At 69.1% G+C, this 62,169-nt stretch overlaps 9 protein-coding genes across 23 annotated transcripts in view; all 9 read left to right on the forward strand.

The window, feature by feature from the left end:
• The window catches only part of CADM3 (cell adhesion molecule 3), a 25,821-nt gene extending 16,647 nt beyond the window's left edge, over positions 1–9,174 (forward strand). The window contains exons 4-12 of one of the 10 annotated variants that reach the window (XR_012584576.1): positions 95–232; positions 454–624; positions 1,137–1,227; positions 2,201–2,370; positions 5,464–5,589; positions 6,092–6,157; positions 6,642–6,774; positions 6,866–7,066; positions 8,901–9,157. Coding sequence is in view for 6 of the 10 variants with exons in the window: in XM_074566837.1 (XP_074422938.1) it covers positions 95–232; positions 454–624; positions 1,137–1,227; positions 2,201–2,370; positions 5,464–5,589; positions 6,092–6,157; positions 6,642–6,760 (881 nt within the window). In the remaining 4 variants the exon portion in view is untranslated. Of the gene's footprint in view, positions 1–94; positions 233–453; positions 625–1,136; positions 1,228–2,200; positions 2,371–5,463; positions 5,590–6,091; positions 6,158–6,641 lie in introns of all 10 variants that reach the window. The other 9 variants (XR_012584578.1, XR_012584579.1, XM_074566837.1 and 6 more) reach the window with 9 other exon arrangements.
• Positions 9,175–11,861: 2,687 nt separating this feature from the next.
• ACKR1 (atypical chemokine receptor 1 (Duffy blood group)) lies at positions 11,862–14,337 on the forward strand. The gene is made up of 2 exons (XM_074566844.1): positions 11,862–12,027; positions 13,022–14,337. The coding sequence occupies exons 1-2, from the start codon at positions 12,007–12,009 to the stop codon at positions 13,940–13,942; spliced, it is 942 nt and encodes a 313-aa protein (XP_074422945.1). The 5' UTR covers positions 11,862–12,006; the 3' UTR covers positions 13,943–14,337.
• A 1,189-nt stretch (positions 14,338–15,526) lies between these two features.
• On the forward strand, positions 15,527–16,627 carry LOC141734734 (serum amyloid P-component-like). The gene is made up of 2 exons (XM_074566845.1): positions 15,527–15,602; positions 15,866–16,627. The coding sequence occupies exons 1-2, from the start codon at positions 15,539–15,541 to the stop codon at positions 16,483–16,485; spliced, it is 684 nt and encodes a 227-aa protein (XP_074422946.1). The 5' UTR covers positions 15,527–15,538; the 3' UTR covers positions 16,486–16,627.
• Positions 16,540–19,334, forward strand: LOC141734732 (serum amyloid P-component-like). Its single transcript, XM_074566842.1, has 4 exons — positions 16,540–17,221; positions 17,862–17,952; positions 18,154–18,323; positions 18,587–19,334. The coding sequence occupies exons 1-4, from the start codon at positions 17,158–17,160 to the stop codon at positions 19,180–19,182; spliced, it is 921 nt and encodes a 306-aa protein (XP_074422943.1). The 5' UTR covers positions 16,540–17,157; the 3' UTR covers positions 19,183–19,334.
• A 1,928-nt stretch (positions 19,335–21,262) lies between these two features.
• Positions 21,263–21,900, forward strand: DUSP23 (dual specificity phosphatase 23). Its single transcript, XM_074566756.1, has 2 exons — positions 21,263–21,532; positions 21,715–21,900. The coding sequence occupies exons 1-2, from the start codon at positions 21,263–21,265 to the stop codon at positions 21,898–21,900; spliced, it is 456 nt and encodes a 151-aa protein (XP_074422857.1).
• IGSF9 (immunoglobulin superfamily member 9) lies at positions 21,755–36,899 on the forward strand. 3 transcript variants are annotated; one of them, XM_074566543.1, is made up of 22 exons: positions 21,755–21,896; positions 22,066–22,155; positions 22,876–23,024; positions 25,392–25,583; positions 29,494–29,646; positions 29,777–29,928; positions 30,177–30,294; positions 30,476–30,617; positions 30,822–30,967; positions 31,104–31,246; positions 31,335–31,475; positions 31,628–31,744; positions 32,052–32,202; positions 32,354–32,477; positions 32,575–32,750; positions 32,882–33,132; positions 33,339–33,423; positions 33,826–33,996; positions 34,213–34,258; positions 34,624–35,964; positions 36,267–36,412; positions 36,609–36,899. In XM_074566543.1, the coding sequence occupies exons 2-22, from the start codon at positions 22,136–22,138 to the stop codon at positions 36,815–36,817; spliced, it is 4,173 nt and encodes a 1,390-aa protein (XP_074422644.1). In that variant the 5' UTR covers positions 21,755–21,896; positions 22,066–22,135; the 3' UTR covers positions 36,818–36,899. The 3 variants fall into 3 exon arrangements, with proteins under 3 accessions (XP_074422644.1, XP_074422645.1, XP_074422646.1); XM_074566544.1 differs by lacking the exon at positions 22,876–23,024 and having other exon boundaries at positions 21,761–21,896; positions 22,066–22,210; XM_074566545.1 differs by lacking the exons at positions 21,755–21,896; positions 22,066–22,155; positions 22,876–23,024 and adding an exon at positions 23,936–25,144.
• A 2,575-nt stretch (positions 36,900–39,474) lies between these two features.
• Positions 39,475–43,100, forward strand: TAGLN2 (transgelin 2). Its single transcript, XM_074566700.1, has 5 exons — positions 39,475–39,614; positions 41,826–42,030; positions 42,117–42,291; positions 42,367–42,469; positions 42,559–43,100. Exons 2-5 carry the CDS (start codon positions 41,851–41,853, stop codon positions 42,698–42,700), a joined length of 600 nt encoding a protein of 199 aa, XP_074422801.1. The 5' UTR covers positions 39,475–39,614; positions 41,826–41,850; the 3' UTR covers positions 42,701–43,100.
• A 673-nt stretch (positions 43,101–43,773) lies between these two features.
• Positions 43,774–52,159, forward strand: CFAP45 (cilia and flagella associated protein 45). Of its 3 annotated transcripts, none has more exons than XM_074566635.1 (11): positions 43,774–43,968; positions 46,674–46,810; positions 48,729–48,870; positions 49,343–49,513; positions 49,750–49,928; positions 50,148–50,277; positions 50,523–50,669; positions 50,759–50,872; positions 51,128–51,321; positions 51,556–51,780; positions 51,979–52,159. In XM_074566635.1, exons 1-11 carry the CDS (start codon positions 43,831–43,833, stop codon positions 52,100–52,102), a joined length of 1,701 nt encoding a protein of 566 aa, XP_074422736.1. In that variant the 5' UTR covers positions 43,774–43,830; the 3' UTR covers positions 52,103–52,159. The 3 variants fall into 3 exon arrangements, with proteins under 3 accessions (XP_074422736.1, XP_074422738.1, XP_074422737.1); XM_074566637.1 differs by lacking the exon at positions 43,774–43,968 and adding an exon at positions 44,395–45,346; XM_074566636.1 differs by lacking the exon at positions 43,774–43,968 and adding an exon at positions 47,726–47,775 and having other exon boundaries at positions 46,751–46,810; positions 50,023–50,277.
• Positions 52,160–60,150: 7,991 nt separating this feature from the next.
• CFAP126 (cilia and flagella associated protein 126) overlaps positions 60,151–62,169 on the forward strand; it is a 3,130-nt gene continuing 1,111 nt past the window's right edge. For both annotated transcript variants that reach the window (XM_074566734.1, XM_074566735.1), the window contains exons 1-4: positions 60,151–60,189; positions 60,290–60,352; positions 61,831–61,911; positions 62,035–62,169. The exon at positions 62,035–62,169 is cut by the window's right edge and continues 42 nt beyond it. In XM_074566734.1, coding sequence (XP_074422835.1) covers positions 60,163–60,189; positions 60,290–60,352; positions 61,831–61,911; positions 62,035–62,169 — 306 coding nt within the window. In that variant the 5' untranslated portion in view covers positions 60,151–60,162. The remainder of the gene's footprint in view (positions 60,190–60,289; positions 60,353–61,830; positions 61,912–62,034) is intronic.

Below are 62,169 nucleotides of genomic sequence, written 5' to 3' on the forward strand. Positions count from 1 at the left end.
GTTATTGACGCGTCTCTGCACGCGCGGCCGTCTCTGGGTGGCAGCACGCACCCAGCTGACAGGCGGTTGTATTTCTTGCCTCCTCTTCCACCAGGAATCCCCCAGAAACCACAAATCTTCGGCCACGAGCAGCCCATCGATGAGGAGAAGATAGCCCGGCTGACCTGCCGGTCCTCTGGCAGCAAACCTGCGGCCCAGCTCCGGTGGAAGAAGGGCAACAAGGAGCTGAAGGGTGGGTGCCCACGCAATGGGGCTCTGCCCCAAGGGACGGGTGGCTGGGGAACGCCGTGGAGGCAGGTGAGGGGTTGCAGATGTGCTGGACCACACTGGCATCCTATGCTACTGCCAACGAAGGGACGGGGACAGGGCGTCCCCTGCTCAACGCACACGTCAGCCTCGTGCCTCTGCCGGGGTGCCGTGTCCGTCAGCTCTGACGGTCCCCTGTCCCCACAGACGAGGGCACCGAGGTGGTGGAGGACCCCAATGGAAAGACCTTCACGGTGAGCAGTCGGGTGGAGTTCCGCGTCACCAAGGAGGACAACGAAGCTGAGGTGACCTGCACCGTGGACCACGAGTCCCTGCAGAACTCCGAGAGGTCAACTACGCAGAAGCTGCAGGTCCACTGTACGTGGCGTGGGGGGATGACGGGACAGGGCCACGTGGGGAAGGGGACAGGGGTGTGGGAGATGGAGGAGGCCTCGGCATCGCCGCAGCTGAGCAGGCATCACACGCGTGGCCCTGCGTTTACGCGTACGTGCCGCCATGGCGCAAACACCCGTACAAGCTCCTCAACCTGCGTGCACAGCCTGTCGCGCGTAGGGGCGCCGCACGGTGACGTATCCCCTGCCTGTCCTTGTCCCCTGTGTCCTGCCTGTCCCCGTCTCCCTGACACGTGCCATCCCCTGCTCCCTGCCTGCGCCAGCGTCCACGTCCTGCCTGTCCCCGTTCCTCTTGTCTTGCCTGTCCCCGTGTGAGGACACGGCGAGGGACGGGGGAGCTGCGCTCACGCCGCACCCCTGCGCGCACGGAGCGGGGGCTGAGGCAGGGTTTGGGGGGTTTCGGGGTGCCGGCAGACCCCCGCGCGCCGTGGGGCAGGGACCAGGCTGTCACCCGGCTGTCCCTCTCCTCTTTTTCAGACAAACCGACGGCGAAGATCGAGCCGCATCCCCAGTACCCGCGGGAAGGCGAGAAGCTCCAGCTGCAGTGCGATGGGCAGGGCAACCCCATGTAAGGGTCCCCCCCGCCTCCTCTTTCTCCTGCTCGGCCCCCCCCCAGGCCCTGGCCATCTTTGTGCTCCCTCTGCCGGGCTCCCAAAGCCGCCGCTTAGCCCTCCTGTTACGCTTTGAGAAAACCCGTAACAATTCATTGTCGTTCAGACGATTATTCTGTCACCCGATGAGCCCTCCCCACCCGGAAAGGGGAATCGGGCAAAGCAAGAAAACACAAGGGTGGAAATATAAATAGATTTAATAGGATAAGGCTAAATAATTAACAATAATACTAAAGATCCAGTACTAATCCCGATGCTAATATAAGATATCCAAGAATTCTGTCGGTAGAAGCCGTGCGCTGCCAGCAGTGGACGGTAAATGTGGGACCCTGCGAGCGCTGCGGCTTCGGGAGGAAGGGAAGGGCTGGGGGCTCCGGCACCGGGGCGAGGAGTTTCTCTGGACCGCCGCCATCGAGGGAGAGAGAAACTACGCAGCAAACTTTCTAATTTATATCGAATGTGCCGTTCCCGGTATGAAATAATCCTGTTGGCCAGCCTGGGTCAAATGCCCGGGCCTCGCTCCTCCTCGTCCCCGCACCTGGCCAGGCTTGAAAACACCGAGACGGTGAATCCCACGTAGCCTAGTCAATATTTTCGCGAATTCAGACGTTAAGAGTCTTCCAAAAGTGGAGTTTTCCCCAGCGTTAGAAATTAGTCCTGTGTTGCTCAAGCCGGGACGCCTGGCCAGAGCTCGGGCAGAGCGTGGGCGCAGGGCCAGGCGCCCCATGGAGAACAGGGCAAGCCCCCGTCTTCCCCCTGGAGCAGCAGAGCCATCCCGGCTCATCTCTAAACGGGGTGTTTCCCTCCTGCCGAAATACTCCCGCACCGTCGTAGCCCCTTCCACTGCCCAGCCACGGACCCTGCTCCCCCCTGAGCACCCCCAGGGTGCCGGGGAGGGTGACGGTGCCTCACCGCCATCCCGCTCCGCAGCCCCCAGGAATTCCTATGGGAAAAGGAAGGCAGCGACGCGCCCCTGCAGCTGAGCTCCGACAGCGTCCTCATCTTCCCCTTCCTCAACAAGAGCGACAGCGGCACCTACGTCTGCACGGCCACCAGCTCCATGGGCAGCGTCGTGGCCAAGTACAACCTCGACGTCAGCGGTAAGCGGGGGCCGCAGGGCGCCCAGCGTCACCGGCTTCTCCCGGCAGCCGCCGGTTGGCACGGCCACCTCCATCCCGGCCGGGTGTCCCCGTGAAGGGGTCCAGGGAAGGCTGTGGGTGGGAGAGGGGCTTTGGCGCGGGGTGCGTGCAGATGGGTGCTGGCGGAGTGCTGCGTCCCCAGCTCCTCCAGCCGCATCCAGCCCCCCTGTCCTTCCCCGCCTGGGGCCGAGAAGGGCAGAGACCGGTTTGGGGGGGTCGGGGCAGGGACACGGCACGGCCCAGGCTGAGCTCGGTCCCTGTTGGGGGGTGGGAGAGGGTGCGATGGGGGAACCGCAGGCGGGATTCTGCTGGAGTCTCTGGGAGAGGAGGAAAGGCCAATGCTCCTGAGCCTGGCGCAGGCAGGGAGCCTCCGCGTGTCGCCGCCATGAGCCAAAGAGGATTTCCAGACGGTGCCAACCCTCCCGAATGATGAGGTGCCCTGGCCGCCCTGTCCCAGGCCTCTGGAGATGGGCCCCGTGGCTTGTCCTGAGCCGCCGGAGCTGCAGGCTGGCGTTGTGTCCTGTGCCCCCAGAGCGTACCGCTGCTCGGCACCCGTCCTCCTGCGGGAAGGGGCAGCACCGGCCGTCGCCCCGCGGGGTGCCGTCCCCTCGCTGCCTCCCCCTGCCCCGGCTGTGCTCTGCCCCTGTGTTCGCTGTCGTTGTGCCCCGTTACGTCCAAGCGCTGTGTGTCGCTCGTGGAGCAGAGCTGCCTGCTGCGCGGGGCTGACAGTGTTCTCCTGCCCGTCCGGTGACGGTGCTGCCCCGCTCCCTCTGCTCGGCACCCAGCCCCTTGCCCGGCAGCTTTCCCGTGTCAGTAGGAGCCTGTTTCCCTGCGGTTTTGGCCATGGATTTGGGATTATCCTCCTCTTCTACCAAATCTCTTGCCATCTCTCTCCTCTCTACCAGCCTTGGGCTTTCCATCGTCCAGCACCCGTACCTGCGCCGGCTCTTCCCTTTCCCATCCCCTTTCCCTCCCCTCCCGTTTCGGGCACTCTCAGCATCCTCCCCCTCCGACGTGGCTGTGGGCATGGCAGCAATGGCACTTTGGCCACCCTGTCCCCCTGAGTCCCTCTCCTGTGCCTGCCCTGGAGGAGCCCAGCCCCATGCAGTCATTCCTTCGTCACCCCTGTGCCCCCCCCCAGTCCCTTTGGGCACGGGGTCTGCCCTGGGAGCTGGTTCCTGAGCCCGGCTGCGAGCACCCGGCAGCACCCAGAGCCCCCTGCACCCATCCAGGAGCCCTCGGGTGCTCCGCACCCGCCCGCGGGCTTGCAGCACCATGCAGGGTGCTCGACGCCATCCGTGAGCACGCGGCACCCGCCGCAGCGGCGTCCGGCACCCGCTTGTGTCACAGCCCCCCCACGTCTAAGTTTAGTTCCCCTTGTCAAATCCCTGCCCCCTCCAACCTCTTTTTCCCCGGAGCCACTCGGGTTTCGGGCACCGTCACTGGAGCAGCCGCCTTGCCCGGCCCAGCAGCGAGGGAGAGCGGGGACAGAGCGGTCCCTCGGGGCGTGCAGAGGACAGCGTAGGTGGCACCTCGCGGTGGGTGATGGTTTCCAGCCACCCCAGTCCCGGGGCTCCCAGGCCAGGAGGGTCCCAGTGGGTTCCCTCACGGAGGAAGGGGTGACCGGCAGTGCTGGCAGGGTAGGAGATGGGAGAAGACGCTCGCAGTAGAGGACGGTGGCAGGAGAAGAGGAGTAGGACCCGTGGCCAAGAAAGGGGTCGTGGAAGGAGCCGCTGAGAAGAACGGGTCCCATCAGGCTGGGGGGAGCCGGGGTCCCCTCCGATGGGCTCTGTCACATCTCACTGGCACCTCCCAGGGTTGATTCATGTCCCTGTGTTTTTGTTGTCCTCCCCAGATCTTTCCCAGCTCCCCACCCCACACGTTCACTCCACTCCAGCCCCTCCGCCAGGCCCTTCCCAGCCCATCTCTCATGCTTCCATGGCCACCGCTTCATCCTTCACTCCAGCTCCCATCCAAGGTACCGTAAGCTCCTTTTCTCTCTCTTTATGGACCCGCTGCTCCCCAGCCCGGCGGGAGAAGTTCCACAGGAGGATGGTGGCCCAGCCCTGGCCCAGGGACAGCCTTGCCACGTCCCAGGTGCCACGCTCCGATCCCTGTGCAGCTGCTTGTTGGTGCGTGTGGACTCCGCAACCGCCGTCCCGGCCCTTCGGGGTGGTGGCACGCCACAGAAAGAGCCGAGGCCACGGAGCCTGGGCTTCATCGTGGTCCTTCCAGCTCTTCCTGGCAGGTTGTGGCAGCAGCTGCCTGTGCCTTGTGTCCACGTGAGGTCTCGTCCCTCTGTCCTGTCGCCTCACTCGTCTTTCCCACCCCATCCTGTCCCAACGCCGCCTCTGGATGTTTCTGTGACTCTGTTCCCCCCGAGCTCATGGGGCACAATGCGAGTGGAGCGGAAGGAGGATTTGTCCCTGCGTCCCGGGGCTAACGCAGCGTCCCGGCGCGGTCTGCACTACGAGACGCAGCTGAGTTGGGACTGGCTTTGTGGTCCCAGCTCCTTCGGGGTGCCGTGCGTGGCCGTGCCAGCCTGCGCGTCGCCTTCCTGCTAGCGCGGGGCAGGGGAAGCGCGAGCCAAGCCTGGCTCCGCCACGCGCTCAGCCGCCCCTTTTCGGGGCAAAAATCCCCCCGGTGAAGGATGGGGCGGTGGGATCGCGGCCGCGCCTGAAGGCAGAGGTACAACGGGCTGCACGCAGCCTGTTGCCGGTGCTGCTCCCGGGGGCACAGGGGTGGGTTTGCCCATCGCAGCTCTTCTCGGCCACCTTCGTGCCCAGGCAGGGACCCCCAGCGCAGCCATGGGGGCTCCTCTCCACTCACCCCGATGGCCGTTGCTTTCCCCTCCTTGCTTCCCCCACTGCCTTCCCTTTCCCTCCTCCCGCCCCGACAGCTCTCATCTGCAACGGGATCGAGCCGATGGCGCCGAGCCGAGCGGGATCGGGCCCTCCGTGGCGGCCGGTGGGACGAGCAGCAGCCTCTGCAGCGCAGCAGGGTCTGGTCTGCAGCGTCTCCTCTCTCTTTTCTCTCCCTTTGCCGTCTGGGCAGATGCCAGCCCCGTGCCCTCGACCTCCAGCACGTACCACGCGGTGATCGGCGGGGTGGTTGCCGTCATCGTCTTCCTCCTCCTCAGTCTCCTCATCGTCTTGGGACACTACCTGATCAGACACAAAGGTACGGGATGGGGGAGCTGCGTGGGGCGGGGGGTGCGGAGCCGAGACCCCCGGTGCTGTGGCAGAGCCGGCAGCGCAGGGCGTGCTCCCCCCTCGGTGGGTCCCTGGGAGCGGGGCTGCGTCCCCGAAGCCAGCGGGCAGCGTGGGGCAGGGGTGAAGGGAGGCAGCTCCCCACCCTGCGGATCGGCCCCATGTCCGGAGAAACCCCAGCGCGGCCACCGGAGCCCTCCTGGGTTCGGGGGCTGCTCCCCGCGTCCGTGCCGGCACCGACCCCAGCGCGGAGATGTCCCAGGGAATCCTTGGAGCTGGGCAGCACCGGGCAGAGGCAGCCTCCCCCATTTCTCCATCTCTCCTTCATGGTTTGGTACCCGCCGCCCCAAGACTGCCCGTGCCACTGTCCCCGTCTGTGCCGGATCCCTCCTCTCCTTCCTCTTCCTCCTCCTCCTCCTTCCCCTCCATCATTTCCATCTTCCCCATCCCTGGACTTTTCATCCGCCCGGCAGGTATGTGCATAAGACACGGGGAGACGGTCACAGCCAGACATCGGCAAAACCCAGCAGAGGTGATGTGTGAGTAAGAGTCCCCCATCCCTGCCCTCCCAGCCCCACAGAGCTGCCGCCTCTGCCCCACGCCGTGCCGGCTCCGGGGGGCATCCAGGAGCTGCCGCTTCCTTGTGGATGGCAATTTTTGCAGAGAAACCTCCAGTTTTTTGAGGGGGAACAGGGACAGGGATGCGGGGAGGGGCGGAGGGTGGGGAGGGCAGGAGACTTGCCCGGAAAAGCCGTTGGAAATGCCTCTGGAAGTGCAGTTCCAGCCTCTGGCTAGAGACGAGCGCGAGAGCCGGGAGCAGCCCGGGGGACGCTCGGTGCCCGGGCAGGGCTTGTCCCAGGGAAACCGGTGACTTTTCCATTTCAGGCCAAACCCAAAGGACTTTTCCTCTCGCCTCCGCTTTCCGGCCGGCCCTCGGGCTCTGCCACCCCTGCTTGCGTGGGAGCGGGGAGCCGGCAGGGCCCCCCCCGTGACGCTGACCCCTTTCTACCCCCCCCTCCCCAGGCACTTACCTGACCCACGAGGCCAAGGGGTCAGACGATGCCCCGGACGCCGACACGGCCATCATCAACGCAGAGGGCGGCCAAGCCAGCGGCGACGACAAGAAGGAGTATTTCATCTAAGGGCGGCGGAGAGAGTGAGAAATGGAGCCAAGAGACCCCGATGGAAACGGAAACCAGACCACAAAACCCCACTCAACCCAACAGATTTTCTCTCGTGCCCGGCAGGGGCAGACGGACGGATGGACGGACAGACGGACAGAGGGATGGCGGGACAGAGAGCAGAGAGCGACCGGCCCTGAGACATGATGCTTCTTCTTGAACTTGTACAAAACGTTATTACTACGAACAGCGAAAGCCCCCGGCCCCGTTTGCTTGCTTGCACCTCCATCCCTGCGCCCGGCGCTCGCGCGAAACACAGACCAACCAGTGAGTGAGCGACTTTTCCTTCTTCCTTTGGACCTTTGCTTTGGTTTCGTGGCTGCTCTTTGCTTTGGGCCCTTGGTTGGGATGTTGGGCTGGGGTCGATGTAGCTCTTTCCTTTTGTTTTCTCTCCATTTTGGTTTCTTTGACATCCAAGGATAAAATCAGCTCCGGGCTCTGGCGCAAGCTCGGGGGCAGCTGGGAGGCTCCTCTGTCGCCAACGCTCGCCCCATCCCTCCCGCCGAGAGCCGGAACCCACGTTCCCATCGTTCCCCCCAGCCTCGGCTGCCGGATGACGGCCCCAGCCTCAGCTGGGACGGGGACCGTGGCCGGTGGGACGGGAGCGGGATGCCGGCGGGCAGCGTCTCCGCCTCCGAGGTCGTGGCGTGGGGCTGGGATCGAGCCGGGGGGGGGGACGACCCCGGCCCCTGCCCTGATTTTATCCTTGGTGGTTCTTGTCGAACAGTGTCCATTCGGGAGGAGAGCCGTCCTCCTGCGGTTGATGTGTGATGGGGGGGTGTTGAGCTTCCAGGGTGGGAACCGCTGAGGCCCCCGGAGAGACGGAAGCGCTGCAGCTCCCCGGTCCCACCCCGGCAGGAAGCGGGGGGAGGGCAGAGGTTTTGTGGGGGCGAATCCAGAGGAAAAAAAAAAAAAAGCCCCGACTTTACAAATTCTCCGGTTGGAAACATCAATTTAAACCATCTATTGAGAGGTTCAGTGCAGGAGGCCACCTGCGCCGGGAGCACCGGGCAGAGCCGGGAGAGCCGGGGGGGCCTGCGGCCATCGCCGTTCCCCTCTTCGGCTCCCGGAGCCTCTGGAAAAGGTAGTTTGGACCCTGATGGTGGCTTCAACCAAAGCTCACGCAGCCGGTGGCACCGCGGGAGCTGAGCTGGAGATGACCCGCTCCCCAGGAGCTGTACGGAGAGGGGCTCCATGGGGGTCTGCTTCTCGGAGCTCACTGTCCCCCTTCCCTCCCCGGCCCCTTCCCAGGGCACGTGTGAGCTTGGAAAAGGCCGTTTCCCTCTCGGCTCCAAGGGCCGCAGCCAACAGCGGCCAAAATGCCCGGGTTTAGCGTCTCGGTGGTTTGGGGGTCTCCGAGGAGGCTTGGGGGGGCCTTGCCCCACCTCCTGCCTGTTCCACTCTCTTTCCCACGACAAAGCCAAGAAGCTTTCCCAACCTCTCCAGCATGTCCCCGGGGTCCGCTTGGCCCATCCCAACCCCACAGCCACGGGAATGGGGCTGCAGGGACGACGCGCTCCGGCATCCACAGGACACCCCCCCCTCGGGGAGCCAGGCCCCATCCCTCACCCTTGGGATGTGGTTTTCCCAGTTTCCCAGCATCTCTCGGTCTGGACACAAGGGGTTTTTGCAGGAGCCACCACCCTTCGATGGGGCACCCCTTCCGTTTCGGGCTGTCTGGAGGAGGAGAGCCCTTCGGGAAGGAGCAAAAGCCCCGGGTTGGCGCGGGTGACCTCACCTCGGAGGTGGAGGAAGAGCTTGCCGTGGGGCACCGGGTGCCCGTGGGGCAGGGAGCGTCACCGCGCGGGAGGAGGACGCCCAGGGGGAAGCCGTTGCGGAGCAAGCGGGGCTGGAAGGGGGCTGGGGCCGAGCAGACGAGGAAGAAGAGGCACGGCTCGGCGGCAGGCGCCGGGTGGGAGCGAGCGGGGACGCGTTTGCGGCACGGGCGCGGATGTGGCTGGTTTCACCGCGGCCAGGCGGGGTGTCGGGAGCACGCGGGCAGCGGGGTGGCAGCGCCTCCAGAGAGAAGCGCGGGAAGCCTTCATCGTACGCGGCGAAGGAAACCGGCCGTTGTTGTTCCTCCCTTCCCATCTCCTGGAAGAAGGAAGTTGGCCTGGGGTCCCAACGGTAGCTCCGAGCTCGGTTTGAGGGATGCAGCCGCCCGTTCCGAGGGATGCAGCCCCTCGTTTTGAGGGATGCAGCCGCTGCCGCCGGAGATAACACTGCAGATGCCGCCGCTCTTAGCGACTCCGCTGCACACCGAGCATGCGTGACCGTGCAGCCTTGACGCTTCGCTGAAGATCTTTCACATCCACTGCCGAATAGACCCAATTCCTTCAAATAAAACCGCCAGGACGCGTTTTTCAAGTGCAGTTTAATCTCGTCGTAAGTCTACGTGCCATCGGTGGCTACAAAGCAAGCCCCGAGCCGGGGGTCTGGGAGGGAAATGGGATAACTGGTCCCTAGGGAAAGGGAGGTGGGAGCCGGGGTCGGGCAGGGACGTTGGTGGCCCGTGGAGGCAGCGCGGGCACGGCCGTGGCTGGTTTCTCTCCGGAGCTGGTGCTGGTGGTGGCCACGTAGCCCTGGTGAGAGCGGGCAGGATTTGACCTTTTTGAGGTGCCTCGTGCTGTGGGAGGTGGCAGGATGCGGTGTGGGGAGGAGCGGGCGCGGGCAGGACACTGGGGCAAGACCTGCTGCCCCTGGTCAGCCGTGGGTGGGCTGGGTCTCACCCCGGGTGGGCGCGTTGTCCCGCGACGGCCGCGGCGAGAGGCCAAGCTACGGCCCCAGGCGCCGCAGGTCCTGGGAGCGGTGGGAGCGTGACCGCGAGGAAGAGACCGTCTGCAAGAGCCCAAGGGCTTTGGTAGGTGCAAGAGAGCAGTAGGCACGCTGCCGCCAGGGCGATGGAGACCCCGTGTCGCTGGTGAGGGGGTGGCAGGTGGACCAGGTCACACGCCGTGGGGTGAGCGCGAGGGCTCACGGGGTCACCGTCGCGGGGCTGCGGTGGGGCACGTCGCGGCGGGGGAGAGCGCGGTGATGGTGCACCCACCGTGCTGCCGGTGTGACGGGACGCGCCACGTCGTGAGCGTGATGGAGAAACCACTCGGAGCTTGAGGCCCTGACGAGTAGATCAGGTCACGGGGGTGAGGTGTGGTGGGAAACGCCGTTTTGGGAGCCCCGGGGCCATGGTGGGGTACCCGGTGTGTTGAGTCCTCTGGGGTGGTGGGCGCGCGGTGTCACCGGCGTGTAGAGGAGCAGGTCCATGGCCGTGAGTGGGGGCACGAGGGGTGTCAGCCGTGAGCTGCACCGCACCGCGAGCGTGTTTGGTGACGGGGTGGGGGGGGTGATGGGGTACACCCTGCGTTGGGTCTGGGGCGCGTCCTCTTGTACGCGTGCGCAGCGCTGGGGGACACCGGGTCAAGGAGGGTTGGGAGGTCAAGGAGGGTTGGGTCCAGCATGTCGTAAGAAGCGGAGGTGACGTGGGGCGTGGGGAGGGGTTGACAATCTGCACCTTGGCGTTCGCACGGGGGTGACACTGCCAGCGGTGCGGGGAGGCGGTGGGGGACACGCTGGCGCTGGTGTGGCTGATGGTGGATGCGCTGCGCGGCAGGGGGGAAGAAACGATGGGGCGGGTGGTGACATGGGGGACACCCCGTCACGGCGCAGAGGGGACACCAGGCTCCCGTTCCTGGGAATATTGTCACCTGGGAGAGCCCAGGGCACCAGCCACCTCCCCGGCCCTCGGTGGTCCCTTTGCTGGGGGGGGGGGAGGTCCTTATTGACCACGCGGGCAGGGGACCTCCAGCCCCGTGTCCACCCTGTGCCACCGCGGTCACTCGTGCTGGGTCCGGGGACATCCCAACCGGGACACGGCCAGCGCTGGGGGATGGAGGAGGATCCGGGACCCTGTGGCCCCCCGTTTGCACCCAGGTCCGTTCACCTCCCGCTTCCCGGCCGGCACTGAACTCTCAATAGACACGAAAGCCATATTTGTAGGGAGCTCTGGAGACGCCGTGGGGCGGCAGCGGGGCAGGGCAGAGGACGGTCTGTGTTGTTGTGCTGTGTTCTTCTTGTATGTACATAAAAAGGGAGACGACGAACGTTGATGTGACTTTATAACCTTTCTAATATCCTGTGCTAATCTCGGAAAATAATCCTATAAATATATCTGGATTACACACCTTCCCTGTCTCTGCGCGTCTCTGCTCCTGCCCGCGCGCGTCGGACGCTGCTGGGGCCTGGGATGGGGGGGACACGGGGGGGAACCGAGACCAGGGGAGGGGACAGAACTCAGCCTGGGCTGGGGACAGCATGGGGGGGGACACGTCTGAGCCCATCGCACGGCCCGCGGAGGCACAGCTCACCCCCCAGCACCCCCCAACTGCAGTCCCCATCACCTGCCAGTCCCCAGGCCCCCAATTCCCCCCACCACTGCAGACACCCCCCCAAATTTCCAGCACCCCCCCAAACCACAGGAATCCTCACTCCCAAGCCCCTGTGCCCCCCCCCCCCAAGTCCCACCGCCCTCCACCGGGCGCGAGGGCCACCAAGTGCCCCCGGTCCCTGCCGGTTGCCTGTCGGGCTGGGCAGGGAGCCCGTGACTCAGCCCCAGTGCCAGGGGGTGACCCCGCAGGATCCGGCCGTCCCCGGGAAGAGCTGGGGGTTTTCCACGCTGAACGGGAGCTGGAAATGCCCACGGGGTGTCCTTGGCACCCGCATCCTGCACCCCCCCAAAAAACACCCACCCGGGTGCCGGAGCCGCCATCCCCGGGATGAAACGCCGCGCGTGCCTGAGCCCGGGCCGGCAGCGTCCCCGCGAGCCGGGGCGCCTGTAGATAACAATTCCTAATTAATTTAAAGGTGTTCTGCCAAGAAGTGATTGTTTTCCTGCTCGAGAAATTGCCGGCTCACGCCGGCGGCTCGCCGCCTTTACCGGCAGCGGTGGCCGCCCTGTTTCCTCCGGGGCCTGGCAAAGGGGGTTGCCAGCGCGGGAAGGCTGCCATTAACGAGGCGGCTCTTATCTCCTTACGGCAGCCCTCTGCCTCCCCACCGGGCGAGCGGGAGGAGCGGAGCCCGAGGGAGAGCGAGCGGGACGCGGGGGCTCTCGGGGAGCGTGTCCCGCCGCGCGTGGTGCCCGTCGGGGACCGCGCACCCCTGAGGGCGCACCGCGGGGGGGAGACGGAGGAGCGGGCGCCGTGCCAGGACACACCATGGGCAACTGCATCCCGGTGGTGAGTTGTTTCTCCCTCCCCTGACGCTTCTCCCCATCCCGCTGGGACGCAGGAGGGCGCGCGGCGGCCAGCGGGGTCCCGTCTCGCTGCCGGCCAACGTGCGCTCGCAGCATGGCTGCGTGGGTTTGCCCTCGCCCGCTGCAGGGTCCGCACCCCGCCTTTTGAGGCCATAAGGAAATTTGGGCTTTCACGCCGGCCCCCCGGGACAATCCCATGGCCCCAGGGTATCAGCTGCAGGCGGGCTCCCCTCGCCCCGCAGCGTGGCCCTCCCTGATAAATGGCTCCGCTCGACCCGCGCCGGGGCCGTACGCGAATCCCCCGGCATCGGTGGGGCAGCAGCTCCGCGGCCGGCAGCGGCGGCACGTCAAGGGGTGTCTTGAGCGATGCCGTGGGATCTCTCTGCCCTGCTGAGGCCGCGGCTGGAGCCTGGGGTCCAGTGCTGGGCTCCCCGGTTCAAGAAGGACGGGGGCCTGCTGGAGAGGGCACAGCAAAGGGCTACCGAGATGGTGAGGGGACTGGGACACCCCTCTGATGAGGAAAGGCTGAGGGATTTGGGGCTTTTTAGGCTGGAAAAAAGGTGACCGAGGGGGGACCTTACCAACGCTTATAAATACTTCAAGGGGGGTGTCAGGAGGATGGGGCCGGGCTCTTCTCAGTGGTGCCCGGGGACAGGACAAGGGGTAACGGGCACAAACTTGCCCATGGGAAGTTCCATCTCAACACCAGGAGGAACTTCTTTGCTGTGAGGGTGGCAGAGCCCTGGCCCAGGCTGCCCAGAGAGGTGGGGGAGTCTCGCGTCTCCGGAGACATCCCAACCCCGCCTGGACGCGTTCCTGTGCCCCCTGCTCTGGGTGACCCCGCTCCGGCAGGGGCTGGGACTGGGCGATCTCCAGAGGTCCCTTCCGACCACCACCATCCTGTGGTTCTGTGATCGCGGGCACCCGCGGCCGGTTGGGCATGTCGCCATCGTGACGCCCGCGGGTCTCCTTGGCAGAGCCCCAGCATCCTGGAGAGCAAGAACTCCCTGGACCTGATGGACATCCTGGGCAACCTCTCCTACGACGTGACCGCTTACGAGGACAGCAACGGGACCTTCCCAGACTACGACGCCGCGCCCTGCCACAACGAATACTGTCCCCTCTTCCAGCGTGTGGCCCCCACTTTCCTGGCCGTCACCTGCGCTGTGGCCACCCTGGGCACCGGGGCGCTGCTGGTGGCACTGGCCAAGCGGCCACATGCCTGGGGCTGGCCCCAGAGCCGAGCGCTGGTGGCCCAGCTGGCGGTGGGGATGGGGCTCTTCACCACCCTGCTGCCGGTGGTGGCGGTGGGCATCGGGCAGGGCTGGCGGCTGGGCACGGGGCTCTGCAGCCTCACCCACCTGCTGTGGCACTGGAGCCTCTTCGCCCAGGGGCTACTGGTGGCCAGCGGCTCCTGCAGCACCGCCTGGTGCCGCTGGGACCCCCGGAGCCGACGCCTGACCGTGGCCGTGTGGGCCGGGGCGCTGCTGCTGGCGATGCCGGTGGCTCTCGCCAGCGGCACGGTGGCGTCCCCGGTGACGAGCTGCGTCCGCCGGAGCGTGGCCATCCTCTCCCCCGCGTACCTGCTGCACCTCGCCTTCTGCCTCTGCCTCTTCCTGCTGCTGCCGGCGGGGCTGCTGGTGGCCACGCTGGCCGTGCCGCGGCTGAGGGCGGGCTGGCAGCCGGGCGTGGGGGCGAGCTGGCTCTTCTTTGGGCTCTGGCTGCCTTACGGCGTGGGGCTGGGGGTGGATTTCCTCCTGCGAGCCCGGCTGCTGCAGCCCAGCTGCGGCACCTTCGAGCACTTTGACTACGTGCTGGGGCTGGGCGAGGGGCTGGGGGTGCTGCACTGCTGCCTGGGGCCCGCCGCCCTGCTCGCCGCCCGCCTCCGCCGCTGCTGAGCTCCTGGCGCTGCAGCCCCCGGCCCCGCGCCAGCCCCCGGCACCGTCCCCTCTCCCCACCGCGTCCCCACCAGCCCCCCAGCTCCTGCCCCGCAGGCAACGCTCCCCCCGGGGAGGGCAACGTGGCGCTTCTCCTCCCTCCGTCCCCTTTCCCCGGGGTCTCAGCCCCACCGTTTGGGGCCAGACACCCCGATTTGCTCAATCCCCGGGGTGCCTCAAGCATCTCCTCAAGACCCCAGGGGGTGTCAGCCCCCCAGGCTTGGCCCCAGCTCCGTGGGGAGATTCCAGCAGCGGTGATGTGAAGCGGCAGAGGATTTTTTCCTCCCTCCCGACAAGCCGAGATAAATGTCCCACCCGTGAGCACACGGGATTATCTACAATACATACGTCTGCCAGAGCTGCTCGCCACGCTCGGTTCATGGCAGGGGCTGGGAGGTGTTGGGGGGGACCAGGGGGGTGACATCCATCACCTCCGGCCAGGCTCCCGAGGGCTGGAAATGGGAGGCGTGTGCTCCTCGTGCCTCCCAATTAGCAGGAGAAGTTCGTTCCGGAGCTCTGCAGGCCGTCAGCGGGACGCGAGGTCGTTTATATCCAGCGCTGGGAGTCATCTGAGCCGCGCTCCGCCATCCCCACGAGGGACGGCCGCGTGCGGTCACAAGGCAGACGGGAGGCGAAATGGGTGCGGATGGAGAGCTCGGCGGGGGGGGTGGGGGGGACGATGGAGGGGCGCGAGCCTGCGGCCAGGACCTGCCCCTCCCGGCTCCATGGGGTCGGGGGTCCGGCACACGAGGAGCCGCCTGGGCTGCGACAAGCCCTGTGGGACCTGGGGGCTCATCCCCGGTAAATTGAGGGACTGACTGGGTGGGGAATGAGCCCACGTTGTCCCCAAAAAGGGGGTGGCCACCCACAGCATCCCACTGCTGGCCTGCCAGCCGTACCCCCCAACCCCAGCCCGGACCCCCCCCCAACCAGCACCATCACTGGGGAGCCTGGAGCAGACGGGATCCTCCTCCTTCCCAGCCAGGCTGTCCCTGGGCAGGGGGCACAGAGCTCTGCCCGGGTCCCGGTCGCCCGCGGGAGGATGCACAGACCACGGATGCCCTCGGAGGACACCGGACCCTCGGCCGTTCCGCTTCGCTGCAGCTTCTTCTGCCACCTGGTGCCCACGGCTCCATCTTCGGGCTCCGTCCCTTTGGCCAGGATGTGGCGAGCGGAGCCCCCGGGGACGTGCCCGAGGGCCGTGGGTTGGGGGGCAGCTTCCCCTGTCCCCCTCGGAGGAGCCGGGATCAAACCGGGTCGCTCCCACCGGGGGGGGTGAGGCGAGGGGACTGTGGCGAAGCCGCGTGTCCGGGGTGCCGCGGCCGCCCAGGTGGGCACGTGGCCGGGCGCAGCTCCAAGGGGAACCCCGTGCAGGCGGGTGACCTGGGGACTCGTGGCACGTCCACGTCACGGCGTGAAATCGCTCCTCCCGGGCATGCCGGGCGGCTGGGGATGGGATTGGGGGGAACGTGGCTCCCCTCCCACCCTCCGGCCCCATAAACTCGGCGGGCAGCAGCCCTGCGCCAAGGCAGCTTCTTCCTGGCACCGATCGGGACCATGGGCCAGCTGTGGCTCTGGCTTGCCATCCTGGCCGGGCTCTCAGGGATCGTGGCCCAGGAAGGTAGGGGTGACACCGGGGGACAGGGCAGGTCCGGGGGGGGACATGGCAGCAGCTCTTGGACCCCTCTGGTCAGTGCCAGAGCCCGGTTGGCGTGGTGGGGTGGGGGTGCTGGAGCAAGGCGGGGGTCAGCAGAGGGGACATCAGGGACGTGGAGTCGCCCAGAGGGGACCGAGGAAGGCTGAGAGGCAGTTGGCGGGGGTGCAGGACACCCCAACCTCCTGCCGCATCCCCATCTCTCCCCCCCCCCCCCCGCCCCCCCCCAGACCTGTACCGAAAGGTGTTCGTCTTCCGGAATGACCCCAGCAACGCCTACGTGGTGCTGAGGGCCAAACCGGAGCAGCCGCTGCAGAACTTCACCCTGTGCCTGCGCTCCTACACCGACCTGACGCGGCCCCACGGCCTCTTCTCCTACGCCACCAAGGCGCAGGACAACGACATCCTCCTCTTCAAGCCCAAGCCCGGCGAGTACCGCCTCTACGTGGGGGGAAAATTCGTCGCCTTCCGCGTCCCCGAGGGCCGCGGGGACTGGGAGCACGTCTGCGCCAGTTGGGAATCGGCCACCGGCGTCGCCGAGTTTTGGCTCAACGGGAAGCCCTGGCCCCGCAAGGGGCTGCAGAGGGGCTACGCCGTGGGGGCGGAGGCGGCCATCCTGCTGGGGCAGGAGCAGGACGCCTTCGGGGGCGGCTTCGACGTCTACAACTCCTTCTCGGGCGAGCTGGCCGACGTCTACCTGTGGGACGTGGGGCTGTCCCCGGACAAGATGAGAGCCGCCTACCAGTCCCTGCGCCTGCCGCCCGCCCTCCTGGCCTGGAGGAGCCTGAGCTACGAGGTGAAAGGCGACGTGGTGGTGAAACCCCGGCTCCGGGAGGTGCTGGGGCCATGACAGCCGGCCGGCTCCGGGGCTGGGGTGGCCTCAGCCCCCGCTTTTCTTCCCCTCCCCGTCCCCGTCCCCCCTTCGCCTCCGCAACCCGCCAAGGAGAAGTTGCCGAAGGCGCGTCCCAGCCGAGGCGCTGCGGTGGGGACGGGGCTCAGACGGAGCTGGGGAGGGCTGGGGGCACCACTCAGCCTGGCAGGGTGTCCCCCCCCCGCGCGCCAGCACCCGCCACCCACCCGTCCCCGACGCCTGGGGCACCCTCTCCCATCCCCATGCCCCCCCCGAGCCGATCGGCAGCCAGCTGCTGCCGGCAGGACGCGGATCCACGGGCTCCAGCGCTGCCCGACCCCACACGAAACGGCAGAAGTGAGCGGGGACAGGCAGGCGGGGGGCTCGGCGCCAGCCCTTGGCGACGCAGGACCCATCCCCGTGCGCGCCCGCCGTCCCCGGGCTCCCTGCCAGCCTGCTGGGTTGGCAAACTCCCGGGCCGGCAAACCAGCCCCAGCTTGCCAAAGAGCCCCGCTGGTCACTGTCCCCGCAGGCGTGGGGCGAAGGTCCCGGGTGAACGTCGCCGTGGCGGAGCCGCACGCTCACCCCGGCACGGAGCCTGAGCAGCCCCAGGGCCGCGGCACCGCTGGCCCTGCGCTTGCCCCTCAGCGCCGAGCCGGGCTCGGCGCTGCCATGGGGCGGCTGTGGCTCTGCCTCCTCGCCCTCGCCGCGCTCTTCGGCCTCGCTGCCCCACGAGGTAGGGACCTGGGGGGGGGGGGGGGGCCGGAGCTGCACCGGGACCCCCTGCGGGTCCCACGGGGAGAGCAGGAGGTGCAGTGGGGGGCAGCGGGTGCAGTGGGCGCAGGGGGGCACGCAGCGGTGGTGGCAGGGGGGAGCAGTGGGGCGCCCTGAGCACTGCAATGGGGGGTGCAGTGGGTGCAGTGAGGGGGGCAGTGGGTGCAATGAGGGTGCGGTGGGTGCAGTGAGGGGGGCAGTGAGGGGGGCAGTGGGTGCAATGAGGGGTGCAGTGGGCACAGCGAGGGGTGCAGTGGGTGCAGTGAAGGTGTAGTGGGCGCAAGGAGGGGCGCAGTGGGCACAGCACAGTGCGCCAGGGGTGCCGGGGGGGCAGCAGGGGCGGGAGGAGGAGATGCGCCGGCAGCATAGCCGGAGCCAAGAAGGGCACCCCGAGCGACACAGGGTGGGGACAGCAGCCGGGGGCGGCAGGGACACAAGGCCGGGCACCACCAAGAGCGACACAGGGCTGCGGTGGGGACACGAGGTGGGACAGGCAGCCCCAGGGGTGGGGACAGGGGGACAGGGAGACGCACGCACACACACACACACACACACACACACGCCCCCCCGGCCATCCTGCCCCTTCCCTCTGGGTGCTGCAGAAAAAGTGACGGCCCAGATCCAGGCTCACCCGCCGGCACCCACCATGTACCACCAGCTGACGCTCTCCTGCGAGGTCTCGGGGGACCCCGGGTAAGGCGCTCCCCACCCTCCCGCGGCCTCTGGCACAGCCCTGGCGTGGGGGCAGGCAGCTCCGGCATCCCCGGCCCCGCGGGCAGCAGGAGAAGAAGGGGCTGGAGAGGGAGCGCCACGGTCCCTCTACGTCCCCCCACCCCGTGGCATGGCCACCCTGGGGTGTCCCCCCCAGCCTGAGTGAGACCTGGCCCGGCTCAGCCCCCAGGAGTTCCTGTGGGAGAAGGAAGGACATCGTGACCCGCTGCAGAAAGGCCCCGACAACGTCCTCCTCTTCCGCTCCTTCAACAAGACCCACTTGGGCACCTACATCTGCAGGGCCACCGGCTCCCTGGGCACCGCCGTGGCCACCTACAACCTGTGGATAGACGGTAGGGAGGGGACCGAGGGCATGGCCGGGGACAAGGGCTCTTCCCCTCCTTCCCGCCACGCCGTGCCCATGCCACCCCCATATCGCAGCCTACACGTGGTGGTGAAAGCCACCTCTGGGTCTGATGCCGGAGGCCACCAACCTCCAGGTTGGTGGTGGCCTCCTCGTTGGCACGCTGCGACCCTGTTTCCCCTTGGGGGGACCTTCCCGGGTGCCTTCTCCACGGCATGGAGCAGCCACCTCTTTCTTTCTTGCCTCTCCCAGATCTGGTGAACAAAGTGTTCGTGTTCCCCCAAGCGACCAACGACTCCCACGTGCTGGTGAGGGCCAAACCGGAGCAGCCGTTGCAGAACTTCACCCTGTGCCTGCGCTCCTACACCGACCTGACGCGGCCCCACGGCCTCTTCTCCTACGCCACCAAGGCGCAGGACAACGACATCCTCCTCTTCAAGCCCAAGCCCGGCGAGTACCGCCTCTACGTGGGGGGAAAATTCGTCGCCTTCCGCGTCCCCGAGGGCGTCATGGCGAGCGAGCACGTCTGCGTCAGCTGGGAATCCGCCACCGGCATCGTGGGCTTTTGGCTCAACGGGAAGCCCTGGCCCCGCAAGGGGCTGCAGAGGGGCTACGCGGTGGGGGCGGAGGCGGCCATCCTGCTGGGGCAGGACCAGGACGCCTTCGGGGGCGGCTTTGACCCCCAGAAGTCCTTCGTGGGGGAAATGTGCTCCGTGTACATGTGGGACACGGGGATCTCCACCTCGGGGGTGATGGCGGCCATGAACAACCGCCCCGCCAATGCCCCCATCTTCGGCTGGAGGAACTTCCCCTACACGACCGTGGGCGAGGTGTACCTGAAGCCCTGAGGCCCCCCCCCAGCTCCCGCCGTCTCGCTCGGGGTGGCTGGCGAGCGCTGGGCGAGCCGTGGTTGCCACCGGGCCTGTGTCCCCCTTCCCTGCTGTGTAACCGCCCCCACCCCCAAAGCCTCACATAAATGAAGAAATGGGTTTGAAAAGCAGCAACCGAAGCCCCCCCACAGCTCAAGTAATTAATCCAGGCTTAGGAAACTCGTTGGGCGAGGGGTGGCGGGACAGGAGGAAGGGGGACGAGCCGGGGGAAGGGGCTGCTGCCAGCCCAGGGACCCCATTCCCCCCCCCGCCGGGGGACACCGGGGAGGAGCAGGGGGACAGAGAGGGGGCACCCAGCGCTGGGGGACGTACACCCTGGGCACGGCAGGGGGACGGGGACGGGAGGGACAGACCCGTGTACCGGTGCCCCTGCGGGGTACAGTCTCGGTGCCCCTGGGGGGTACAATCCCCGTGCCCCAGAGCCTCAGGGGGCGCAGCCCCGGTGCCCCGGAGCCCTTGGGGGTGCAGTCCCGGTGCTCCGGAGTCCAGGGGGGTGAAGTCCCGCTGCCCCCGGGGGTACAGTCCCATGTACCGGGGGTGCAGTCCCGGTGCCCCAGAGCCCCGCGGGGTGCAGTCCCGGAGCCCCGGGGGTATAATCTCGGTGCCCCGGAGCCCCGGGGGGTGCAGCCCCATATCCCGGGAGGGTGCAGTCCCGGAGCCCCGTGGCGGGGGGTGCAGTCCCGGTGCCCGGAACCCCGGCGGGTGCAGCCCCGTGTCTCTGCGGGTGCAGCTCCGGTGCCCCGGAGCCCCGGGTGGCGGCAGTGCCGGTGCCCCCGGGGGTACGGTCCCCTGTGCCGGCGGTGCAGCCCCGTGTCCGGGCGCCGGCGCGGCCCCTCCGCTCTCGGTCGCTCCCCGCCTGCGCCGCCGCCGCTCTGGGCTGACGCTGCCGGGCCCGCCCCACTCCGCCGCCGCGCGGCCTCCCCGGTACGGCGGGGCGGAGGGTTCCGCGGGCCCCGGGCCTGCGGGGGCGGCCGGGCCGGGCCGGGGCGGGGCCCGCTGGGGACAGGCCGCGGGGGCCCAGGCCCGGCCGTGCGGCCTACGGGGGGCTCGGGGCGGCGCGGGGCGGCCGCGGGGGGACGGGCCCGTGCCGGGGGACGGGCCCGGGATCCGGAGGGCGGAACCGGGCGGGTGGGGGTGTCCCAGGGAACTGGCTGGGGGTCCCGGGGGGTCTGGTCACGGTCTCCCAGCGGGGTGGTAGCAGGGGTCCCACCGGGCCTGAACTGGGGGTGTCAAGGCACTGGGTAGAGGTCCTGACCTGGGGGTCCCGGGGGTCTGGCCATAGTGTCCTGGGGGTCCCAGAGGTCTGACCATGGTGTCCTGGGGGTCCCGGGGGGGGGGGTCTGGCCGTGGTGTCCTGGGGGGACCTGACCTCGGGGTCCCAGGGGTCTGACCGTGGTGTCCTGGGGGTCCCGGGGGTCTGACCATGGTGTCCTGGGGGTCCCGGGGGGGGGATCTGGCCGTGGTGTCCTGGCGGGACCTGACCTGGGGGTCCCAGGGGTCTGACCATGGTGTCCTGGGGGTCCCGGGGGAGAGTCTGGCCATGGTGTCCTGGGGGGCCTGACCTGGGGGTCCCGGGGGTCTGGCCGTGGTGTCCTGGGGGGACCTGACCTGGGGGTCCCGGGGGTCTGACCATGGTGTCCTGGGGGTCCCGGGTGGGGGTCTGGCTGTGGTGTCCTGGGGGGCCTGACCTGGGGGTCCCGGGGGTCTGGCCGTGGTGTCCTGGGGGGACCTGACCTGGGGGTTCCGGGGGTCTGGCCGTGGTGTCTTGGGGGGGCCTGACCTGGGGGTTCTGGGGAGTCTGGCCATGGTGTCCTGGGGGTCCCAGGGGGGTCTGGCTGCGGTGTCCTGGGGGGGGCCTAACTGGGGGTTCTGGGGAGTCTGGTCATGGTGTCCTGGCGTGGGAGGGGGGCCAACCTGGAGGTCCTGGGGGGGCTCTAGCAACAGTCTCCCAGGGGTTTCCCCCCCCGGGTGTCCCCAGAGCAGCCCTGTCCCCAGGGCACATGTTGGCGCAGGCCCACGGTGCCGGTCCCCGCAGGCGATGGGGGCATGTGAGCCCCCCAACTTCTCGTGGGTAGCAGAGGGGCGGCTGGCGGGGCTGGCCATGCCGCGGGAGCCGGGCCACTACCGGTTCCTGCTGGGCCAGGGCGTGCGGCACCTGGTGTCGCTGTCGGAACGGGCGCCGCCGCACCATGGCTGCTGCCCCGCCATCCGGCTCCACCGGCTCCGCATCCCCGACTTCACCCCCCCGACGCCCGAGCAGATCCAGAGCTTCCTGCAGCTGGTGGAGGACGCCAACGCCCGCGGCGAGGTACGGCGGCGGGGACTCGTCACACCGGCGTGGCATCGCGGGGAGGAGGAGGAGGTGGCGGCACCCAGGTTACACCGAGGGGGTGACGCCATGGCGGGATGGCGGGCAGCACGGGGGGCTGCCGCGGGGACACCGCGTCCCTCCGCGCCGGCGCCAGCTGAGGGTGTGACGCCGCCGGCCAGGCCGTGGCGGTGCACTGTATGCTGGGGCGCGGGCGGACGGGCACCATGCTGGCCTGCTACCTGGCGAAGGCGGGGAAGATGAGCGGCGACAACGCCATCCGGGAGATCCGGCGGCTGCGGCCTGGCTCCATCGAGACGCAGGAGCAGAAGGAAGCCGTGATCCGGTTCTGCCAGCGCCTTCGGTAGGTGCAGCCCCGCGACGGGGAGTCCTGGCTTTGTGGCACTGCGCTCCCCACAGGGGCTCCCAACGCCGTGCCGGGGCCACAGCCGGTGGCATTCCGGGCATGGCAAGCGGGAAGGGAGCTGCAGGTGCCAAAGCCCAGTTTGCCAGTGGGATCTGCCCCTCCGCAGCACCGGAGAGGACAACGAGGAGCCGTGAGCGCGACCAACTCCCCGAGGCAGCCTGTGATGGACGGGTTCGATGGAGACGGTCACCCCAAGGTGCTGCTGTCTGTCCCCTCCCGCATTAAAGGACTCCCTTGTGGCTTCTCTCCAGGTCTGTGTGTGGGGAACTGGGTGGGCAGCACACGGAGCTCTGCCGGGCTCCGTGACACCCCGCTGAGCCCCACGGCTCAGTCGGTGGCCACGGGGGTCCTGGCTCTTGGGTCTCTGCCTGGCCTCGGCCCTCGGGGACAGCCAGCAGCTCCACGGCAGGCTGGCCCCGGAGCTGGTCGCCCGCCAAAGCGGTGACACCACGTGGAGGGCGGCAGCCGGGGGCCAGCCCGGGACGTCGACGCTTAAAGTGAAGCTTAGACGGAGTTTAGGCATCCCTGTCCAAATGTCCAATCCTGAAAATCTCTTCTCAGCTGCTCCTAACCTTGGTGGCATTTAAATCCTGAGTGCAAGAAGTGTCACCGTCACCATTCCCGGCCACGCGGCACATGGCCGGGAGCGCCTGGTGCTCACTGGGCACAAGTGCCGCATCCGCGGTCTGGGCTGGTGGGGCCATCGCCTCTGCCAGGCAACTCCACAGCCCCCAAATGTTGCCCTGGAACCCCAAAATATTGTCATCTGTCTTCCCTCGGGAACGAAGCACCGGGGTGGTGGCACTGGGCACCATTGACAAAATGGCTGTGCCCCGCTCAGAGCCGTGGCCGGGGGCAACTGACTGTCTCGGGGTGGCTGTAGCACCCTGATGTCCCCCTCTCCTGGACCCCACAGGGCCGGCGGTGGGACCGTCGGGGACGGAGGAGGTTACTGGGGGGATGTCTTCGCTGCAGGGTGCGGGGCACCCCAAAAAGCAGGGGGTAGAACGCAGCCCCCACCCCTGCCCGGTGCCCCACAGCCCTTCCCCGGCGGGGATTCCGCAGGTACCCGTGTCCCACGGGCGATGCCGTGGCTCCGGTGGGCTGTGACACCGCACCGGGATGTGGGGCCGCCCGGGGGTGCTCAGCTCTGCCTGCAGCCCTTGGCTGGGGTGGCGGGTGGGGGGGGGACAGCCCTGGGTGAGGGGACAGGGACAGGGACGATGGGGACAATGGGAATGATGGGGACGGGGCAGCGCCGTCCGGTCGCCGTGCCTAAGCCTGTGGGAGCCGCAGGACTCACATGGGCCCGGGAGATGCAGGAAAGCAGCTTAACCGCAGAATTATTTACTTTAACTCCTCTTTCTTTAGCTCTGGCCTTAATAGTCTCCCGGGCTCAGGGGGCCGGGCCAGGCCGGGCCGACGGGGGGGACCGTGAGACCCCCCCCTGCCCCATGGAAGGGGGGCCGGGACGGGGGGCTCTGCCGCAGCATCCCCAGCCCAGCGCTCGGTGCCGCTGCCAGGACTCGGCGGTGCCGAGGAACAGGGCCCGGCATGGCGCGCGGTCTGCCGCCATGGCCACGCTCGGCCCTTGATGCCGGGCTCCATCATGGCAACGGGGAGGCGGGGGATGTCCCCTGCCCGGCGTGTCCCCATCCCAGGAGGCTTCCCAGAGCCCCCAGCCTGGCGGGCAGCCCAGCTCCGGCTCAGTCTGGCAGGATGGGGACGCCGGGACACGGCACCAGTGGCCATCCCCGCGCCAGGGACGCATTTAGGATGGGATTAGAGAGGAGGCGGCTGGGGCAGGGAAGGGCAGGTGGGGAGGGAGCCCTGGCGCGACGGCGGTCACGGGGGTGACCCCTGCCCACATGTGCGCTGCCGCCTGGCCACGGGGCTGGGCACAGTGCCGGGGCACGGTTTGGCAGGGTGTGATATGGCATGGTGTCGCTTAGTATGGCTTGGCGGGGTGTGATACGGTGGGGTATGGCTTGGCACGGCATGGTGGATGGTGTGGTACGGCAGGGAAAGGCCCGGCATGGCATGGCACGGCTTGGCAGGGTGTGATACGGTGTGGTGTGGCTCGGCACGGCTCGGCAGGGTGTGATATGGCGTGGTGTGGCTTAGTATGGCTTGGCAGGGTGTGATACGGTGTGGTATGGCTTGGCATGGCATGGTGTATGGTGTGGTGTGGCCGGGAAAGGCTTGGCACGGCTCAGCACAGCTCGGCAGGGTGTGGTATGACACAGCATGGCATGGCACGGCATGGTTTATGGTGTGGTATGGCAGGGAAGGGCTTGGCATGGCATAACACGGCTCGGCAGGGTGTGATGTCATGTGGTATGGCTTGGCACAGCTTGGCATGGCATGGCTTAATAGGGTATATGGCGTGGTGTGGCATGGCACGGCTTGGCATGGCTCGGCAGGGTGTGATATGGTGTGGTATGGCTCAGCATGGCACGGCACGGCATGGTGTATGGTGTGGTATGGCAGGGAAGGGCTCGGCATGGCATGGCACGGCTCGGCAGGGTGTGATATGGTGTGGTATGGCTCGGTATGGCACGGTGTATAGTGTGGTATGGCAGGGAAGGGCTCGGCATGGCATGGCACGGCTCGGCAGGGTGTGATATGGTGTGGTATGGCTCGGTATGGCTCGGCACGGCATGGTGTACGGTGTTCCCCCTCGCGTCCCCGTCCGGCTCCCACCGGAACTACAACTCCCAGCAGCCCCCGCGTCCGCCGCCGCTCCGCCATTGGCCGCCGCGGGGGCGTGCTGTGCCGGGCTCTCCATTGGCTGTCGCCGTGGCAACGGGGGGCGGGGGCGGGGCAGGGGCGGGGACCGGGGCGGCCCCTCCCGGCGCCGCGGGTTTGTTTGCGGCCGCCCGGCGGCGGCCGGAGGAAGCGGAGCGGGGAGCGGAGTCGGGCCCAGCCCAGCCTCGGCGGGACGGGCATGAGGAGCCGGGGATCGCGGAGCCGCCAGCGCCCCCCACCCGGGGTCGGTGCGCCGTGGGCGGCGCCGCGGAGCCCGCCCTGAGGCGCCGGTCTCCCGGAGACGTCGCGCCGGACCCCGGTGACCCGCCGCCCGCCCCGTCCCGTCCCGCCGGGGCCGCCTGAAGGGGGGATCTGGGCTATGCGGTGGTGGCTGCGCGCCGCCGTCCTTAGCCTGCTCGCCGGCGCCGGCGCTGAGGGTAAGGGGCCGCCGTCCCGCCGGGCCGGGAGCCCGGGGCTGGGGCGGGAGCGGGCGCGATGCCGGCGGGGCCGGTCCGGCCGGTGCCGGGCCCCCGGGAGGCGGCGGGGACGGCACACACGTGGTGCCGCGGCGGGGCCGGTGCGGTCGGTGCCGTCGGGCGGGGGGTGTCGGGGTCGGGGGGGGGGGGCGGCAGGGTCCCGTCCCGCCGGTGGGGTTGACCCCCTCTCCCGCCTCGGTCCCCGCAGGCAGCGGCCAGAGCGAGTCCCGGGCCGTGGTGGGGCGAGTCGGGGAGAGCACGGTGCTGGGCTGCGACCTGCTGGATGCCCACGAAGACCGGCCCCCCCTCTACGTGATCGAGTGGGTCCGCTTCGGCTTCGTCCTCCCCATCTTCATCAAGTTCGGGCTCTACTCGCCGCGGGTGGACCCGGAGTACATCGGTGAGTCCCATGGCCGGGGCGGTTATGGGGTCCTGGGGAGTCACACGAGGTCCCCCCAGGCTGGCTCCGGTGTCCCGTGTCTCCGCTCTCCTCGGCAGGGCCCCAGCCGAGGGCCGCCGCTGTCAGACCGCATTAATCACGCTCCTGGGGCGGTGGGGAAGCGCAGGGCTCCCTCCGGCCCTGGGCAGCAGGAGGGGACGTTGTGGGGCTGGTGGGAGTCCCCACGCCAGGGCAGAGTCCCCTCCTTGCGCGGCAGCTCCAGGGATGGCTGGAGCAGGAGGCACCGGGGACGTGGGTACCCAGCTCGGCTGCGGTGGGGATCCCTGCCGGGACAGAGGGTGGGAGAAGCTCCCGTCATGCTGGCTATCGCTCCCATCACTGTGGCCTCTGGCTCCCGAGGCCTCCCCCAGCACCATCCACTTGGGAATGGGGACGGGTGAGCACCCACTTGCTGGCACCGGGGCTGTACCGTCTGCCGGTGACCGTACCGGCTCAGTACTGGGGCCGGTAACAGCAAGGTGCCCTGTGCCGGAGGCTGCGGACCCCCGGGTGCTGCCACTCCACCGCCTCGGTCCACGCGGGTCGCTTGAAGGTTGAGCCTGGGGAAGGGATTTTGGCGAAGCCACTAATTGGCGGTGCTGGGCTGGCCGGGATTTGGAGCAAAGCTGTGCTGGGGAAGGTCTGCGGCGTGGGAGGGGGATATTCTCCTCTTTACGGGATATTTAAAGTGAAGCGGTGGCAGACCTTGAGGGATCCCTGCGAGAGGGATCCCAGCGAGCGCGGAGGTGAAGACAACGGGAGCATCCCTCGGGGATGGCTAGGGAGGAGGGAAGGGCTGGCAGCTGTGGCAGCGACGCACCAAAATCCTCCCACGGGACGGGGAGGGCTAGAGAGACGGATCCTGCCCGGGTCAGGAGCCTGCGCCCGCTGCCCAAACCGGCCCTTGCCAAAAAAATGTGCGTCAGGGCGAGGTTTGAGCCAACCGCTCTCCTGCCTGGCCGCGGGCAGAGCGCTGCTGCCTTTCCCTGGGCTGTGCAGACCGATTTTGGGGGAACGCCTCGGCTCTCCCCGCTGCCAGCCGGCACCTGGGAACACCTTGGCTCCGTAGCCAGCTCCGTGGGGCCGGCGGTGACAACAAACCCGACGGTGACGATGAGGCACCTGCTTTGCTGGGGCTGGGCTCCTGTTACCTGAGCCCGGTGCTGCCTGCGGGGGCCCCTCGGCCGCAGCAGCTCCGGTTACCCAGAAAGGGGCTGGCAGCGTCCTGCCCTCGCTGCCCTCATCCCTGCCCGCTCCTGCCCGCGCTGCCCTTGGCCCGGGGAGCAGGTTGGGCCGCTGGGGATCAGCGCCGGGGGTGGGGGGATGTGCTGGGGGAAGGGGTCTGGTGGCTGTAATGAGGGCGAGGTGGGTGGGCAGGGGGGGCTGGCGGCTGTCACCATGGCAGCGGGGCGGCTTGTTTTCAATCCTCTGGGGGCTGGGAAGGGATGGAGGGAAGGAAGGGGCCGCAGGGTAAGGGCGAGGGCAGCCTCTCCTTCCAGCCTTGCCCAGACAGAGCAGATCAAGTGTCACCCCACGGCCGGGGAGCCCCCGCTGTCACCCACGTCCCTCGTGGGGCAATTTGGGGCATCTTGGGGACACTTGAGGAAGCGGAGTCAGCTCTCCCCCCGTGCCACCGTCCCCCACGGTGTCACGGACCGCTGTCCCCTGCCGTCAGCTGGCCTGAAGCGGGCTGGTGGTCCCTGGATGGGCCGCCTGCTCTGGCACCCCATTGCCGGCGGCGAGCGCGGCGGCTGGGGCTGCAGCCCCCTTTGTGTCCCTCTGAATGACGGTTGCCAGGCACTGGGGGATGCTGGTCTGGAGGGCAGCGGCGGTTTTGTTATCGGCAGGGTGGTGGAAGAGGAGGAGGGGGCTGGGGCCGGCACGGGGCTGGGGGGGGGGGGATTAGGGGGAGGCTGGGGGCTGTCCCCAGGGCGCTCTGATCCCTTCCAAAGGGACCTTTGTTCCCTTCCTGCTGCTCCCGCCCGGCTCCTGGGGCTTCGAGCTGGCAGCTGCAGGCAGGGATGGGGTTTCCCAGAGCTCCCCGGAGCTGCCCTGCTTCCCAGGGCTCGGCGCGGGAGCCGGCTCTGGGGTGAGCGGTGGGAGGACCCCTTGTCCCAGGGGATCTTCTACCGTGGCTCCCACCCCTCCAGCTTGTCCTGCCGCCCCCCTGCCTCACGTTTGAGGTTTGCCCAGGGTGTTGTGAGGGATGCTCGAGCGCGGGATGCTGCCGGAGGCGCCCCGCTCCCCCCGTCTGTCCCCGGCATCTGCCGTGGGAGTACCGGAGTGGTCCATGGGGAGAGGGGTGGGAGATGTGGCGAGGCGGGGGGGTCTGCAGCGGCTGGAAGAACCTACGGGCGCTTTTGGGAAGGGTTTGCGCGTGTTTATGTGCTGGGTCCGCACAGCACCGCGTGGCCTCGGCGCTCGGCGTGCCATCCCGTCCCTCAACCGCCTACTCCCTGTGCCCAAACCAGCCTGCCCGGCTCCCACCGCTCCTCCTCCTCTTCCTCGCCAGGCTCGTCTGGCGGGAGGCAGCTTCCCGCTGCCGGTGGCACCCGCGTGGTGCCCAACCTGGGCTCCGGTGGCTCCGGCAATGGATGGGGACCACCCGTGACACCGAGCTCCTTGGTAGACCTGATGGGGTGGGGAGGGTGGGGGTTGGGGGGGTGTTTGGCAAAAGTTGCTTTGTTGGAAACGCTTCAGGATGATGCTGTTCCCGGGGAGCTTTGGGATGTCGACGGGAGCTCTGGGATGTCGACGGGAGCATCGTGGGCGGCTCCGGTGCCTGCGGTGCTGCCACGGGGCCATGGCCCTGCCGTGGCCCGCTGTGAGCGAGTCTGTGTCCCCCGGGGCGATGGCACTCCTGGGGCTAAACCCTCATCCCCAGCCTGGAGCAGCTCCGGGGTGGGGGGCACGTAGCCCCGGGGGTGCCGGGCGGTGGGCGCGCTGCCTGTGCACCCCGGCTGGGGCTGAGCCAATTGCCTGCTGCTGGCCTGAGCCGATTATGGCTCTGATAATAGCCCAGGGGATTAAAGAGCTGCGCTCGCTGTCGCCTTGCGCCCTTATCCTCCTCCTCATCAAAGAGGCCGTGGGGCGCGGGGACGCTGCCGGCTCAGGGCGAGAGCACCCCTGGCCCGAGCGAGCCCCCCCTGCCGCTGTGCCCCTGGGAGGGGGGTCTGTCGTGCTCGTGGCTGTGAGACGGGCGAGGGGTTCGGCCTGAGCCCTCCCCGTGCCGCGGGGAGAGGGGACGGTGCGGGGGTGCCCGGGGCTTAGCAGGGCTCCTAAGGGTGAGACGGCCGGGGGGGGCTCCCCCGGGAAAGGGCGGCTGAGGCTGCGGGGGAACGGTCCCTGGAAGGCAAAGGGGGAGGGATTTTGCTGGCAGCTCAAGGGGGTGGAGGGGCCAGCTCTTCCCCAGCCGCTGGGAGCGATGCTCCGGGTGCAGGGACCCCATTACCGGGGGCTGGGGTTGGGGGGGGGGGGGTCCCTGCCACGGCCACCCTATGCAGGGACACGTGGCAGAGCCCACCGCCGCGTCTTCCCCCGGTTTCCCGGACAGCAGCAGGACACGCGGCGCTAAACGTCGGTGTGACCAACGGCCACCACGGCGTGGCTGCCCCGGCTTTTGTCCCGCGGCCGTTCCCAGCCCCCTGTGGCGCCGGCTGAGGCAGAAGCAGCCCGAGCATGGCCCGGCCGCGCAGGCGGGCCCTGCCGCTGCCAAGTGGGGCAGTCGGCCCCGCTTCCCCGGGGAAGCCGCTGAGCCCGCGGCGGGGGCGAGCGCGGCGTGGGCAGGCACCCCGGGGCGGCGGGTGACCTGGGGACACGGCTGCCCCCGAGCCGGCAGCGCCGGCCGTGACGGCAGCGTCTGGCTGCGCAGGTCGTGTGCGGATCGAGGAAGGCGCCTCACTGCGCATCGACCTCCTGCGCGCCGAGGACCAAGGCTGGTACGAGTGCCGCGTGCTCTTCCTCGACCGCCACAGCACCGACGCCGACTTCCAGAACGGCACCTGGATCCACCTCACCGTCAACGGTACCGGCTGATCCCACCCTCCGTCGCTGCCCGCCCCAGCGCCGGCGAAGATCTGGGACTGGGTGCGCTGGTCTTCCAAGACCAGTTGAGCCAGACCTGGGGGTGTGAGGGTCTGGATTTGTCTTGACAGCGCCCCCCACCTTCCTGGAGACCCCCCCTGCCTTCGTGGAGGTGCGGGACCAGGACGCGCTGAGCCTTACCTGCACGGCTGTCGGCAACCCCCAGCCCGTTGTCATCTGGAAGAGGAGTGACCTGGCTGTCCAGAGTGGGGACACAGTGCAGGTGAGGACGGCAAACCACCGGTTACCCCCCGCTGTGATGCATCCCCCCCCCCCCCGCCCCCAACCTCGGCCAGGGTCTCGCGGGGCAGCCGGGCGTGCAGAGCAACGCGACTCCGCTCGGCTGGAGAGCGGGCGCCCGTCCCCGCCGCCGTGGCACCCGCCTCCTGCCACCGGCCCTGCCCGCAGCGCCGTGTTCCTGAGGGTGTCCTGTCCCTTGGTGGCCGTGCCATGCACCCGATGCCGTTGCAGGTGAGGAACGGGACGCTGAGCATCGCCGTCGTGGAGCGCGCCAGCGCCGGCACCTACACCTGCCATGCTTCCAGCAAGGAGGGCACCATCACCCACACCACCCGCGTGCTCGTGCAGGGTAAGAGCGGGTGCTCTCCCAGCCCTGGCCGCCCCACTGGGTGCTGCCGCAGGGCACGGAGGGAGCCACGGCACGGGGGGGGGGGTTGGTTTTGGGGCAGGCGCAGGTATGGCAGGTTTCGGGAGCAGCTGAGGCCGTCCCCTGCCCCCATCCCTCACCGTCCCCTCGCCCCACACTGCAGGGCCACCCGTCATCGTGGTGCCACCCCAGAACGTCACCGTTAACATCTCGCAAGATGCCTTTCTGGCGTGCCAGGCCGAGGCGTACCCGGGAAACCTCACCTACACCTGGTTCCAGGGCAGCACCAATGTCTTCCACCTCAGGTACAGCGGGGACGGGGATGGCACCACGGTGGCCGCGGGCTCCTGCCGGCAGTGCCGGGGCCAGGAGCCTGCTGTGGCCCTGCGGAGCCTGGATCTAAGCGCGACGGGTTGGCTGGGTGCGTGGCGAGGGGGGTTCGCTCATCCCAGGGCAGCGGGGACGGTCCTGGCCGTGCCGCTCACCGCTGTCACCCCTTCCCCTCGCAGCCGCCTCCAGCCTCGGGTCCGCGTCCTGGTGGACGGGAGCCTCTTGCTCCAGCGAACGACCCCGGATGATGCCGGCAAATACACCTGCGTCCCCAGCAACGGGCTGTGGAAGCCACCGTCTGCCTCGGCCTTCATCACAGTGCTGTGTAAGAGCCCCGCGGTCCCCTGCGAGCCCGGGCCACGCTGTCCCCGGCTCCGCTCAGGAAGGGGGTGCCCCTTCGGTTGCCCCGGGGACCCCCTGCCGCCCTCACGCGGGCCCTGACGCCCTGTTTGTCCTCGCAGATCCGGCGCAGGTGACCGCCATGCGCCCGGAGACCCACCTGCCCAAGGGGATGCAGGGTGTGATCCGCTGCCCCACCAGGGCCAACCCCCCGCTGCTCTCCGTCAGCTGGACGAGGGACGGGCGCCCGCTGGAGCTGGACAAGGTACGGCCGCTTGCGCCCCCCCCCTGCCTTCCCACCCCCCCACCCCCCCTCAAGCCCCTCGTCCTGACCCCGCGTCCCCCTCTCCCAGCTCCCTGGCTGGTCCATGAGACCGGACGGCTCCATCGTCATTGCGACGGGGAACGACGACGCGCTGGGAGTGTACGCGTGCACCCCGTACAACAGCTACGGCACCGCTGGCGAGTCCCAGCCCACCCGTGTCCTGCTGAAGGTGAGCCCGGGCGGTGGGCGCGCTGCCCGAGCCCCCCGAGCCCTGCCCTGCCCAGCAGCCCCGGCTGCCCTGCGTGCCCCTCGCCCGGCCCTGCTGCGGGTCTGCGCCCCGTCCCGCCTTCCGACGAGCCCTGCAGCGTGTCTGCTTTCCAGGACCCCCCCGCCTTCACGGTGCGCCCCAAGGAGGAATACTTCCAGGAGGTGGGCCGGGAGCTGGTCATCCCCTGCGCCGCCCACGGGGATCCCCCCCCAACTATCACCTGGACGAAGGTAGGAGCCGGGGCTCCGGGGAACGGACTGAGCCCTCTTGGGAGGTGGACGCTGCTTTTGGCTCCTGGGGCATCGCTCCAGGACAGTCCCCGTGTCTGTGTCCCTGCGGACGCTACAGGGTCACATCTCTCCTCGTTCCTGCGGGAGAAAGGGCTCGGGGCACTTTGCTTGCGTTGCCCCCTAAGAAATCAGGGTAAAATCCTGCCCCTCAGTTCCTGAACCCCGGCCCCACGGGGGTGGATCGTGTCGGCTGTGCCAGCCCTGGGTGGTCGCCCCCCGTCAGCGTTGTCCGTGCCTTGCCGTGCAGGTGGGCAGCGCGGGGAGGAGCGGTGCCCAGGTGGATGGGAACAGCAGCCTCGTCTTCCGCCCCCTCGTCAAGGAGCAGCACGGGGTCTGGGAGTGCGCGGCCACCAACCAGGTGGCCAGCGTTAGCACCGCCACCTCCGTCCACGTGCTGGGTGAGTTGTCGGTCCCCGGGAGGGAGGTGCCGTGGGTGCTGGGGTGGAAAACGCCGGCCTCCCTGTGCTGGAAGGGATGGGAATGCCCCTGCACGGCTGTTGTCCCAGCTAACCCGGTCTGATGGGTCTTCTCTCTGCTTCCCCCCGCCAGGTACCAGTCCTCACGCTGTCACCAACGTCTCCGTGCTCCCGCTCCTGCTGGCAGCCAACATCTCCTGGGAGCCGGGCTTTGACGGGGGTTATTTCCAGAGGTTCAGCGTCTGGTACACACCGCTGTGAGTCCCCGTGGGCAGGCTCCGGTGTCCCACTCCCCCCTCCTCCGCCCCACCTGGGACCCTCAGCTCTGGACTCACAGGTCCCGCATCCTCTCAGGGTGAAGCATCCGCCCCGGGCGCATCACGACTGGGTGTCGCTCTCAGTGCCGGTGGGAGCTCAGCACCTCTTGGTGGAGAATCTGCAGCCGGACATGAGCTACCAGTTCAGCGTCCTGGCCCAGAACAAGCTGGGCAGCGGCCCCTTCAGCCAGATCGTCACCTCCGTGCCCAGGGGTAAGAGGGGACCCCTGTGCTCCCCAAAGCAGCCCCCGTCCCCCCCGAGCCCTCAAACCCATGGAGGCTCCTGTGTCTGCCCCGCTCTCCGCCTGCATCGCCCCCCACCCCAGCATCCCCTTTCTCCTCAGGCTTCCCAGTGACCACAGTGCCTCCGGAGCCGCCGGCCATGACCGTGCGCGTCTTCCTCTCCCCGCCGCAGGCTCTGACCGCCAACGAGACCGCGCGCGGGGTCCTGCTGCGGTGGGAGCCCCCGGCTCAGTTCTCGGTGGCGCTGAGCGGTTACGCGCTGGAGCTGCGGCAGGACAAGGGCGGTTGGGAGGTGCTGGACCGCTCCATCCCCAGCACCAAGACCCAGGTCCTGGTGCCAGGACTCATCAAGGTGGGAATCGGACCGGCCGCTCCCTGGCTGCGGGGGCAGTTCTGGGGGGGCCGCAGGCAAGGGAGGGGGTCAGATCTCCTCGCATCGCTGCTGCCCGGAGCTGGGACGTGTGGCGATGCCGCGGAGCTGCTCAGCTCCGCAACCCTGTGGGCTGAGGCTTGGCTGGCCACCGTGCTGACAAGGCTAATGGCCCTTCGCTCCCCCAGGACGCCTTCTATGAGTTCCGACTGGTGGCCTTTGCTGGCAGCTACATCAGCGATCCCAGCAACACGGTGAACGTCTCCACGGCAGGTGAGCCCTGGGGGGGACAGAAAGCGGAGGCGCGAAGTGCCCGGCGTGGTCTGGGATCTTCCCAAACAGCGAGGTTTCTCGTCACGCCGCTCCCACCCCGGAGCCTCCCGGCTGCGCTAGACCGGGGGCCGCAGCACCCAGAGCAGGACGCCATGGGAACCCCCATCTCCGTGTGCGGCTCTGGTGTGACTTTGGTCTTACGGAGACCATAGCGGGAGAGCTCCGCGCGGAGCATCCCGGCACGGTGCAGGGCACAGGGGTCCACCCAGGGGCAGAGCAGCCCCGAGGGGCGAGAAACGAGGCTTTGCTGTTAATTCCTGTGGTTCTGGCAACATGAGGGAGGCCGTGCCGGCGTGCTCCGCAGGTAACCGAGCCTCTGACGGTGTCTCCTCTCCGGCCTAGGCATGGAGGTGTATCCGTCTCGCACCCAGCTGCCGGAGCTCCTGCCGCAGCCGGTGCTGGCCGGGGTCATCGGGGGGATCTGCTTCCTCAGCGTGGCCGTCATCTTTAGCACCATGGCCGCCTGCATCATGAACCGCCGGCGAGCCGCGCGCGTCCAGAAGCGAAGGCAAGGTAGGAGCCGGCCGGATGGGTGCAGGCGCCTGGATCCCGGGGTTCGCGGAGAGCTGGAAGCGCAGGGCCCGGGTGCCCGGGGAGGGGACAGGCCAGCCCGGGGCTGGGGGGCTCACCAGGGGCGGTCGTAGGGCTGAGTTTGGGTGCTGCCGTCGCCTCATCGTCACTTTGCGTTGCTCGCCGTGTGATTCCCCTTGTGTTCTCATGACCTTCCAGATCCACCACTCGTCTTCTCCCCCAGCAAGAAGCTTCCACCTCCGCAGTAAGTCACGCCATGGCCACGCTCCCTCCCCGTCCCGCTCCCTCCCTGTCTCGCTGCGCTCCCCATCGCTCACCCGCTGCTGGTTGGGGGCAGAGGGACAGTCTGAGGGGCGGCCGCCCCCCCGCCACCGCCGCTGGCCGCAGAGGGTGGCATTAGGAACGGGGTGCTGGGGTTCCCCGGGGAGTTTGGGCTGAAGGAAGGATCAGAGAGCGCGGGAGCAGGTCTGTCGAGCTCCGCAGCAGCGCTGCAGGGTCATGGTCCCTGCCGCCACGGTGCCCGGCACGCACTCTCCCGGCACAGGGGACAGCCAGACGAGCCCGGAGCCGGGATGGAGGATGCTGCAGCGTCTCCCTTCTTCCTTACAGAAATTCTCGTGGCTCTGGTAGCCCAGACAGCACTGTGAAGCTGAAGCTGCAGCCGTCTCCCTACCGGAGCCTACGCCGGACGCTGCTGTGGGGCGAGAAAGCCGGCACCAGCCTGGGTCTCAGCATTGCCGGGGCTGGCTCGCGGTACGCCCTGTACGAGAGCCACGTCGGGGAGCACGTGCCCCTGGAGCGCATCTGCCGCGGCCCCGACGGACGCTTCGTGGTGGAGACCGACACGCGGCCGCAGGAGAGCGGCTTTGGGGGGCTGCCCTACGCCCAGCCGGAGACGCATCCCCCGGGGCCGCAGCCCTACCTGCAGCTGCCCAAGGAGGAAGAGGAGGAGGAGGAGGAGCCCATCTGGCGCAAGGGGGTCTCTCTGCGCCCCCGTCCCATGGGCCAAGCCGGTCGGGGAGCCCGTGCCGCCGGCTACCGCCAGGGCCGCTACTTTGGCTACGGCAGCAGCAGCCCCGTGGACGAGGCGGCGGCGGCACTCTGCATCATCAACATCAGCCCCGTGGCCTCCGCCGCCGCCGCCACCCTGCCTTACAGCACCCGGGAGGAGCTGCGCGACAGCCCCCCCAGCGCCGCACCCTGCCCCAGCCCCACCAGCGCCCTGTGGGACTCGCTGCCCCTCGAGGGCTCCTCCCGGCCCCCCCTGGCACCCCCGGCCACCCCCAGTCCCAGCCTGGGGTGCAGTCGGCAGCCGGCCGCCCCCCCGGCCCAGAGCGGGATCCTCCAGTACCTGAGCCTGCCCTTCTTCAAGGAGATGTGCGTCGACGGCGACTGGCCGCCCCCGGAGGAGCTGGCTGAGCCCAGCCACGCCGGTGGCCAGCCAGACCCCGCCGCCAGCCCCCCACCGGGGGCTGGGGGCTCCCCGCAGGGCGCGGGGCGGACACTGTGCCCGGACTGCAATGACACAAGTGCCAACGTCACCCCCGCTTTCCTCAAGCTCCCCAAACTGCCCGTGGGTCCCGCCAAGGCCTCGCTGCCCGGCACCCCCGCCTGGCCTGGCTCCCCCGGGGCCACCCTGCAGCCCCCCACCCCCCCGGCTCACCCCAGGACTGAGGCCATGCCCCCCTCCGGCCCCGCGGAGCCCCGGTGGGCACCGGGCCGGCCGCCGGACCCTGCGCCCCCGGAGAAGCTGCTGCGGGGCAGTTTGACCAGCCAGAGCAGCGGCCGGGGCAGCGGCTCCTTCTTGCGGCCCCCCTCGGTGGCGCCCCCCCTGGGGGGCAACTGCCTGGCCCCCCGCCTCGGGGAAGGGGGCAGCTGGCCCAGCGGAGGCTCGGCGGCGGAGGAGGGCAGGGCGAGGATGGATGCGGCGCTCGGCAGCACCGGGAAGAGGTGAGCCGCGGGCAGGATGCCCGGGGACGAGCCGCCTCATGCCGTGGCAGCTCCCAGCCTGGCCCGCGGGGGGGGGGGGGGTCCTGGCGTGGAGCCGCCATGCTGCCTCCCACCCCCTGTGGCAGCGGGGGGACACCCTGCTATGGGGTCGCCGCCATCCTCATCCTTGGGGACCACCCCAGCTCTCCCTGCAGCATCCCTGACCCCCCCCCGCCCTCCCGCAGCATCCCTGCCAGCCCTCCCCCCCCCAACATCCCTGGGGGTGGCCGTGTGGGGACTGTCCTGACGCCCGTCCCCCGCAGGAGGAACACCTCGGTGGACGAGAACTACGAGTGGGACGCGGAGTTCGCCCTGGAATCCGACATCCTCCAGGCGCTGCAGCTCTACCGCAGCGGGGACCCGGCCCGACCCGTCTCCACCATCGCCCTGCGCGACCTGGAGCGGCAGAGTGAGTGTGGACCCCCCTGCTCCCGGACCCCCCCCCCCCACACACACACAACCGCCGTGGGGCTGTTCCCCCCTGCTTCCCAGAGCCAGGCCATGGGGAGAAGGGGGGTGGCAGGGCCCTTTGGCACCCACGTCCCCGGGGGTGGCCCCGCGGGTGGGTGACGCAGCGGGGCCGGACGCGTCCTGTCTCCCCGCAGAGCCCGGCGGCGGCTCCTCCCCGGTGAGCTCGGTGTCGGCGGAGGCGTTGGCGGCGGCGGGTGCCCCCCCGGAACGCGGCACGGCCTTGCGCCAGGAGCTGGCGACGTCCCGGCGTCGCAGGGAGGTGACCCAGCAGCAGCGGCGGCAGCAGCCCCTGGACCCCCGCGGGTGCTGCGCCGAGCGCTTCGAGTTGGCCACCCTGCTCTAGGGAGGACCCCCCCACACCCCGGGACCCCCCCCCTCCCCCAGGCAGAGAGCGGTTGGGGGTGGAATAAAGAGGGGCGAGAGCAGCGATGGCTCCTGTGTGTCAGGGGGACGGGTGCCACCCTACCCCCCAGCCCGGGGGCACCCACCACCCCCGGCCCCAGGGCACGTGGCCCCCCCACGGGGTCCTGTCACTCCCCCCGACACACACCCCCCCAAATACCCCGTCCTGGTGCTCCCTGCACCCCTGGGGGCCTCTCCCCATCACCCCCCCTCTCCATCCTCCCTGTATCCCCCCGCCCCCCCATATCCCCTTTGCTCCTAATCCCGCTGCATCCCACTCCTCCATCTTCCCCGACCCCCTCCCGTCCCCCCCCCAACTTCTCCGTCCCCCCCCCATCTTCTCCGTCCCCAAGCTGTGCACAGGCTCCCCTCCTGGTGTCCCCGTCGTCCGTCCCCCCCCCCGAAGGGTCTCCCCGTCCCCCCCACCTCCTCTCGGTGTCCCCCCCCTCCACTCCCGTCTCCTCCCGGTGCCCCCCCTAGAAGGGTCTCTGGCTGCCGCCCCCCCCGGACGGGTCTCCCGGTGCCCCCCCGCCTCCTCCCCGTGTCCCCCCCCCCCCAGAAGGGTCTCCCGGTGTCGTGTCCCCCCCTCGCTTCCTCCCGGTGCGCCCCCCCCCCCAACGCGGGGCGGTCGCTGGCGGCGGCTCAGCGCGGGGCGGGGCCCCGCGCGCCTCGTGCCCTTATATGGTCACGCCGCGGGAGCGCGTCACGGGGGCGGGGCCCCGGCCGCGCTACGTCATCGGCCCCGCCCCGCGCCGCGCCGCCCCGGGGGTCGCCCCGTGGGCTCTGCCGCGGGTCACGGCGGGGCGACCCGCCATGTCCCCACGGCCACCCCCGGGGGCCCCCCTCCCCCCCCGCGTGCCAACCCGCCGCGTCCACCCGCGTCACCCCCCCCGTCCCCCGTGTCACCCCCTTCTGCCCGTCAGCGTCACCCCCCCGCCCGCCCGACGTCACGTCGTGCCCCCTGGTCCTGCCCTGTGTCCCCCGGTCCCCCTCTGTCCCCCGCGTCAGTGCCACCCCTGTCCCCCCACGTCCCCTGCGTCCCCCCGGCATCCCGCCCTGTGCCACCCCCTCACCTCCGTGTCGTCCCCAGCCCTGTCCCCATGCCACCCCTGGGGGTCCTGCCCTGTGCCACCCCCGGGGGTCCTGTCCCCTTATTGCCCCCACGCTGCCCCCAGGGGTCCTGTCCCCAAATCACCCTCTCTTACCCCCTGCCCGCGTGACTCCAGGAGCCTGCCCCTGTCAGCGTTTTCCTGTTCTCTGTGTCACCCTGTGTCACCCCCATGGGACCTGTCCCCCTGTATCATCCCCGTCCTGCTCTCTGTCACCCTGGGCCTCCCCCCGGCCATGGGTCCTGCCCCCCTGTGTCACTCGTAAAGCTGTCGCCGTGGGACCCGCCACTGGGCCACCCTCGTCCTGTCACCCCTAACCCTACCCCCATTCTTGCACCTCCTTGTCACCCCCTGACCTCGTCACCCCTGTCCCTAGGGGTCACCCCCCTTCCCCATGCCACGTGCCACTCCCCTGCCCTGGTTCCCTCATCCCCGTGTCCCTCAGCCATGCAGCCATGTCACCAAAGCCACGGGAAACCCCACCAGAAATCCCCGGGGGACACCCACAACCCGGGGGGGGAGCATGGGGGACATTGGGGACAACACACAACCCGCCACGTGGCACCCATGGGTGCAGGAGGGGCACTGGCCACCACGGGGTGGGGGGGGGACGCTCCACGGCTGGTCCCCAGCGTGATGGCAGCTGAGCTCCAGAGGACGGTGGCACCTCGGGCTGGCTCGGGAGGGTGGGTGCAGAGCCTGGGGTGGATTTTGGGTGCTGAGGGGTGGGTGGGGTAGCGGGGACGCCGCGGCGGTGGCCCTGCCACCCATTCCGGAGGCGGACGGTGGCTTCGGGCCGAGGTTTTGTTTGTTGTTTTGGTCGCGCTTCCCATGGAGACGGGACTTGTGCAAGCGCCATCGTCCCTCCCTGCGCCGCCGGGGACACGGCGGGTGCTGGGGAGGCTGAGTCCCTGCAGGGCCCGCAGCCCCCCGCGCTGTCCCCCTGCCGCCATGGTCAGGCCCTGGTGGTCCCTGCCACCGTGGTGACCGTGCCCCCTTCTACCACAGCCGCGCCCTGTCACCATCACAGCGTTGTCCCCCCTCTGCCACCGTGCTGGTGGTTGCCACCATGGTCATCCCAGCCCCCCTAACCCCCTGCCGCTGCGGCCACCCTGTCCCCACCAAAACCCTGATGTCCCTCAAACACTGTGTGGCCAGCGTGTCCCCACCGTGGCCACTCTGTCCCCTGCCACTGCAGCCACCCCGTCCCCACCACAACCACCCCGTCCTCACCTGGGCCACCACGGCCATCCTCTGGCCACCACAACCCCCCTGTCCCCCTGCCGCCGCGGCCACCCTGTCCCCCCCCAAAGCCCCGACGTCCCCCAACCACCGCGGCTGCCTCGTCCCCACGGCAGCCCCGATGTCCCCACGCAGCCCCAGTGGCCCCCTGCCACCACGACCCCCCGATGCCCCCCACCACCACCACGGTCCCCATCCCGCGGGGCCGGGCGGGGCGGGGCCGCCCCCGGGGCGCGGTGGTGGCGGGGCTGCCCCGGCCCCGGCCCGGCGGACCCGCCCCGGGAGCGGGCGGTACCGGGCCGCCCCCGGCCGCGCTGACATCAGCCGTGAAAAGGGCGCGGGCGGCGGCATCCGCCACTTGCCGCACCGGGACCGCGGGACCCGCAGGTAGCGGGGGCGGGGGGGGGCGGGGGGGACACACACCGGGTACCGGGCAGCGCCCACGGGCACCGGGCGGCAGGTGGGGACCGGGGAGCGGGATGGAGATGGGCACCGAGGTGGGACCCTGCCCTAAAATGGCCGGGACGGCGTTGCCCCCGGGGGCCCGGAGCGGGACCGGTGACACCCCCCCGCACCCCCCCCCCGCGCCGGCGTAACGGCTCCTGGCAGGGCCGGGCGCGGCGCCCGCGGAGCCGCCGGGACACGCGGCCGCGCCCGGGAAGCGGGACCCGGGTGCGGCTTCCGGCCCCGCCGCCCCGGGGGTGTCCGTCCCCGTCGTCCCCCTCCCCGCTGCCGCCGCCGCCCCTCCGAGCTGGCACAGCGACCCGGCCGAGCCCCGCTCCCCTCCCCGCCGGCCCCGTGTCCCAACCGAGCTGGGTCCGGGTCCCCTCCCCGGTGCCCCCCCCGCCCCCCCGGTGCCGGCGGGATCCGCAGGGTGGCCCTGTCCCCTATGGTCGCCTCCCCGCAGACCCCTGGGGATCCCAGAACGGCGGGGTCCCAGCCGGGGGTCCCCTCCCCGCCGGCCCCGGGGGTCTACGGGGACCCCGGGGTGGCCGCGCCCTGGGGGCGGTCCCCTCCCTGCTGGCACCGGGGCGGGGGGGGGGGGTGTCCATGGGGTCCCCCAGGGTGGCTTTGTCCCAGCTGCGATGGGGATGGCCCCCTCCCTGCCGGCCCAACGGGGACCCCGGGGTGGCTGCATCCCCACTGGTGTCCCCCCCCGCGGCGCTGCCCCCGGGACGCCTGGCGGATCCCCGGGGTGGCCGTACCCGGCCACGGTCCCCTCCCCGCTGTCCCGGGGGCTGCTATGGGGGTGTGGGGGGGTGTAGGGGAGTTGGGGGGAGGGGGTGTAGCCCCCTCCCGCGGGGTCCCGGCGAGGCTGGGCTGGGCTGGGTCCGGCCCCCCCCCACGCTCCCGGCTGGGCAAGCCCCAGCTGCGCCGGGAAATCAGCCCCGTCTGCACCAATTTCAGCTCCTCTTTGTTTCCCAACCGGTTTGGCCCCCGGCCGGCCGCTCCCCGCGCCCCGGGGGGGGCCGGATCCCTCCCTGCGGGGGCTGCCCGCTCCCCAGCGCTCGCCCCGGCCGGCCCTAGGGTGGCCAGTGGCTTGCGGGGGGATGCTGTGCTAGCCCAGGGGGGGGTTGTGGGGTGGCCGCGGCGCTGAGGCTTCGCACGCCGGCTTCCCCGGGGTGGGTCTCGGAGTTGGTTTTCCTCGTGTCCCGATAAGCCGGGGTGGCTCGTCGTGCCTGCTCCTGGTGACGGGAGCCCCGGGGGTGTGACGGGTCCCAAACCCAGCCTGGTCCCGTGTGTGTCCCCCCCACGGCGTGGGCCGGGCTGCCCCAGGCCGGCAGCTGCCACATGTCCCCAGCTGGGGCGCGGGCACCGGGGCTGGCAGGGGCACCCGCACCCCTGGGGGAGCAGCATGTGCTGCGTGTCCCCCGAGTGCCAGGGGTGCAGGAATGGCACCGGTGGCCATGCACGGCCCAGGGACACTCGTGTGCCCGTCACTGGTGGGCAGAGGGGGTCCAGACCACCCTGGCTCCAGCGCGTCCCCGTAGGCACCTGCACAGCCTCCACCCTCCCCAGTACGGGTGGCACCGGCTCCGATGGCACCTTGGCAAGGGCGGTGCTTGCCCACGGGGCCCGCTGGGTCCGGCTCCCTGCTGGGGGTGGGGGCACCTCTGCCGGTGGCCCTGGGCCCCGCGCTCCCATAGCCGGTCCCGGATCTGGCACCTGGCCCGAGCAAACGGGCGAGCTCTGCAAACAAGCTTCGACCGGCAGCGGGCGCCTGCCAAATCCGCGCCGGGACAGGGATGCTCAGGGCGGGGGGTGCCCCCACCCCCGGCACGGAGGGGCTGCGACGCTGCCCACCCTGCCCAGAGCCAAATCGCCCCCTCGCCCTCGGGTGGGCACGGACCCGGTGCCCGCTGCTGGCCGGCGGGGCAGGAAGCCATCAGGGCAGGGCAGCGGCTGGCACCGGTGATAAGGCTCCGCGCCGGACGTCCAGGCAGCCCCGCCGGGCAGGATGGGGCTGTGCCACGCTGCTGGGGAGCAGCCACCATGCCTGCTGTCCCCTGCTGTCCCCAACGACCGCAGCGCGGGCAGGGGGCTGTGCTGGATTCCTTGGCGCCACCGGAGCCGCTGACGGGGGTCCGATCTCTGCAGACCCCCCCCCTTCCCCGCCGTCAGCATGGCAAACCGGGGACCGTCGTACGGCCTGAGCCGGGAGGTGCAGCAGAAGATCGACCGTCAGTACGACCCGGAGCTGGAGCAGATCCTGGTGCGGTGGATCCTGGCACAGTGCGGCGGCGACGTCGCGCAGCCGGCGCCCGGTAGGGACGGCTTCCAGCAGTGGCTGAAGGACGGCACCGTGAGTACCCCCAGGGCCGGCTGGGGGGGGCAGGGGGGGGGGGTCACCGCGCTGTGCCGCCTGACCCCCGTCTCCGTCCCGGCCAGGTGTTGTGCCGGCTCATCAACAGCCTGCACCCGCGGGGCCAGAGCCCGGTGGCCAAGATCCAGGCGTCCGCCATGGCCTTCAAGCAGATGGAGCAGATCTCGCAGTTCCTGCAGGCGGCCGAGCGTTACGGCATCGCCGCCACCGACATCTTCCAGACCGTCGACCTTTGGGAAGGTGAGTCAGGGTGGGCGCGCGGGGGCCGGGGGCCGCGGGGGGGGGCCGGGGCTGAGCCCGCCTGGGGTCTTGCAGGGAAGAACATGGCGTGCGTGCAGAGGACCCTGATGAACCTGGGCAGCCTGGCGGTGGCCAAGGGCGACGGGCTCTTCGTGGGAGACCCCAACTGGTTCCCCAAGTAGGTGGTGGGTGCCGGTGGGGGGGTGCGTGCAGGGCGGCGGGGGGGGTCCCTCGGGGAGGCTGACGCCCCTCCGCCCGTGCCCGCAGGAAGTCGCAGGAGAACCGGCGCGTCTTCTCGGAGGACAAGCTGAAGGAGGGACAGAGCGTCATCGGGCTGCAGATGGGCACCAACCGGGGCGCCTCGCAGGCCGGCATGACGGGCTACGGCATGCCCCGCCAGATCCTCTGAGCACCCGCACCCCCCCCGGCCCCGGCATGGCCCCCCCCTCCCCCCCCCCCCCCCGGGGGCCGGCCCCCAGACTGCCTTAACCACCCCCACCCCCCCCATCCTTTTCCTGCCGCGGACCAGCCGGGTGCCCCCCACCCAGGCACCCGCCCCCCCACCCCCAGCCAGTATTTCCAGGACCAAAGTCTTTTTTTTTTTTTATTATTATTATTTTGCTGGGCGGGGGGGGGGGGGGGGGGAGCGGGGAGGGGGGGGGTGGAGCTGCACTCCCTCCCCGCTGTGCCCACCCCCCCCCCCACCCTCCCAGTGCCTTGGGGGCCGCAGTGCCCCCCCGCTCCAGCCCCAGCACTGTGCTGGGGGGCAACGGCCCCCCCCCGCGCCTAAATAAACGGCTCTTCTTGTACCCAGGCCTGGGCGGTCATGATGGGGGGGGTCCGGGGGGGGCAGCTCTATGGGGGGGGGCGGCTCCCACCAGGGCAGGGTGAGGGGAGACGCCGGGGGGGGGGGGGCGTGATACAGGGCCCCCCCCCACCCCGGGCCTCGCACCACACCATGGGGGCAGCTGGGCCATGTGGAGGGGCGGGGCTGGGGAGAGGGGGCGTGGCCAAGGCAGAAGGGGCGTGGCCAAGGCAGAAGGGGCGGGGCCATGGTTGTGGGCGGGGGGTGAGATGGGCGGGGTAGTGGCCGCGGGTGGGGCCGCGAGAGTGGGCGGGGCTGAGGTGGTGGAGTCCACGGCTGTGGGTGGGGCTTCGAGGGGGCGTGGCCACGATTGTGGGCGGGGCCGCGGTTGGGGCGGGGCTACGGCGGGTGGAGCAGGGCTGTGGGCAGGGCTATGATGGGGAGGCCGTGGCTGTGGGCGGGGCTGCGTTGGGCGCGGCCATGGCTGTGAGGGGCGGGGCCAATTTGTGGGCGTGGTCGCGGGGGGTGGGTGTGGCTGGAGGGCGTGGCCGGGCGGGGGGACACGTGACACACACCACACACACACACCCCCCTCCGCTGCATGTGACACCCCCTCCCACCGCCCCGCGCGGCCCCGCCCCCGCGCGCGCGGCCGTTGCCAAGGGAGCGCACGGGGCGGGGGGGGGAGAGGGAGGCGTTGCCATGGCGACCGCGTGCGCCGCCGCCGCCGCGGGATGGTGAGAGCGGCCCGTCCCGGCGGCCCGGGCCCGGCGGGACCCCCCCCACCCCGCCGGGCCCCCCCCCCTCACAGCCGGGACCGGCGGAGGGCCCGCAGCCCTGCGGTGGACGAGTCGCTGTTCGGGGAGAGCCGGGTAAGGGGCGCTGCCGGTCCCTCGAGCCGGGGAGGGGGGGGACGGGGGGGTGGGCCGCGACCTCTCCGGAGCCCTCGGGAGGCTCCCGGGGTTCGCACCGCCTCTGCCCCGGGCCTCATCCCACCCGTCACGGAGGCTCTTCACCATGTTCCCTTCATGGTCCTCCTTCTCCGAACCCACTGGGCCGGGGGACGCCGTCGCCAGCCCTCCCCGGGCCCTGCTCCCCCAGGCCCGACGTTCCAGAGGGCACAAAATCCACCACCCCCACCCCTGGAGGTGCCTCTATCCCCCTCCACACCCTGGAGGGTGATTAGTTTAATTAGCGAAGGCGGCTCAGGAGTTGAGACACCCCGGCAGAGGAGAGGAGCCGGCGTTACGGGGCCTGTACGTTAGCTCGGGGTTATTCCCTGTGGGATCGAGTCCTCGGAGCAGGGGCTGGAAGCTTCCAGAGCAGCTGGTTGCCAACATATTTAGCCTTTCATCAGGGAGCGAGGGAATCGGTCCCCTTGGAGACGGCGGCGGAGCCGCAGCCGGGTCTCTGACCTCCTGGCCGGATGCCCCCGGCCGCTGGGAGCGGAGATAAACAACCCGCGGCAGCTCCTTCCCCTCCGCTCCCGTAAGGAAAAGGCTCGTTTCCTCCGCGCTCGTCCCCGCGCTGTCCCCGGCCTCCCGCAGCCTCCGGAGGACGGCATTTTTCCAGGCGAGGTGGCCGGGAAGGCGACGTTTGGGACGTGCTTCTTCCCCCCCACCACCACCACCTCCTTGACGGACTCTCCCCGGGGCGGGTTGGGTTTACGGCCGCGGCCGTTGGCTCTCCCCACCCTCGGTGGCGTCTCCAACGCACATCGAGGTACAAGGGCCGGGCGGAATTTGTCCCATCTCACCCTCGCCGTCTCTTCGGCCGACAAAAGGCGTGACGGAAGGTCGGGGATATCTCCGGGGGTGTCCGCGGCGAGGGGACCACGCTGCCTTCGAGGCACTCGTCCCTCTGCCCGGGGGGGGAGAGAACGTTTGCGGCTGCAATTTCCTCTCCTGGATCTTATCGCCTAGAAACAAATCTGCCCGACGAGACTTGCCAAAACCCCTTGGGTTGTTTTTTTTTTTCAGAAAAGGGAAAGGAAGCGTGTAATGGCGATTACCTCCCCTCCCAGCCGGCGGCCGTGCCCAGGGTTTGGGAGCGGGTCCGTGCGCCTCGGACGCCCCGCAAAGCCGAGCAGCCCCGGGGCAGGTTTACGATCTGTTATCGCGAAGGCCTTCAAGGCAGTTAGATAAAAATGTCGTAACGCTCCTCTGGGTGTTAATTGACTTCCCTGAGATTAATCCCGGTCTAGTCCCAGGAGTTCTCCTGGCTTCGGGGACAACGTGCGAGCTGGTTGAGGTGAATAACACTATTATCTTTGTTTGCGCGGGTGTTTCGGTGCCAAACCCTTTAATTCAACAGCTCGCGCTTGGGGCCCCGCGGTGGCTGGGACGCCGCTCCGGTACCTACCGTGCTGGGCTGCGGCAGAACCTGTGGTTCGGGATCAGCAAACCCACAAAAAGGAAATACGGCGGACCTGTAAAATGGAAATATTGCCGGCAGCAAGTTCCCGGGGAACCGCTCGGCACCCGGCCGGCTGGAGGATTCGCTCCAGCGGTCGCTTAGGGTTTTAAAGCTGAACTAGTAAATAGAAATACAAGGGAAACCACGCATCTGCGTGCGGCTTAGAACAGCTCTCGTGGTTCCCTCACCCGGGGGAGGGTTTGGTGGGACGCCAGCGCCGCGGCTGGGCTCGAGGAAGCCGAACCCGGGGCTGACCTGGGTCTCCTGGCCGGGGAACCATCCCGCTGGGCTGCCGGAGCTTTGCTCCGCAGACGCCGGTGCCTGCTCCCCAAAATGCTCCTTCCCACGGGATTGTCAGCGGCTTGGCCGGGGGTGGACGGGATTCCCGTTCCTGCCTCTCTCAGAGACCCTGCGGCCGGGTCGGAGGCTCCGTGGGGCAGCCCCTCGCATGTTTGGGACATCCTTTGGCTGCTCCCATCCCCTCGGGGGGCTCCCAGCGCCCACCCTGGCCTGGGGGTGAGGAGTGAGGTCCCCAAGTCACCCCCCACCCCCGACCGGGGGACCTTCACTAGGTGGCAGTCTCGGCTCGAGCAAAGGGACTGGCACCAGTGCGGGCTGTACTGGGAGGACTGGTTTCTGCCCAGTGCCGCCTGCCGGTTGATTCTGTGATGGATTCTGTGAATGGCCTGCAAGGCCAGACCTTGAGCCCCAGACCTGGCCCCCCCGCCCCACCACCTCCCCAGGACCCCCCCTGCCAGCCCCCAGCGAGTTTGGGGTTTTTTTTCCCTGGGTCCATGGGGCTCAGCAGGACAGAGGTGCCGGTGGCCACAGGTGAGCGGGGCAGGGCTACCGTCATCTCAAGGTGGCCGAGATGATGCTGGAGCGTCAGCTCGCCCTTTACTTCACATCTGTCTGGGAGACTGACACACAGGTGTTGGTTTTTTTATAGTAAAAAGCCGTGCTCTAGGGATATTTTCGGTTCTCCCCATGTCCCAGAAAACCTTTCCCTTGCCCAGACTTCGCTGGTCTGGGCGGTGCGAGAGGGCGTTTGCCACCCCGAGCTCACGGGTCCTCTTGTGCCCAGGAGCTGGGGGGCAGAAAGACGGGCATGGAGGGGGGATGGTGGTGGGGGATCCGTAGGTAACGCCGTCCTTTCTTGCAGACCTTGCAGCGGTCGCGCTCCGGCAGCCCCCTGGTGATCCTTCGGGATGCGCAGACCGCTCCCAAAGCGTCGCCCGCTGGCGAACGCAAGCCCGAGACCATCCGGCTCATCACCAAGGACTTCATCCGCCACCTCGTGTAAGTCCGGGCCCGGCTGGCGGCTCCCAGGAGCTTTCGGGGCCCCTTTCGCATCTGTCACAGCACCCTCTCGGAGGTTCTCCTGCTGTTTGCCGGGACATCTCCGGGGGGGGGAGGAGGGATGGGCTCCCATCCGCCTGGCTTGGGCAGCGACGGAGCCGGCAAGCGCCGGGCGTTTTACAGAGGCACTGAATCATCACCAGAAGCGCTGAAAAGCGACCTAAAACTTCCGCAGCCAGAAAAGCTCCTTCTGGGACTAACAACAACCCCCCCCCACCCCACCCCAAACCTCGTCACGTAGCAAAGGCTGCCGCCCGCGCTCCGATACCCAAAACCCCCGTGTGGAAAAGGCAGCGGAGCGTCGGGAGCACACCGTTCCTCTGCAGGGATGTTTTATAAGCAAGGCTGAACTGTAAGAACCCCGGCCCTAATTACTACGCTCGTTAAAAGCCTGCAGCACATAGACGAGAATAGGGCCATTAGCCCAATTTAACCTCATTTTGACCTCCCTAAATTTTCCTTGTAGTTGCACGCGGGCGCGAGGTTCGTCTTTCGCTTCCTGTTTTGAACCTTCCGCGTAATGCCCTTAACGCCCCGGAAAACGTGCCAGCCGGGGTTGGGGTTTTGAGGGGAGCGAGGAGGCGCGGAGACACCGGTTTCGGGCTTTCGCGGCTGGTTTTATGAGACTCACGTTTTTATTTGACCCAGCGCCCCAAAGCCGAGGGCCAATTTGCAGCCGTGTCCGTCTCACGGCCGCCGCTCCATCCGAAGCCGATGGAAACTGTTTGTGCTGCTTCCATTCCTGAAAATCAGGCCCTAGACATCCCAGGCCGGTCACCCAAACACTGGGAACGACTGGGCCAGTGTATTATTACATTTATTAGTGCCGTTGTGACCATTAGCCATTCTTTAAAGCGTCCTGGAATCCGATGCTGTGATGCGGCTCTCCAGCGATCATTATGCAGGTATCTGTTCATATTCACGAGGGTGGATGAAAGGTGACACACAATAATAATGAGTAAATTCTTAGTCCCGAACATCTTCAAAGTGCTCTATGCATTTGGTTAATACACGCTTCTACGCCACACGCGTCACCATGGTATCTGAGTAATACCAAGAGTAATTAACTCCTTACAGGAGTTACAGGCTGCTCCTGGAAAACAGCCCCGTGTTATTATCCGCATTTTTACAAGTGGGGAAATGGGGGCACCGAGAGCTTCGGTGATTTCCTCTAAGCCACAGGGTTGAGTCACGGGCAGGAGTCGGTGGCTCCGCAGTGGCCAGGGTGGCAGCGGGAGGGAACGTTCCGCGCTCCTTTGTCCGGGCAGCTCCGTGTTTCCTCACCTCATGCCCGCTGGATTCCCAGGGCGAGCAGAGCCGAAGCCGAACTGTGCGGATCTGGAGCCCGAGCGGGCTGGGTGTCATTAAACAGAACGAGAAAGCAGCTTCTGCTCCCCGGAATCTGGCCGCAGGAGCAGCGACAGTCAGTCTGGGGGGGAGGAAACGGGACGAGCTGCGTGTCCCGCTGGAAAAAGGTCAAGGCAGTGGTCAAAATTTTCCCAAACAAGGTCCGGGAAAGTCACGTGGGATTGAAATGCTTTCGGCATTTTATTTATTGGAGCTGACTGGGAATGTTTGGGGGGTTTTCCCAGGAGGGTCCTGACCACCCCGCCGAGCATCCCGTCATCCCCCCGCATGCATCACAGCGCGGACACGCTTTCACGGCGCTTTCTCTTTCGTCCTCCCCCCACTTGGGTCCCCCCTCCGGCCCCGGTGCTTCCTGCATTGCTCCGGGGTGACTCCGGGGTGACTCCGGGGCTCCTGGGCAGCCCCGGCAGGTCCCACGTCCCTGCGGAGAAGAGACTGGGGAGCTGTTGGAGGCTCGGTGCCGCTCACTTCTTTCTCTCCCTGTGCCCAGCGTCCCCGCGGAGAACCCAGCAGCCTCCCTCGTTATGGGGCAGGAGGATTTCCAGCGCATCAAAGCGGCAGCCCGAGTCCTGACCAAGGAGGAGCGCGAGGCCAAGCTGGCAGCCCTCAAAGCGGAGAAGGAAGCCGCTCTCGTAGGCATTTTTTCCCCCCTTGTCCCGTCTTTCCCCGCTCACTGGCAGCTCCCGGGCCGTGGGTGGAGGTGGGTGAGCCCGGGGAGAGCTATCCTTGTGGGTCAGAGATGCTCCAGCTCCGGGGGCGACCACCTTCCTCCCTTTTTCGCCCCCGTTTTGCTGTGCCCGTCGCTGCCAGGGCAAGGAGGCAGCTCAGCCGGGTGTCTTCTCCCGTCCCCGTCGCAGAAAGGGTTGTGCAGGATCCCTGGGTTTGCCCGCTCCATGGCTGGGGAAGGAATCCCACCCTGGCTTCCCCCCCTCCCCAGCCCACGGTGAGCCATGACGAAGCTCCCGTGCTGTGTTCCCGCCGCCCCTTCCCAAGGGAGCGGGGTGTCTGAGCCGGGGCTGTGGGGAGGGCTGGAGGAGCCGGCCGTGCCCCTGGATCTCCCCGGGGAGGGCGTCCGGCTCTCAGCAACCCTGCCCGATCCCGCAGGAGGCCGTGAGCGAGCGCAAGAGCGCGGCCAAGGAAAAGGCCGCGCTGCAGCAGCAGACGGGGAAGCTGAGCGAGCTGGAGGAGGAGGCGCGGGAGCGAGCCCAGAACCTGCTGCAGCGGGCCAACAGGATGCGCATGGAGCAGGAGGACGAGATCAAGGAATTCAGCGAGGTAGGGAGAGGACGGCGGCTCCCCGGCATCACCCGGCACCGCAGGACCGAGCTGCTCGCTCCGACGGGCCGCCGTGAGCTCCCGTGAGATTAACCGAGCCACTCTAGACCCAAACCCTCTTCTACTTGCAACTCAGGATCTTCCTCTCCTTCCCTTTTCCCCCCCGTCCGTGTGCCTGTCCCTGCTGCCGCTGCCCCGTCTGGCTCGGAGACCAGGGAGACCTGTTGTCCCCGCAGCTGATCCTTGGCGCCAAGTGCCACATGATCCGGGACACGCAGCTCCTGGAGAAGCAGCTCATCGCGAAAGAGCTGGAGGAAGAAGAGAAGCGCTTGGCCACCATGATGGAGGTGGAGAGGAAAAAGGCCGAAGAGATGCGGGAGGAGCTGGAGCGCAGGAGGAGGCAGGAGCTGATCAGGTTTGCAGAAGGCTCCCTTTTCCCCCCAGAGGCATCCCGTCCTCTTCCCAGACTTTGTGCCGGAGCTGGGATAACTCCCGGCTTCATACCGCAGCATCTCTCCCAGTCACCGCCGCTGGGCCGGGCAGCACGAGGCAGCGGACGGATGTCTCTGCTGGAATTTCTGCTTCTGGGAGTGGGACGGAGCCGGAGGGAACGCTTCCGCTCTCTTCTTTGCAGAGGGAGGCAGGAGATCGTGAAGCAGATGGAGCAGAACGCGGAGGAGCGGGCTGTGAGAGCCGAGCAGCGGGACCAGGAGGCTCAGGAGATGCTGGCGTACCTGGAGAAGCTGAAGATGGAGGACCTGAAGGTGCCACCAGTGACCCGCTGGGGAGCAGGAGGGGGGACAGAGTTAGATTTTCACCTTCTTGGAAGGGTGACCCAGCGCTGGGTTAAACCAGACTTGATGTGTGGAGCCAACAGGCGGCAGGATTAAAGCTCTGGTCTCTTGGGGAAGTTGGGGCATCCTCGGGAAGTTGAGGCATCCTCAGAAAGTGCTGCCGTGCCCTGGGGAAGGCAGACCTGGAGGAGCTCGGACCCTCCGCATCGTTTCAGGACTTGGAGCGGAAACAGGAGCAGCAGAAGAAAATCCAGGCTGAGATTAAACGCGTCAATGACGAGAACCAGAGGCTGAAGGAGGAGCAGCGGGAGCAGGAGAGGCTGGCGGACGAGCGGGTGCTCGAGTACCAGAGGCAGAAAATGGTAAGAGGACGGCGTGTGACCCTGGCGCGGGCCCAGCGGTGGCAGCAGAGGTGCCGCCGGAGCTGCCGCGCCGCTCTCGTCCCACGCAGGAGCGGGAGGCCGAGTTTGAAGCTGAGCAGGAGAGAATCCGTCGGGAGAAGGAGAAGGAGATGGCGCGCTTGAGGGCCATGCAAGAGAGGGCCCAGGACCACCAGGCAGAGCAGGTGAGCGGCTGACGAGCCCCGGGCTCGCTCGCCACCTTCCCCGTCACCCCCCCAGCGCATCGGAAGCTCCCCTGGATGTGGTGGGTCTGGACCAGCGCCTGGAGCCGGGTGAGGTCCCCCAGCAGCGCTGGCCGTGGCGCTGGGGCAGAACCACCGGCAAGCTCTTCCACGCCTCCCCCCCGGCTGCGGGAAGCCCTCCGTGTGCCCTCCAGCGTCACCAATGTGTCCCCCCCGGCCCCCATCGTGCTTTGGCAGGACGCGCTGAGGGCCAAGCGCAGCCAGGAGGCTGCCGAGCGAGAATGGCGGCGCAAAGAGAAGGAGGCGGCGCGGCGCAAAGCCGAGTCGGAGCAGATGCTGAAGCGGAGCCGGCTGGAGCAGATGGCCCAGCGGGAGCACGGCATGGCCGTGCAGGTGCAGCAGGACCGACACGAGTTCGAGAGGATCCTCAGGTGAAAGGGGGGACGACGACGGTGCTGGGAGCTCGCCGGAGAGATGGAGGGACCCTGCCCTGCGAAACGGGGCTGAGAGATGGGTGACACGGTGGCAGGGGGGCTACCGTGGGGGCTCCCGGTGACAAGTTGGCATAATCGGCGGCTCCGGTGCTGGCCGAAGCCCCCGTGGGTGGGTTATCGGCACCTACAGGGGCTGGAGCCCCCTTTCGCCTGCCCCCGTCCCTCCGGCAGGGTCCAGCAGGAGCAGATGGAGAAGGAGAAGGCGGAGGAGGCGCGGAGGGCAGGTCGGCAGCTCGCCCACGCCAACGACGTCCGGCGCCAGATGCGGGAGCGTCAGCAGCAGCTGGCGCGGGAGCGGGTGGCCGCCTTCGAGGAGTGCCGGCGGCTGGAGGAGGAGGCTCGCCAGCGCAGCCAACGCATCGCCCAGTTCAAGCAGCAGAAGATGCGGGAGCTCAGGTGACGCGCTGCCGCTGGCCGCGTGCATCCCCGGCCTCCCGCGCGTCCCTCCTGCCTTCCCACCGTCTCCTGGCCCCTGGGCCGCCTCACGGGTTCTTTGGCGTCCTCATCCGACAGGATCCGCTCCGGGGGGGGCTAAAGCTCAGCTCCGGCGTAGCGCGGGGTGCCTGATGAGGTTTTTTTGTTTCCCCTCCGCAGAGCCTCCGGCATCCCCGAGAGATACTGTGCCCAGGTGGAGCGGAGGGCCCTGCACCGAGCGAGCGCAGCCCCCGGCCAGGCTCAGCCCCACCAGGATCAGAGCTCCGGCTCCCCGGTGACTTAGGGCTTTGCGTGTTCTTAGGCTGAGTTTTCTACTAACAGAGATGTTTTATGGAGCTGATGGTGTCTTTCATCCTTCTCTTCTTTCGGATTTGCGGGCCAGGAGCTGCCCCTTGAGGCTGGGGTAGCCCCAAGGTTCGTCATCCGACCTCCCCGGGACACAGACCACCCCTTGCCCGTCTCCTCCGGGAGAGAGATGTCCGAGGTGGCCCTCGTCCTTGGAGGGGCCAGGAGTGTCTCCAAGCCCTCGGCACAGCTCGGTGTCACCACCGAAGCAGCTCAGGTGTTCCCAGCCTGCGGGGGGGGGGGAGCTCAGGTAGGGTCCCCATGAGCCGGGCGGGCTCTTCTCCGCACACACATCAAGCCCTGGCAGTGCCACCTTCTCACCGAGGTGTCACCTCCGGGCCCTGCGGGCAGCGGCCTTCTTTCAGCGGCAAAGCCAAAAAGACGGGAGCATGATGCAAACATTCAAAATCCATTTGGGATAGGGACTGGCAGCTTCAGAGGGACGGGATCCCATGGGAGTGGCTCTGATTAATTGTCAGAGCAGCTGAAAAATAAGGAGAGCCGGCAAAGGCGCGACTGCCCAGGGCAGGGGGGGACGGCTCGGAGGACTCTGCCGGGAGCCCTGAGCTGGGAAAATCGGGAGGACGAAACGCCGCAGCCTCTCGTTATCTCCTCCCTGTCTCTTCTCCAGCCGCTGCGTGTCCCCATGTGGTGACGGAGCCAGGCGCCGCGGTGCCCTCCCTTTCGGGGCAGGGGCTGAAGGGCCACCTGAGAGCCGACCCCGTGCAAGCCCTGATGGCCACTGAGCCCTCGGCGACCCCTCGGCACCCGTGGCCAGCCCAGAAAGCATCCCCGGTGCCCAACACCGGCCTCGGCCACCCACACCCCCATCCCTGGTGCCCAGTGGCCACACGCCAACCGTGTCACTCTGGGTCACCGCCTCGGCCGGGCTGTCACGGCCTTGTTCTAGGCCAGGCTGAGCCCGGAGGGTTTCAAAGCCACCGAGGGGGCTGTGACCACCGGCCGGCCGGGGTGGAGCGGCTTCCCCACCCTTCCTGCGTGCGCCGGGCTCCCTGTGGCGCCGAGGAATGCAGGAGTCACCGGGGTCGGGGAGCCGGCACCGCGCCGGCACCGAGCCCCGCGCCGCGGTGAGCCACGGCCCCGTCACGGCAGGAAGGGCCCCGGTGATGCCCCGGGGGCCAGGCCAGGCACAGGACGGGGAGGGGGGGGCCCCGAAATCACAGACGCGGCGAAACGTGTGCCGGGCTCGTCCCCAATTCCCAGCACGGGGCCGGTAAGGGTTAACCGGCAGCGGTGAGCTCAACTTGTGGCCAGTAAATGGAGCAGCTCTTGGCCCCGGGGAGTGTTTGGTGTTTGGGACCGGCTGGGTGGTGCCGCCCGGCCGGCCGGGGCAGTCACGGTCTGGAAAGCACCAGCATGGCCGGGCCGTGCCGCAGGGCACTGCACGGGTGAGGCGGGCATGGGGCCTGACCCACAGCGCCGGGGCAGCCCAGTGTGGGGCTCGGCCAGCCCGGCCCCCCCCCCCCCCCAAGGGACACAGGCACGGAGAGTGCCCCCGGCCGGGGCTCCCCATGGGGCTCAGCACCCCCAGAGTGGTCCCCGACACCCGCTGCCGAGCATCCCTGGCCCAACCCCTCCATCTATGGCCGAGCATCCCTGTCCAACCCCTCCATCCGCTGCCGAGCATCCCTGGCCCCCAATCCTCCATCTATGGCCGAGCATCCCTGTCCCAACTCCTCCATCTACAGTCGAGCATCCCTGTCCCCAAATCCTCCATCTATGGACGAGCATCCCTGTCCCCAAATCCTCTACCCACTGCCGAGCATCCCTGACCCAACCCCTCCACCTACGGACAAGCATCCCTGTCCAACCCCTCCATCCGCTGCCGAGCATTCCTGTCCCCAAATCCTCCATCTATGGCCAAGCATCCCTGTCCCAGCTCCTCTGCCCGCCGCTGAGCATCCCTGTCCCCAAATCCTCCATCTGCTGCCGAGCATCCCTCTCCCAACTCCTCTAACCGCTGCCGAGCATCCCTGTCCCCAACCCATCCATCCACCGCCGAGCATCCCTGTTCCAACTCCTCCATCCACCGCCGAGCATCCCTGGTCCAACTCCTCCATCTCACTGCGGAGCATCCCTGTCCCAACTTCTCCATCTACGGCCGAGCGTCCCTGTCCCAACTCCTCTACCCGCTGCCGAGCATCCCTGTCCCAACCCCTCCATCTCACTGCGGAGCATCCCTGTCCCAACCCCTGCCCTCAGATTCCAGCAGGTTTCGGTCCCTCTCTTCCTCCCCTCCGGCTGTCCTGGTCTCCTCCAGCCCCACGGCTTGTCCCCTCTGCTGTGCTGAGGGTGGCCCAGGGTGTGCTGCCCCTGCTGCTGCCATGCCACCATGGCCCCGCGCAGCGAGCCACGGCCTGGAGCACCAGCCACCGTGTCCCAGCAGTGCCGCCATCGTGGGCCCGCTGGGTGCCACCGTCCCAGTAGCCCTGTGCCCTCTCGTGGAGGCCGGGGCGGGGGGGCAGGACCAGAGGAGGGATCTGCGGGAGCTTAAGCCCATGGTCAAACCACACCTTTAAGCTCTTCCGATCGTCCCGAGTGCCCCGACACCAAAAGCCTTTTGGGACCTGCGTGGGGCCAAGCCGGCACTTTCATGGGGCGATGCTCGGGCTGCTCCGTGGGTGGGTGGGGGGGGGAGTCCCAGGCAGCCTTTTCCCACCGCCCACCCTCAATTCACCAGTGCCCACCCCGGGATACCAGCCACCAGGCACCGTGGCGGGGGGGGGGGGTCCATGGCCCCTTGATCCCTGCTCCGGGTGCCCCAGGGTGCTGCTGGTGCCCCCTCGCCCGCGCTGCTCGCCGTGGGTCGGACTGGATGGGAGCCCATGGCATGGCGATGCTTAATTAGCAGGTAGGGAGTGGAGCAGGGCGGCATCGCTCACGCACAGCTTGGAGCCACTCAGTCATCCCAAAGGCATCCGCCCCACAGGGAGGAGCGCCCCGGCCCCAGCATGTAAAAGCAGCCCCGCGCGGCCGACTGCCCCGTCGCCTCGGAGCCTCCTCCGCTCCCTCTCCTCCTCGCCACCCGGCACGGCTGCAGCGTCATGGCAGGGCACGGCGCCAGCCTGCTCCTGCTCCTGGGTCTCCTGCCAGGTAGGCGCTGAGGGGATGCCCGCTCTCGGACCCGCTCCTGCAGCCATGCCGACGAGGATGGAGGCCGGGAGTGGGTGTGGGAGGGGGTCCCTGCCCAGCCGCGTGTCGGATGCGCCCCGTGGTCAGCGGAGAAGCCGGGGCTGGTCCTACCCTGACACCCACCCGTGGCACAAAGGAGCTGGGCGGGTGGCATGGAGCCCACCGCGTCCCTTTGTCCCCGACTCAGCTTCAGGGGACGCAGCCCCACCGGGAGCCCCTGCCCCGTCCCTGCTCCCCGTGGGTCGGGCGCTGCAGGACGTGGGGTCGGGATGCGTTGAGGCGGGGTGTGGGTGGGTGCAGGTGTCCCCGCGCTCCCCAGCCGGCCTGACGGGTGCCGCTCTCTCCCCAGCTCTCCTCCTGGCCGTCAGGATCAACAGCAAGGGCCGGGAGGTGCTGTACCTGGCCAAGGGCGACTCGGTGAAGCTGGGCTGCCCCTACGTCCTGGAACCCGAAGACAACGGTCCCCAAGGTTTGGGCATCGAGTGGATCCAGATCACGCCCGAACGGACCGGCCCAGAGAATGTGGTGAGTGTCACTTGTCCCAGCAGCCGCCGTCCCCACCGGGCTGGGATGGACCAGCTGGGAGCCCAGTCGAGCAGGCAGGGCAGGCAGGGCAGGCAGGGTCTGGAAGGGCAGGGAAGGATCGGGTCGGGTCCGGATGGGCAGGGAAGGACCAGGCAGGGAAGGACCAGGCAGGGTTCGGAAGGACCGGACCGAGCCCAGCAGGGCAGGCAGCGTCCGGCAGGGCAGGGGAAGGTCCGGGCAGGGTCCGGGCAAGCGGCAGCCCCAGGTCCCCCCAACCTGGCCCAGCCCACCCACTCTCCCCACTTGCTTCTCCAACCAGTTCCTGTCCTACCATGACCACCATGTCAACTACGGCAGCGGCTCGGGGCTGCAGGACCGGGTGGCCTTCGTGCAGAACGACCCCAGCCAGTACGACGCCTCCATCCGCCTGGCCGACCTGCAGGTCTCCGACACCGGTACCTACCAGTGCCGGGTGAAGAAAAACACCGTGGCCGTGCACGAGGTCATCGTCACTGTGCAAGGTGAGCCTCGTCCCCTCCGTGTCCCCTTCCGCCACACCCCAGGTGGCCCCCGGTGGCCCTGGCGGTGACGGTGTCCCTCTCCCTGCAGAGAAGCCGGCCACCCCGCAGTGCTGGACCGAGGGGGAGGTGATAGAAGGGAGCAGCATCCTCCTGCGGTGCTACAGCCGGGGGGGCACCTCTCCGCTGGCCTACCAGTGGGCCAAGTTGGCCGATGGCTACGGCGGGGGACGCCTGCCCTCCGGCACCATCCAAGGTGGGTGCTACTGGGGGGCTGCACCCAGCCAGGGAGGGGACGAGGGGACACCCAGGGGGTGCCCATGGGTTGGGGGTGTCCCTGCCTGCGAGCGCTTGGTGGTGGTGGTGGTGGGTGCCCACGGCTGCGCGCGGCCGGCTGGGTGGGTGTCCCCGTGTGTGCCCGTGCCCGAGAGTGCCGGGGCTGACGGGACCGTCCCTCCCCGCGGCAGGACGTGCTCCTGGCGACCTGTTGATCCGTAGCCTGTCGGAGGTGCACACCGGCGTCTACCAGTGCCGCGTCACCAACCGCGTGGGCTACTCCGTCTGCCAGCTCAACCTCAGCCCTGCGCCAAGTAAGTGCCGCCAGCCCGTGGGAAAAGGCGCTGCCGGGGGTGGCCCTGCGTGCCAGGGTGCCACCGGGGGCAAGGTGACCAGTGGGCAGCCGGTGGGGAGGCCGGCGGTGACAGGTTGTGCTCCCGCCCCAGGAGGAAGGCAAGCGGGCATCATCGTGGGCTCCATCCTGGGCTCCCTCCTCCTCCTCAGCCTGCTCGGGCTCCTCATCGGGGCGCTGATCTGCCGCTACCGCCGGAAGGAGTGCCAGCGGGCCTGCAGCGACTGCAGGTGAGGGCCAGGGGGCCAGCGGGTACCGGCGGGGGCCAGCGGGCACTACTGGGGACCAATGGGCACGGCTGGGGACCGATGGGCATCACTGGGAGACTGATGGGCACGCCGGGTACCGGGGACGGATGGGCACTCTGGGGACCACTGGGGACCGATGGGCACCAGCGGGTGCCACTGGGGACTACGGGAGACCAACGAGCACCACTGGGGACCGATGGGCACCACCGGGGACCGATGGGCATCACTGTGAGACTGATGGGCACCTCCAGGCACCACCGGGGACCGATGGGCACCGCTGGGTGCCACCGGGCACTGATGGCTACCACGGGTACCACCAGACAGCGGTGGGGACTGGTGGGCACCACGGGGCGCTGACGGGCACCGCTGGGAACCGCCAGGTGCCCAGGGGACCCAATGGGTGCCAGTGGGCGCCGACGGGCGCCAAGGGGAGCTGGCGAGCGCCACCAGGCACCGGTTGGCAGCGAGAGAAAGAAACCAGTGGGGTGCCAGCGGGGATTGCCGGGTGGGTGCCGACGGGCGCTGACGGTGGTGCCGCCCCTCTGCCCGCAGGAGCAGCACGGGCGGCACCATGACCCGCGCCTGCAACGTCTGCGCCCACCACAGCTACTCCCCCCACGGCATCAGCTACATGCAGTGCCAGCACGGCGACGGCGACGAGCGGGCGGCCGCCCTCATGTGCAACGAAGGCATCCGGCACCAGGTCGCCTGCCCGGCCCTGTAACCCCCCCCCACCGCCTCCACCTCACCGCCCCCACCCCCCCACCGCCCCCACGACCCCCGGCCCCGCGCCCACCCGGATTCGGCTCCGCGGGAGGGAAGGACGGCGCGGCCGGAGCCGGTGGCATCGCCGGGATTCAGCGCCAAGCGACGCAGGGCTGAGCTGCCGGGCAAATCCAAGTCAGGAATCCCCTTCCCTCCACCCCCCCGCAACGAAACACACCTGCGGCATCCAGCAGACCACCCCCCCCGGTGGGTTCATCAAATCTTCTTTTGTTGCTTTATTATTATTATTAATTTTTTTTTTGGCCCCTTTTTTTTTTTTTGTATGGCGTCCGTCGTCCCCCCCCCCCCCACTCCCAAGCCACTGCCCGGCTCTCGGGGCGGCTCCTGGAGGTTTCCCCTCCTTATTTCAGCAATATTTATTTCTTTATTTCTCTCCGGGGGCGAGCAGGGACGCGCCAGCCCCGAATCGTCCCAACCGGCTGCTCAGCAGCCGCCCCCCCCCTGCCCCCCCGCCCCCGGCCCGGCATCGCCGGTGCCTCCGCATTGGCTTTAGCAATTGGGTGTTTTTGGAGCCGAGAAGGCCATTGGCATCAGGATTTGCAGTTCGGAATACGGAAAAATAGAAATAAAAACAACGAAAGGAAATAAAAGTGAATTCGAAGCTGTGCCGTCGTGGCGGGGGGCGGGTGGGGGTGGGGGGGAGGCGGCAGGTGTACGGATTACGGAAGGTGCCGGGGAGACGGCGGCAGCGATTCACCGGGGCGGCGGAGGGACGCCAGTCCTGGGATGGGTCAATGGTGTGGGGGTGTCAGGGCACCCGGCGGCACCCGGCCCGCTGCTGACACAACCCCGCAGCACCCATGGGTGCTCCCGGAGGCAGCCCCACGCCGGCCGGGACGCCGGGCGAGCCGGGACGTGTCCGGGAGCCGTCGCCTTGGGTGGGGAGGGGGGGCGGTCCCGGGAGTTCTGGCAGGGGATGGGGCACCCTGAGCACCCCACGGCGGGGGGAGCCCCGGAGAGGGGCGAGGGCAGCCCGACGCGGCGAAGGGGACGCCCCAACCCTGACCCCAATCCAGGGTGGGGTGGGGGCAGCCCTCGGGATGGAGGGATGGGAGCAGCCCTGAGAGAGGGGCTCGGGGGCGCTGGGGGTGGTCGGGGCGGGGGGGGGAAGCTGGCCATGGGACAGCAAGAGGGGACAGGGGTGGCATGGAGGGGACAGGGAGTGAAGGGAGAGGGGACAGGGATGGGGACGGAGGAGACAGGGGTGGGGACATGGGGATGGGGTGGGATGGTGGGGACAAGGATGGGATGGAGGGGACAGGGATGGGGATGAGGGGACAGGAATAGGGACAGAGGGGACAGGGATGGGGACGAGGGGACAGGGATGGGGACGAGGGGACAGGAATAGGGACAGAGGGGACAGGGATGGGGACGAGGGGACAGGGATGGGGACGAGGGGACAGGAATAGGGACAGAGGGGACAGGGATGGGGACGAGGGGACAGGAATAGGGACAGAGGGGACAGGGATGGGATGGAGGGGACAGGGATGGGGATGAGGGGACAGGAATAGGGACAGAGGGGACAGGGATGGGGACGAGGGGACAGGAATAGGGACAGAGGGGACAGGGATGGGGACGAGGGGACAGGGATGGGGACGGAGGAGACAGGGGTGGGGACATGGGGATGGGGTGGGATGGTGGGGACAAGGATGGGATGGAGGGGACAGGGATGGGGATGAGGGGACAGGGATGGGGATGAGGGGACAGGAATAGGGACAGAGGGGACAGGGATGGGGACGAGGGGACAGGGATGGGATGGAGGGAGGTGTCCCTGTCCAGGGCAGGGAGTGGCACTGGATGGGCACTAAAGGTCCGGTCCGGTCCGTCCCGTCCCGTCCCGTCCCGTCCCGTCCCGTCCCGTCCCGCCCCGCCCCGCCCCGTCCCGTCCCGTCCCGTCCCGTCCCGTCCCGCCCCGCCCCGCCCCGCCCCGCCCCGCCCCGCCCCGCCCCGCCCCGCCCAAACCATCCCCGCATTCTGGGACTATTAACCCGGGCCGCGCCAGGCCCCGCCCCCCGGACACACCCAGACAGACCACGCCCCCTCAACAAACCACGCCCCCTCATCAGACCACGCCCCCCGGGTACTCCCCTCGCCAGGCCACGCCCCCAACGCCGTTGCCAGGAGACGGCGCGCGCGGCCCATGGCGGCCCGCTACGGCGCGGGGCAGGTGAGGGCCGGGGTGGGGGGGGCTCGGACGGGGACCGGGACCGGGACCGGGACCAGGACCGGTCCGGTGCAGGCTCTCACCGGCCCCGCTCTCCCCGCAGTACGAGGACGCCTTCAGCCCCCACCGCCTGCAGAACTGGAGCGTGCCCCCCCCCGGCCGGCAGGTACCGACGGGACGGAACCCCCCCACCCCCCCGGGACCCCCCTCAGCCCAGCCCCGACCACCGCGGGAGCCCTGGACCCCCCCTCAGCCCTGGTCTGGGCCCCCAGGATCTCCCGGGACCTCCCCAGCTCCATCCCGGACCCCCCCCCGGGACCCTCCAGCCCCAGCCCCGACCCCAGGGACCCCCCTCAGCCCCGGCCCAGACCACCGCGGGAGCCCCGGACCCCCCCTCCGCTCTGGCCTGGGCCCTTGGGATCCCCCAGGTCCTCCCCAGCCCCATCTCGCACCCCCCTGGGACCCCCCAGCCCCAGCCCAAACCCCCGGGACCCTCAGGACCCCACTCAGCCTTGGCCTGGGTTCCCAGGACCCCCCAGGACCTTCTCAGCTCCATCCCAGACTCCCCCAGGACCCCCCCAGCCCAGGACCCTGGAACCCCCCTCAGCCCTGGCCTGGGCCCTCGGGATCCCCCAGGCCCTACCCAGCCCCATCCCGGACCCCCCGGGACCCTTCAGCCCCCTCACAGACCCCCGGGACCCCGCTCAGCCCAGCCCCGACCCCAGGGACCCCCCTCAGCCCCGGCCCAGATCACCTCGGGAGTCCTGGAACCCCCCTCAGCCCTGGTCTGGGTCCTCAGGATCCTCCAGGTCCTCCCCAGCTCCATCCCGGACCCCCCCTGGCATCCCCCAGCCCAAGCCCAGACGCCCGGGACCCCCCCTCAGCCCTGACCTGGGTCCCCAGGACCCCCCCAGCCCAGACCCCCGCAGCCCCCCTCAGCCCTGGCCTGGGCCCTCGGGATCCTCCAGGTCCTCCCCAACCCCATCCCACACCCCCTGGGACCCCACAACCCCAGACCAGACCCCCAGAACCCCCCTCAGACCTGGCCCAGACCCCGTAGACCCACTGGGACCCCCCCCAGCCCTGGCTTGGACTTCCCCGAGATCCGCTGGGACCCTCCACGGCCCCAGCCTGGACCACCTCGGGCCCCCCCATGATCACCCCAGCCCCAGCCCTGATCCCCTGGCCCCCCTCCAGCCCCACCCTGGACACCTGAGACCCCCCAGGACCCCTCAGCCCAGTCCTGGACCCCCAGGACCCACTGGTACACCCCCCAGCCCTGGCTTGGACCCCCCCCCGGGATCCCCCAGCACCACTCCAGCCCAGTCCTGGACCACCCGGGATGCCCACAGCCCCAGCCCAGATCACTGCGGGACCCCCCTCTGCCCTGTCCCTGACACCCAAAACTCACCAAGACCCCCCCAGCCTTGGTTTGGACCCCCCCCCACCCCGGGACACCCAAGTCCCCCTGGGACGCCCCTGGGACCCTCCTCAGCCCTGTCCCTGACACCCAGAACCCACCGAGACCCCCTCAGCCCTGGTTTGGACCCCCCCGGGACTTCCCTCAGCCCCAGCCCGGACACCCAGGTCCCCCTGGGACCCTCCCTGGACCCCCAGCCATACACCCGCCCCCCGCTCCCCCAGCGCCCCTCGCTGCGGCAGGGCTCCACGCCGATCGTCGCCGATGACCGGGGGCACCTGCTCCCCAACGTGCCCCGCTCCCAGGTGAGCCAGACCCACGGCCCGTGGCGGGGGGCCAGAGGTGGCCGCTCCTGCCCCTCGGCCAGCACCGGGGCTCCCTGGGACCCCAACACCCCGGCCAGACCCCGCTCCCCCTCTTCCTCCCAGGCTTCCCCGTGGGGGACGTTTGTGGGGACCTGGGAGATGCCGTCGCGGATTCCCCCGGCCCGGCTGGACCTGACATCCCGCTCGGCCGCCGCTGCCGGCCGGCTCACCGCCTGGATCCGCCGGCCCACCGCCCTG

Source organism: Larus michahellis, chromosome 24 (assembly GCF_964199755.1).
Source record: "Larus michahellis chromosome 24, bLarMic1.1, whole genome shotgun sequence".
Taxonomy (NCBI): Eukaryota; Metazoa; Chordata; class Aves; order Charadriiformes; family Laridae; genus Larus; species Larus michahellis.

What these genes read in the sequence shown, in the direction of transcription:
- ACKR1 (XM_074566844.1), top strand. Translation starts at nt 12,007, where the DNA reads ATGGGCAACTGCATCCCGGTG. An exon ending in TGGGCAACTGCATCCCGGTG is followed by an intron (nt 12,028 to 13,021) that starts GTGAGTTGTTTC and finishes TCTCCTTGGCAG; the next exon opens with AGCCCCAGCATCCTGGAGAG.
- LOC141734734 (XM_074566845.1), top strand. Translation starts at nt 15,539, where the DNA reads ATGGGCCAGCTGTGGCTCTGGCTTGCCATCCTGGCCGGGCTCTCAGGG. An exon ending in AGGGATCGTGGCCCAGGAAG is followed by an intron (nt 15,603 to 15,865) that starts GTAGGGGTGACA and finishes GCCCCCCCCCAG; the next exon opens with ACCTGTACCGAAAGGTGTTC.
- LOC141734732 (XM_074566842.1), top strand. Translation starts at nt 17,158, where the DNA reads ATGGGGCGGCTGTGGCTCTGCCTCCTCGCCCTCGCCGCGCTCTTCGGC. An exon ending in CGGCCTCGCTGCCCCACGAG is followed by an intron (nt 17,222 to 17,861) that starts GTAGGGACCTGG and finishes TGGGTGCTGCAG; the next exon opens with AAAAAGTGACGGCCCAGATC. An exon ending in CTACAACCTGTGGATAGACG is followed by an intron (nt 18,324 to 18,586) that starts GTAGGGAGGGGA and finishes TGCCTCTCCCAG; the next exon opens with ATCTGGTGAACAAAGTGTTC.
- DUSP23 (XM_074566756.1), top strand. Translation starts at nt 21,263, where the DNA reads ATGGGGGCATGTGAGCCCCCCAACTTCTCGTGGGTAGCAGAGGGGCGG. An exon ending in ACGCCAACGCCCGCGGCGAG is followed by an intron (nt 21,533 to 21,714) that starts GTACGGCGGCGG and finishes GCCGCCGGCCAG; the next exon opens with GCCGTGGCGGTGCACTGTAT.
- IGSF9 (XM_074566543.1), top strand. Translation starts at nt 22,136, where the DNA reads ATGGAGACGGTCACCCCAAG. An exon ending in AGAGTGGGGACACAGTGCAG is followed by an intron (nt 29,929 to 30,176) that starts GTGAGGACGGCA and finishes ATGCCGTTGCAG; the next exon opens with GTGAGGAACGGGACGCTGAG. An exon ending in GCCCGCTGGAGCTGGACAAG is followed by an intron (nt 31,247 to 31,334) that starts GTACGGCCGCTT and finishes CCCCTCTCCCAG; the next exon opens with CTCCCTGGCTGGTCCATGAG.
- TAGLN2 (XM_074566700.1), top strand. Translation starts at nt 41,851, where the DNA reads ATGGCAAACCGGGGACCGTCGTACGGCCTGAGCCGGGAGGTGCAGCAG. An exon ending in AGTGGCTGAAGGACGGCACC is followed by an intron (nt 42,031 to 42,116) that starts GTGAGTACCCCC and finishes CGTCCCGGCCAG; the next exon opens with GTGTTGTGCCGGCTCATCAA. An exon ending in GACCCCAACTGGTTCCCCAA is followed by an intron (nt 42,470 to 42,558) that starts GTAGGTGGTGGG and finishes CCGTGCCCGCAG; the next exon opens with GAAGTCGCAGGAGAACCGGC.
- CFAP45 (XM_074566635.1), top strand. Translation starts at nt 43,831, where the DNA reads ATGGTGAGAGCGGCCCGTCCCGGCGGCCCGGGCCCGGCGGGACCCCCC. An exon ending in AGGAGGCAGGAGCTGATCAG is followed by an intron (nt 49,929 to 50,147) that starts GTTTGCAGAAGG and finishes TCTTCTTTGCAG; the next exon opens with AGGGAGGCAGGAGATCGTGA. An exon ending in GAGTTCGAGAGGATCCTCAG is followed by an intron (nt 51,322 to 51,555) that starts GTGAAAGGGGGG and finishes TCCCTCCGGCAG; the next exon opens with GGTCCAGCAGGAGCAGATGG.